The 60,948-nt window shown below is 44.0% G+C and overlaps 1 protein-coding gene across 1 annotated transcript; it reads left to right on the plus strand.

The window, feature by feature from the left end:
- The first annotated feature begins 39,950 nt into the window (after positions 1 to 39,950).
- Positions 39,951 to 42,056, plus strand: LOC133889073 (transcription factor BHLH156-like). The gene is made up of 3 exons (XM_062329528.1): positions 39,951 to 40,543; positions 40,676 to 41,065; positions 41,224 to 42,056. The coding sequence occupies exons 1-3, from the start codon at positions 40,046 to 40,048 to the stop codon at positions 41,347 to 41,349; spliced, it is 1,014 nt and encodes a 337-aa protein (XP_062185512.1). The 5' UTR covers positions 39,951 to 40,045; the 3' UTR covers positions 41,350 to 42,056.
- Positions 42,057 to 60,948: the final 18,892 nt, after the last annotated feature.

The following is a 60,948-nucleotide window of genomic DNA, read 5'->3' on the forward strand; positions in this document are numbered from 1 at the left end:
GACTGTCCATCGGTCGAAGTGTATGGCTAAGACTAAATGTGGTTACCTATTACCCTAAGATCATCTATCCATTAAAAGGGGGATAAACTCTGTAAAATAGAAATAGAATGCCTCAACTATCGCGAAACTGCATATTTTTATTAAATGACTTTATCAGAGAGCTACATATTTAACTATAATTTTTTTTGGCAAAACTAAATATTTAGAGGTCCTATGCTCCCAGCTATATTTTGACAACCAGTCTGATTTATGATGGAAGATAAATATGTATTATGATAACTTATGATATAAGTACAGGTGTTGTCGCATATTTATAGGTAATGTTTGGAGCGTATCTGACTAGGAGTATATCTGTAATTTTGAGGTAAATATCTAAAAACCTCCCTCTTGACTCAAAATTCCTATAAATATATTCCTAAAGTAATTGTCTCTGAAACTTCGATGAGCTAAACAATGACTATGATCATTTGAGTCTTCAAACACTTCATATGAAATTAAATTGAGCAAATAACCAGTATGATCCAACACACAACTATCAACAAAGTAGACGAACAATCTGAATCTCCACTATTCATAACCCCAACAAAAGTCTAAGCCTGTGTAACTGACCTTGTTATCTAAACTGGAACAATGCTCAATCATCAAAAAAACATAAGCCAAAATATCACTTGTGGTGCTGAATAAAACCTCCAGTGAAGAACTCATCTCATGAAATCATATATGATCCACCTGGAACACAAAACTTAGCAAACAACGCTCTTGTAAGAGCAAATTGCATGTGTGACTATCACATACACCAAACTGACGGCCATAAAAATAATATGAATCCCATAACATGGTCATTAACTGCTTCTTTGAAATAATAATCTAGATGAAGGCATAATGTGCAATTAACGGAGTATAAAGTCTCTGCAATAGACCTCTGCAATCACAAGCGGATGTATTCATCTCTAAAACAACAAGAACGTACGTAATGTAGTACCAATGTTATAGTATCTATGCAGAACACTGTAGGATCAAGAATACCGACTAGAGGGGTGGTTGAATAGGTGGTTTCAAAACTAATTGCTAAATGATCAAATAAAACTTGCAAAAATTAAACTAGAGACCACTAGAGCAAAATGAAGCAACTATGACTATATCAAGGTTTGTAATCTTAGGGTGATATGCAACAATTTATATTCTAGAAAGAAAAATTGGATGAAAGTAAAGAGCACAACACTACTACAGAAAAGGTTATCACTGCCGGTTCAAAATTGACATCACTGCACATTTTCGAACAAACAGTGAATTAGTGGCAGTGATAATCCATGATTATTACTGTCGGCTTATGAACTAGTAGTGATAGTAAGTATCACTGCCGATTTAAACCTTGAACCGGTAGTGATAACCTACTATCACTTGCTGGTCCAAGGCACGAACCAACAGTGACCATCTTTTTAGATGTGCAAAAAATACTCTACCGTAAACTCTTCAGCATGGGGATCTGTCATGTCAAACTTAAGATAGACACCCATGTCAAAATTTCGAGGTAGAGTATTTTATACCTAAATTTAAAAATAGAAACAGATGTTGCGAAGCTGCTCTACCAAGAGCTCTTTAGAGGTTTCCACGTCAAAGAGCTCATGATACAGCAGCTCTGCCCTATTCATTATACATCTTGCGCGCTCTTCAGACATTTCGATTGAATTTACTATCTGAGAGTGATAATAGTAAGTCTAAACGAACAGCAAAAGCACAATCTCTAACACTCAAACCTAGCTTGAAGCGAATGCGCCTTTTGCCATTCCTTTAGATTTATCTATTGCCACAACCATCTTCACACAACATTTGCGCAGTGGAGACAGGGAAAGAAGAGATGAGGAGACGGAGAAGGCACGCGGCCGTGTGTTGGCTCGGGAGACGGCGGGCTCGGCGAACGTACATGAGGTGGCTACTTGCTCAGAGGACTGTGAGAGGAGATCGCAGGGAGAAGAATGAGGAGATGGGGAAGGCGCACATTGGCTCAGGAGTCAGCGGGCACGATGGATGTTGACCTTGGCGAATGGTGGCTATGGTGAGGAACTCATGTGAGTGGTGTTAAGCTGGGCATGAGGGGTATAGGCGGCCACAGTGGAGACGGCCGGTGACCACCGCTCCACTTTGACTGCCACTACCCCTTAAGAGCGGCTTCTGGGAGACTAAGAAATGAGAGATGGGCACGGCTAAGGGAGACATGTTCAATTTATAGAAAAATTATCACTGTCGGGTGGGAATACGAACCAGCAGTGATAATAATTATTTCCACTGGTTCGTCATCCTCAATTATTGCTCAATTGATATAGCTTATGAACCAGTAGTGATAAACATTATCACTACTGGCTATTAAAGGCACGTCTTTTTATGCACATATTTTTAAGAACCAACAATGATAAATATTATTACTGCCGGCTTGCAATATGAATTGGTTGAGATAAATATTATACCGATTATTAAAGGCACGCCTTTTTAAGAACCAATAGTGACTGCCAGTTCTTACTGGCATAGTTTTTTTTTGCTCGCCTGGAGCTTAAGAACCGACAATTATATATTATCAATGCTGGTTATTTTTGAACCGGTAGTGAAGAGGACGGGGTGCATATGACCCTTTCTGTAGTAGTGCAAGAACAATCACACAAATTTTATCCCATGGTATCGGTGATCTGCCTATCGCCCCTAATCCACGTTGAGGTGAGTTCAAGCTTCTAACCGCTTTTCTATCATGCATGCAATTTTCACCCGAGCAACTTGATCTTGAGTTAGATTAGATCAATGAACTACTCAATTCCACCAGAGTATCACATTACCGCTCCGGTGATGTGTGCTCAAAACCTCTCATAATTATCACCGGGACTCCTTCACAAACTCTTTGAATGGCTCAATGGTGCAACCACCTCCAAGCCATCTAGGAGGTGGGAACCTCCAAGAGTAACAAGTCGATGATGCTTGTTTGAAGGATCACTAGTGCTACAAAGCTCAAACGCTACAAAACAATGCACTAGATGCTCTCACACTCTCAAATATGCAATCACTAAGACAAGAGGGGGAGAGGAGGAAGCCAAGAGCTTAAGAGATCATAAATGAAGTTCTAGAGAGTCTCCTTGAACCAGCAAGGGGACTACAACTTTACGCTAGCTACGTAGGTCAGAAAGAAAAATATGCAATAGGGTAGTCAGTCTGATCAAAATGTAATCGACTTACCTTTAATTTACCCCATCTATGAATGAAACTATCAGAGTTGATCGATGTTGCACGTTTTTGAGTTTTTCACCGTTCGGAGTAGATAGTCGCACTGATCTAGGTCGAGTGACTTCAACTACTATGTAGGGTCCATCCTACTTAGGTGATAACTTATGACATCTAGCATGTCTCTGCACCTTTCGTAGAACAAGGTCCCCAGCAGTGAATATCCTGGGCTGGACTTTCTGACTGTGATATTTACGTAATGCTTGTTGATACTTCGCCGCTCGTATGGACACTCGATCACGATACTCCTCTAGTAGATTGATGTCATCCGCTCGTAATTACTTTTGCACCTTTTCCGAGAAACTTTCCACTCGCGGTGATTCAAACTGCAATTCAGTCAAAAGCACTACTTCAGCTCTATAGACTAAAAAGAAAGGAGTTTCATCACTAGTGGCCCTGTTAGTCGAGGTACGAACGACCCATAGTACCGAGGGAAGTTCCTTCACCCAACATTTTGAGTAAGCCTTTAGCCTGTCAAAAACCCGAGTTTTGATATCCTATAATACTATGCCATTGGTGCGCTCAACCTAACTGTTACTTTAAGCTACTGAAGCGAAACAAGTTTTGATGCCAAATTCTTCACATAATGCAGTAAAGGTCCCGCTTTTGAACTGGCTATCGTTGTTTGTAATTATCCGATGCGGAGTACTGTATCGAGTAATTATGCTTCTCATGAACTTCTTAGTTGCTTCTGCGGTTATCTTTCCCACGGGTTTGGTCTTGATCCACTTAGTGAACATGTCGATAGTCACAAATAGGAATTTGAAACCACCTTAGGGTGCCCTTGGGAATGGTCCTAGGATATCCAAGCCCAAGATGGAGAAAGGCTAAGAAAGAAGAATTCTTCACAGAGCTTGGGCTGATCAAGTGCCTTCCAAAAAATTGGTAGCTTTCGCACTTTTTGACCAGCTCGAAAGCATCTTGGAGGGCAGTCGACCAATAGAATCCTTGGTGAAAAACCTTTCCAACCAAGGTGTGGTAAGACACATGATTGCCACACATGCCTCTATTGATATAGAGCAATATCTTATTGCCCTCTTCCTAAGTGATGCACTTTATCAAGATTCTGTTACTCTCCTTTCAGAAGAGCTTGCCGCCTACCAAAGTGTATAGTTTGGACTTATGAGCAATTTTCTTTGCAGATGCATCATTGTTAGGGATCTCTTGACCTTAGAGATAGGCTTGGAATGGGGTCATCCAAGTCGGTTATTTTGATCTGTTGCATTCATGCTGGCTCTGTAGTTGCAGTAGGCTCCTTTTCACCTTCTCTGAATTTTTTGGGTGAAAAATGTTTCAAAAACTTGTTTGAATTCAATTTAGATTCAAATTAGAAATAAACTTTGAAAGAAATAAAAAGAGAAACAAAAGAATCATCAACCTGGGCCAAAACCCCTTCAAAATCTCAGCCCAAACACCCTTTCCCCTCTCCCTCTCTCTCCTTGGGCCGAAGCCCATTCACCCCTCCCTTCTTCTCAATTCGGGCTGAGCCCACCTCCCGAGCTGACCTCCTCCCGTGCCCGAGCCGGACTGCCGCTCCCGAGCCACCCCCGCCCTCGCCGGCCAGCGGGCCCAGCTCAAGCCGCATCGAGCCGAGCCGCCCGCCCGGCTCCTTTCTTCTTCCTTTGCACCGCGCCCGAGCTTCCTTCGGCTGCTGGTCATTTCTTCTTCCCCGCGCTCTCTCCTCTCACCGGAATGGTTGGATCTGAGCACTTATACCCCATCGTTTCTTCTTCCCCGCGCTCTCTCTTCTCACCGAAATGGTTGGATCTTAGCACTTATGCCCCATCATGACGCCTCCCTCGGTTTCCCCCTCATTTAACCCCCTTTCATTGCTCTAATTTGTGCAGAAACCGTCGGCCATCAAAGCCATGGCCGTCGCCCCTTCCCCTTCGATTTCCAGCCACTCTGCTCATCCTCTACTCCATTTAAGCCGCTCTTCTTCTTCTCAGCGAAGTTCCACACATTTTGCACCCACTAACGCTTTCTTCCCAGTTCAAATCGCTGTCGCCGCTGCATCTTATTCAGTTCCAGTGGGGAGCTCCGTCGCTGCCACCATTTCATGCCACCGTGTCATCTCCGGCCTCCTTGACCGCCCCTTCGTCTCTGCAGGTGTCCCCGGAGTTAATTATGTGGCTCGTTGTCACTGTTTGGTCACTGGAGCACCCCTCCCACCGCCGCTGTCCTCGCCATCGTCAGCCACCCCGACGCCTCTCTAGCCTGCTTGTTGCTTGGGGTGAGTTCTCCGCCCCCTCCCTCCCACTCCCGCGGCTTGTCGGAGTGTCCCGGCTGTCGGAGCCCCTTTCTAGCCAACTCTGGCCACCTTCCGACCATCCGCCGCCAGCCCAAGCCCTCCAAAGCCGTCAGTCCATGGTGGACACATGGACCGCGGCCTTCTCTCGGTTCACCGTCCGGTGGACCCGGTCCATCAATTTTCTAGTAGCAAAAAAATAAATTTGTTTTATGTCATCATCATTTCGCAATAATCTAGTTTTTCAATATAAAAATAATCGATTTAATCTCTGTTAATAAGTAAAATTTACAGAAACACCCCTATAACTTCAAATGCTTATAACCTTTTGCTCGTAGCTCCGATTTAGGTGATCTTTGCGCTCAAATTCTTGTAGAGACGTGTAGAATATTTTTATAGGGTTTTTAATCTAGTTTTAGTTCTGCCTGGTGTACTGTTTTTATGTTTGATTGTGTGCTTGTGTAGACGATTCAATCCAAGTGTCGTTTGGGAATTTCCAGGAAGAAGACTTTAAAGGAACTATGCATCACCTTAACGAAGGCAAGTGTCTTGACCATGTTGAGAGCTCAGCTTTAATGTAAAGTCAGATTTTACAAAACATGCATGCTATTTGTATGGTGAAATGGGTAGTATAGCAAACACTAGCTTTATAAATAGGTTTTACACTTGTAGATGTTTAATCCTCAAGTAATGTCATGTTTTTGCTTAGCCATGCTTTTAGGTGAACATGTAATATGTAGGTGATGAATGATGAGCTATGAAACTACAAGTTAAGATAGAAAGTTTTTTATGATAATTGATGTTGTTAAGGGAATTAGCAACAAGGAATCTAGGTTTCGGGCAAGAAAGGTATGTTGGTGTATACCTGTTGATGTGTTCCAGGCATGTATATCTTGGATGGATATGTTTGGTGATTAACCTTGTGGGATAGTTGGCGGTCTTGCCCAGACCATGCTAAGGACCGGTTCATGGAGCGACCGCCCATGACAATAGTACAACCATGAGACCTATATGGTATGGCTTGGCTAAGTAACTAGATGTTCTCCCAATGGTGTGTGAGCTAGTTGGATATGTAGAGAAGGAAGGGGTACTTCTCGATTCTACCTGGCACAAGAGGGGGCTTCTGGGGTGGTGTGTTACTCCACTTATGTACAATGGTGAAACCTCAGTGGACGAGTACATACTGGGAGACTCTTTGGAAGAGCCTTGTAGTGATCTCTTTGCGCACACCCCGGAAGTGTGTAAGGTACCGACGGGTACCGGCAACAGAGATGATCACGACTCATGGGTAAAGTGTACAAACTCTGCAGAGTGTCAAACTAAATATTAAGCCGTGCTCACGGTTATGAGCGGCATGGACCCTCACATGATTAGTCGGATGGAAAATTTTCCTTGGTTAAGAATTAGTCTGATGGAGGTTAAAGGATATCTATTGCACATCTTTCCTTTTGAAAACTGCTTTTCCGTCTTTCCTTTTGAAAACTGCTTTTCCGTAGCTTTAGGCTAAAAATTGGCTTTTATGCAAATAAACCCTAGAGAATAGGAAATCTTGGTTCAAGCCTCCATGTCATACTTCCCCGACTTGCTGAGTATTGGAACTACTCATGCTTGCTTTTCAGAAGGTGAAGCTTATGAAGAATTTCCTAAAGAGGGTGCATAGTTCTAGGCTTTTGAAGCTTCCGATCGACTGCCAGTGGCGTGGAGCTGTGCTGTGTTTCTTTTCTGTTGTTCTGTATTTTTTCTTTAGACCCGTGTGGTCATTTTGTAATAAATAACGTTGTAATAATGAGCACTGTGTCTTTTATCTACTAATGACATCGCTATATGTATGTGTAAACTGATCCTAGCATACATACAATTTACATTTGGTTTTGGTCTTAAAACCTGGTGTGACATTGAGGATAATAGGCTAGACCACAACCGGATATCGCCTCGGGTGTGTAACCGCTACTGGGTGGTTAGCTTGATCGAAGGTGATTGGGACTTCCTACCACTTGAGGTACTGGGGATGCTCGGTAGAGCCAGGTTGACCCTCCAAAGATGTGTGCTAGGATCTGGTCGACCGCAAAGAATTCGGGTTCGTCGTCCTTGGTATATGGCTTGACTTGCTTGCTATCGTAATCAGCAATAGCAACCTTAAGCTTATCGTCGATCTTCTTTTTGATAACATGACATTCGTCAAAGTCATGATGGTTGGTCCGATGGACGGGACACTACTTTCTGCCATCACGGCTCAAAGCCCTTATTATTTCCGGTGTTGTGCGACTTGCTCCTATCAACCGTATCTATGGTCATGTCCGGACCTTTGCGCTTGTCACCGGGTCTCTTCTTCCTTTCATTCTTTGAGGACTTGAATGAAGGACCTTGCCAAATTGAGGGTTTTTATCATGTGCCTAGGCTTCAGCATGCTTTGCACACTTGTCCGCCAACTCGAATAGTTCTTTTATCGTATTGATCTTTTGGGTAGCTAGCTTCCTAACCAGATCTTTGTCCTTGATGCCTTGCTTGAAGGCGATGATGACTGAGCTGTTGGAGATGTCCAGGATCGTATTGCGCTTGTCGCTGAACCTACGAATGAAGTCTCGAAAAGATTCGTCCTTACCTTGGTTCAGCTGGTGAAGATCGTGTTCCATCCCTAGGCGCTCGAACATTCCCTAGAAGTTGGCGATGAACCGAGCCTTCAGCTCGGCCCACAATCGGATCGATTTGTGCAGTAGGTTCAGTAACTAGGACCTGACAGGTTCGCCGAGGGTGGTCAGTAGGTAATTGGACATTACCATTGTGATGACCAAAGCAAGTGCAAGATACATGAAGGTTGACAAAAGGGAAGAAGCTCTTGCATAGGCCGATCAAGGGAGATAATGGTGTTGGAGAAAGGGGGACCACAACAAAGGGGGATTAAGTAGTAAGAACATGCATCCAAACAATGTGGTACAACTTTGTGCTCTTTACAATTGATATAATTTATTTCTTGCCACTTGATTTGGTTGTGTTATCATCAATCACCAAAAAGGGGGAGATTGAAGGGAACATGCCCGTAGAGAGATTGTAGCATTTATTTTAGGGCATGTATGTGATTTTGGTGATTAATGATAACATAGTCAATGGAACTAACATGTTTTTTAAGTATATGGTTTAGTAGGTCTTATGGATGCAATACATGAAGAAGCCACCGCAGCCGGGACAGGAATTTTGTTAACACTGGAAGGTCCGGCGCAAAAGAGTTATGAACGTCGAAGTATTTCTATCTGGCTACTTTGAATATGCCGGATGATCCCACGATATGAAGATGTGCACACCTAAGCATTCCAGAGTTGAAGTTGAAGGAAGACACACGTTGGATGGTCTGGTACTTGATGCTATGCACGCCGGAGGCTTCGCTGAACTATTTGTTGCAGAGAAGATGTCAAAGTCCAGTTTGGCGTGGTTGAACACACTGGATGGTCCAGCGATGAAGCAAGCCAACACCGGAGTATTTAGCACAGAGAGAAGTGGCATGGTTTGGCTTAAGTGTACACACCATATGGTCCGACGATGAAGCTGGTGAACACACCGAAACATCCGGTGTTCAAATTCGGTTTGAGTGAGGTTCCAACGGCTAGTTTTTGGAAGGCGTACACACCAGATGTTCTGGTTAGTACAATCTGTTTACACTTGATCATCCGGCGTATACAGAAAAGGTGAGCCATTGGGGCAACGGCTAGTACGTAGGGTTGATGCTGTAAATACCTCTCCACTCGATCATTTATGTGTGCTGGAGTCCAGAGGAAGATCATACACACTTGAGAAGACATCCAAGTCACCAAAGTACTTAAAGTGATCATCCATGATGATTAAGCACAAGATTAGTGAGTGATTTGTGCTTATAGGCCTAAAGAGAAGAATTGCTAGGTGTTCCTGCCTAGAGAGTGGATCAAGGAGTGATCTTACCTTGTACCTAGTGGTATGCCAACACCTTGGAGCTTTAGTGACTCGCTAGCTCCTTGAGCAGGAGTTGCTCAAGCTTGTTAACCCTCTGACTTGGTGTGGAGCGATGACAAGATGCTTGTATGGGGATGCGGAGACCCTTGCCTTGGTGGCTGAAGCTCCAAAGTGAAGATGGCTACAAGTGATCGGGAGAGAGGCTAATGGTGAGACATTGCCTTTGTGGCTTGGTGGCTCATCCGGGTTAAGGTATTTTCTTTGTGACTTGGTGGCTCATCAGTGTTGAGACCATGTCTTTGTGACTTTGTTATTACCTTTATACCCCTACTCTCCGGAGAAGTTTCTGACCCATGTACTTCACTAGTATTAGAAAAGGCAGTAGAAGAGTTTTGAGTTTGTGTCACATTTGCAAAAAAAAGAAAAAGAAAAGAAAAGTAAAGAAAGCAAGAAGCAAAGAGTGGCAAAAAAAAAAAGAAAAAGAAAAGTAAAGAAAGCAAGAAGCAAAGAGTGCCAAAAAGAAGAAGAAGCAAAGAGTGCAAAAAAAGAGCGAGAATTAAAAAGAAAAAAAATATCAGGTTTGCATTGCACATTTTGTTCTATTTTTGCTTGTGTCTGTTATAGTTTTTGGCTTGCTTGAGCTCTTGTTCGGGCCAGCAACTGTGACGAGTACTGTGGACTTTTATTTAGCTTTGCTAATCTGATTTCAATTATTGCTATTATTTGCTACTAAATATTACCTGTCCAAGCTACATCTTCTCTCGATCAGAACAATTTCTCCCTTTGTAACTACCTCACTCGGACCTGATAAGGTATCACGAATCAGCCACCGGTTGTGCCAACTACTGTATTTGGTAAGAGCACTTGCAAGAGTGTGGTAAGACGCTTGAGAGTGTGTGGCTGCACTTCACTTTCCACCACCTAGTAGTTGATAGGGATAATATCTTTTGTTATCTTCTGCTTGCTACTAACCATGGTAGGTGAAACATCGGATGCGAAAGAGTGTGTTTTGAGGGAAGAACTCACAATGTTGTTGGATGATCAACGACAAGCTATTAATGACGACCTCGGTAAGAAGCTTGTGGAGACAAAAATTAAATTGCAACGATTTAATGATAGTATTGCCATGCTCAATACACGCTTTGATCGAGTGGTTAATCAGCCACCAAACAATGGGTATGTGAATCCTCATGGCGCAGCCCATGAGCAAGAGGAGTTCATCGTAGATGATGAAATTTTGAGGCAAGAACAAGACGCCTTTGATGCACGACAACATAATCTATTGAACTTCAACCGTCAAGGTATGAGAGGTAATAATTTTTAGCAACATAACCCACATGTTAATGATGATCCATTTGCTAAGGTTAAGTTTACTATACCTTCTTTTGTGGGTACTTATGATGCTGAAAAGTATTTAGATTGGGAGATGACGGTCGAACAGAAATTTAATGCTCATTTGGTTCCTGAAGTGCATAGAGTTAGGCAAGCCACTAGTGAATTTAAAGATTTTGCAATCATCTGGTGGCATCGAGTTTGCATCGATGGGTTAGTGCCTACTACATAGAATTCTTTAAAGGTTTCTATGAATAATAGATGTGTTCCACCCTCTTCTAAACGTGATTTACGTAAGAAATTGTAGTGCTTAAACCAAGGTGATAAATCCGTAGAAGAATATTATCATGAGCTATAAATTAGTATGTTGCGTTGTGATATTTTTGAGAATGAAGAGGCTGCAATGGCACGCTTTTATGGAGGGCTAAGGCGTGAAATTTAGGACATAGTTGATTACAAAGAATATGATAGTATTTTTAGATTGTTCCAACTTGCGTGTTTGGCAGAAAAAGAATTGCAGGGACGGTAACAGAGGCCAAGGAGCAATTCTTGAAGCATGGCTACTTCAAAATCAACACCAGGACAAGTCAAAATAGCCCGATGTTCAGCTACACAGTCTACTACCCCCTTCACAAGTAGGGCGTGTTCAGCAGTACCTTTGACACTGTCACACGCTTTCGAGGTAAGCAAATCCATAAGTGTGTAGGGTCCAGCCAAGAGCTCTTCTTCGGTTGTTTCTACAGGCTGATTGACCAGGATTGTATGCCACTGATGCAAGGGAATGGACCACGTCATGAAGGATTATCCAAGTCAACGAGCGTACATTGTAACAGAAGGCGGTGGATATATAAGTGCTAGTGATGTTGAGGATGAATATGCTCTTTCCGTTAACCATGCAGGTGATGAGGTGGACGTGAGACATATATCGACCATGAGGAAGTGTTCGATGCCATTGCCACGGAGGATTATCGGACCCTCATTGTGCAGCGAGTGTTAAGCACTGAAATGGAGCAAGCGGAACAGCTACAACGCCACATTTTGTTTCAGATGTTCCTCATAGTCAAGGATTATAGTGTTTGGGTCATTATTGATGGAGGAAGCTATAACAACTTGGTAAGTTCAGATATGATCAAGAAGCTTACTTTGCCGACAAGAAACTATCCTCACCCTTATCATATTCAATGGTTCAACAACAATGGTAAGGTGAAGGTAATGCAAACAGCTAGGTGCATTTTTCTATTGATTCACACCATGATTGTGCTGATTTCGATGTAGTTCCCATGCAAGCATGCTCTCTTTTGCTAGGACAACCATGAGAGTTTGATATTGATGCAACACATTATGGTAGAAGTAATAAGTACACTCTTATGCATAAAGGAAGGAAAATAACTTTTCTACCTTTAACCCCTGCTGAAATTGTGAAATGCGAACAAGAGATAGCTGAAAATAAGAGAAAAGAGTTTGAGAATGAATATGAAAATCAGCAAGTAGCGGAAAAAGTTTTTCCACCCAAATAGGAGAAAGCAACAACTTCTAAGTTCGATGGAATTAAATTGAAAGGGTGTGTTACGCTTGCCACTAAATCTGACCTTACTGAAATTTGCGAAAATGAGCTACCATGCTATGCTTTGATATGCAAAGAGGCCTTAGTTTCACTCAAGAATATATCTAGCTCTTTGCCTCCTGCTATTGCTAATCTTTTGTAGGAGTTTGTGGATGTATTTACAGCTGAGGTACCCCCGGGATTACCACCTATTCGAGAGATTGAACATCAAATTGATTTGATTCTGGGGGCAACTTTGCCAAACCGTGCTGCATATAGGACCAACCCCAGAAGAGACTAAGGAAATTTAGCGAAAAGTCCAAGATCTATTGGATCACGGATATGTACGAGAAAGCCTTAGTCCTTGTGTTGTTCCTGTTCTTTTGGTTCCTAAGAAAGACGGTAGTTGGCATACGTGTGTTGATTGTAGAACCATCAATAATATTACTATAAGATATCATCACCCTATCCCTAGGTTAGATGATATGCTTGATGAGTCGAGTGGTTCTATAATTTTGACTAAAGTTGACTTGTGAAGTGGATACCACCAAATTAGGATGAAACTTGGAGATGAATGAAAAACTGCTTTTAAAACTAAGTTTGGCTTGTATGAGTGGTTAGTAATGCCTTTTGGGTTAACTAATGTACCTAGTACTTTCATGCGATTGATGACCAAAGTTTTACGTGCTTTCATTAGAAGAATTATGGTGGTATACTTTGATGATATCTTGATTTATTATAATTCATATGAGTCACACTTTGATCATCTATGTGCTGTATTTAATGCTTTGAGAGATGCACGTTTGTTCGGTAACCTCAAAAAGTGCATCTTTTGCACAGATCGAGTCTCTTTTTTTGGCTATGTTGTTACTCCACAGTGAATAGAGACAGATGAGACAAAAATCGAAGCCATAAAGAGCTGGCCACTCCTGAGACTGTTACACAAGTGAGAATCTTTCATGGTCTTGCGTGTTTCTATCGGCGATTTGTGAGGGATTTCAGCACCATTGCTGCTCCATTAAATGAGTTGACAAAAAAGGAGTAGTTTTCAAATGGAGACCTGCACAAGAACAAGCATTCAAGTTATTGAAAGAGAAGCTCACCCATGCTCCATTGCTCCAACTCCTTAATTTTGGTAAGACCTTTGAACTAGAATGTGATGCTAGTGTGATTGGAATTGGAGGTGTGCTAATTCAAGAAGCTAGCTCTGTTCATCTTTTGGAGGATCGATGGCACATTTTGGAGCAAAGAAGACTGAAGATGTGCTGAATGCTCATTTCTTTTGGCCAAAGATGAGAAGTGACGTCGAGCGCTACGTGTCATGTTGCACCACTTGCAATAAAGCTAAGTCTCACTTAAATCCACATGGTCTTTACATGCCGCTTCCTGTTCCTAGTGCACATTGGGAGGATATTTCGATGGATTTTATTTTAGGATTGCCTAGGACAAAGAGGGGGAGGGATAGCATATTTGTAGTTATAGATCGATTCTCTAAAATGGCACATTTTATACCTTGTCACAGGAGCGATGATGCTACAAACATAGCTGATTTGTTTTTCAGGGAAATCGTTCGACTACATGGAGTGCCCAATACTATTGTCTTGGATTATGACACAAAATTTTTGAGTCACTTTTGGAGATCACTTTGGAATAAATTGGGGACAAAGCTATTATTTTCTACTACGTGTCATCCCCAGACCGACAGTCAAACAGAGGTTGTCAACCGTACCCTATCGGCCATGTTATGGGCTGTTCTAAATTTTTTTTTGAGAATGTGGTAAGAGTGTTTACCGCATATTGAGTTTGCTTATAACAGGTCGGTACACCATACCACCAAGGTTGATGGGTGAATGACTAGATAAACTCTTGCTTTTATAGCCTGGCTAGCCACTGATTCACGTCTGGGGTGAAAGGTGGAAGTACTATCGGAAATATCCCCGATCCTATCATTTACTACCCCGGGGGCTCATGACTACTTCCCGGTCAAAACCGTGCATGCGTGGCTGCATCTGGACACAAACACCTTAGTTTTTTTAATACATATCTCATCTTAACACCTCACTCTTGGATGTACTGAGGAACCTCAACTAGCACGACATCCGAACCATTCGAAATCCAAGGGGGCGCGCATGGGGAACCGAAAGTCCCTTGAAGCCTGACAACAAGCAATGTTTCTCTCTCTCTCTTTCTTTTCAGGATGCTTAACCTCCCCACATGACATGAAGTTCAGAGTCAAACTCTGAAAGCTAACAACGTTGACGACCACTCTCTAGGTGGACTATGTTCCCATGGGGCCCAAGTGGTGTGATTAGACTCGACCATGGCCACAGGGAAGCTTAGGGGCTACTTCAGAGTATTTAGTAAGGGGGCATCTTGGCTAACTGGCCCCACGAGGGATGTTGCGACTGGCGGGGGATATTTCCTGAACTCTGGCCCATCACGCGACCAGCCCTTAGCTTGCACGACCAGTGTGAGGCTTGGACGACCAGCCTCCTTGCGGTATAATATGGTCCCACGACCAGCCTTTACTGGTCGTGGGATGCCCATACCTAACCTATCTAATCGCATTTAATGATGTCCACTCAATTGTTTTCCTTCTCAAAGTACGTCCTCCAGCAAACAAAGTCATGACCGGTGCAGATAGGTAGTGCCCTGTCTTGTACCATTAATTGCTACTGAATGAGGTGTGGCGGACTGACTTGGACCATGCGACGGATGGGACAGGACCTGCAGAACGACGAGGCAAGTGGATGATTTTGCAGGTAGACTCACAGAGCGCTGGGATGAGACAACTTGGTAGACGAACTTGCAGCGTACGGAGATGGGATAGGCCAGGCGACCGGGGGAGGCAAGTGCGGTGATGTTCCACGGATGGGATGGACATGTAGAGCTCTCAGGACAAGTTGGGTTCACCTGGTTCTCCATGATGATAATCCAAGAGTAGAATATCTAGCTAGACATGGGTCTTATAAATAGGGGCCACTTGTAAGTTTTCCTTCTCTCTAGTATATAAAGAGAGGAGGTCCCTGTTTATAAAGGGACAAAAAATTAGGAGTTGAGAAAACTTTTATGTAACCAGTTCACAAACTCTGATAAAAAAAATACACAGGACATAGAGCTGTTATCCTTCAAGAGGCCTGAACCTAGATAACCCCCGTGTTCTTTAGTTCATTACAATCACACGCAAACCGTAAGCGTTGTTCACGCACCCACCGACCGGTACACCCTAGAATCATTGTTAGGGATTGACCCTTGATAGTTCAGTGCAGAAGAGTTGTGAATGCTGGAGTATTTTGGTCTGGTTGTCTGTAATACACCGGATCATACAACAATATGAAGATGTGCACGCCTGAGCATTCCAGAGTTGAAGTTCAAGGAAGAGACAAGCCAGATGGTCTGGTGCTTTATGCTATGCACACCAGAGACTTTGCCGGAGTATTTGTTGCAAAGAAATTGTCAAAGTCCAGTTTGGCATGGTTGAACATTCCGGATGGTCCGACGATGAAGCGAGGCAATGCCAGAGTATTTTGCGCAGAGAGAAGTGGCACGGTTTGGCTCAAGTGTACAAGTCGAATTGTCCGGCGATGAAGCTGGTGAACACGCCAGAACATCCAATGTTCCAAGATGGTTTGAGTCGGGTTCCAATGGCTAGTTTTTGGAAGGTGTACACGTCGGATGTTCCGATGAGTACAGTATGTTTACATCAGATCATTCGACGTATATAAAAAAGGTGAGCCTGGGGCAACGGCTAGTCCATAGGGTTGAGGCTATAAATACCTCTTCACTCGGTCATTTGTGTGTGCTGGAGTCCAGAGAAAGCTCATACACACATGAGAAGTCATCCAAGCCACCAAAGTGCTTAATGTGATCATCCAAGGCGATTAAGCACAAGATTAGTGAGTGATTAGTGCTTAGAGGCCTAGAGAGAATAGTTGCTAGGTGTTCCTGCCTAGAGAGTGGATCAATGAGTGATCCTACCTTGTACCTAGTGGTACGCTGGCACCTTGAGCAGGAGTTTCTCAAGCTTGTTGACCCTTCGACTTTGGTGTAGAGCGGTGGCAAGACACTTGTATGGGGATGTGGAGACCTTTGCCTTGGTGGCTCAAGCTCTGAAGTGAAGATGGCGACACATGACCAGGAGAGAGGCTAGTATTGAGACATTGCCTTTGTGGCTTGGGTGCTCATCCGGGTTGAGGCCTTATCTTTTTGACTTGGTGGCTCAAGAGCCATGACCAGAAGAGTCTTGGTGTCTGAGAGCATATCCGTGGTGTAACTTCAACGTGGACTAGAGGTGGCTTTCATGCCATCGATACCACTGGATAAAAATTCTTGTGCTGAGTTTGCTCTCTCTACCTTATTTATGTTTCCGCATTTATGTACTTGCAATTTACCTTACTAGATAGTTTGCGAGCTCTTTTGATCGGTAGAGTAGAGACACTAGATAAACCTAGAGCACATTTAGATAGAAATTGATATAAGTTTATCTTGTGAAGTTTTTGGAGCCCATTTAGTTTTTAAGTGTCCTAATTCACCCCCTCTTAGTACGTCACAGATCCCTACAACAATGTTGTTACTACTAGCTACTCGAATAACAGTGGTGTAGATTTGTAACCACTCGTTGGGGTTGAGCTTCCTGTCGTACTTATGGATCGAGCCCACCATGAACTTCTCGGGCCATTGTATTGACCAGAGCTCAGGTGCGAAGGCTTCATAGCCTCCATTGAATTCTTTAGGAGGAGATGGGGGATGACTGTCACGCCTATTCCTTCAAACAGGGGAGTCATGTCGACCGTCTCATCTTGGAGATCTGGGGTTGTTATAATGATGATCGTCATCATGGTGTTCCTCATGGTGGTTGTCTATCACTCTTCATAGACTGTGCTTGTCGTGAGAGATGTGGTTCCTCAGGTCTTCCTGGTTCTAGCGCCTATGGATTGGGCAATTGCAGTTTGTCCCACAAGACTACGCTCGAGCTCGACCACCCGAGCTTCCTGTTTGGGATCCCTTGACTTGGGGATGTCTGTGTCCGTAATTCCTTAAATCAGCACCTTGTTGGCTAGGGTGCCTAGATCTGCTGGGGTTATTCATTCAAGCCGCCTGTATAATAGGCGCTTCAAACAGAGTCTTAAGGTTATTTTCCATCGGGGTTAGAGGATTTGTCAGATCCAACTCGGGGAAGGACCTCAGAATCATATGAGCACCCTGGACATTAGCTTCTAGAGTACTAAAAACATCGCTGCCCTCACTTGGCTATGATTGAGTCGATGTTGCTCCGTGATCGCTATGTTGAGGGAGTTCATCCCTCGGTCTTGGAACCATTGCGGGTTCAGGCATTACCTGAACCGAAAGCATTCCCAGACCAAGTCGACGTTGAATATCGAGGTTCCCCTGATTTTTGCCTCCCGTCGATGATGGGTGGTATCGAGAGCCTGCATAGCCCCAGCTGTGGATGTCTTTGGTGGAAATTCTCCAACGACACCGTTGCCTCTGGCGGCAGCTGCCACTGCTAGATCCTCAGGGATTCCTTCACCATCATTCGTCATGGTGTATGATCTCCCATGTCCTTTTCAACTGGTGTGCCGTTACCTGTGCATCCAATGGGCTAGACTCGATGATACTAGTGCGGATCAGTTCACCTTGATCATCCCAGTGGTATGTCATTGTTCTGAAGATGATTTCAGAGCCAACAGGAGGCGATGCGAAGATGAATGTCGCCAACTCAAAGTAGTTGTAGAAGCCAGTGTCGGAGAATCTGACATGGACGTGCACTTAAGACATGATCGATCATGATAAACAGATGAAGGTCCCCTACCTGGCGCACCAACTACCAAAGATTAGTTTCTGACAATATTTTCATAATTGAACCAGGGTACCTTTGAGATCAGGGATTGAGTAGGAAATAAGACATCTGATATATACAGGTTTGGGCCCCCGAAACAGAGTAATACCCTACGTCTTGTGTGGATGATGTTGTATATGGATTGTCTTAAGTATAAGGAAGGTGGCTAAACCTATTACAATGGAGTGGATTAGATCTAAACTAATCTAGGGTTGAAGTCACTGAGTATCTCCAAAGCTAGCATCTGGGTGCTTGCATCGAGTTGTGTAGGTGTTGATTTGTGAGTTGTTCTTTGTCCTCTGTTGGGGATGTAGGTCCTCGCCTTTTGGAGGGATCCTAGCGCTACCCTGGATCCGTTGTGGTCGATAAGGAGTCCTTTGTCTTGTCGGTCATGGCAAGACATTCAAATCTAACTTGGATACTGGTTGTACTCGAGTCGGTTAACCCGATTGAGACCTTTCTAGTACAGGTTTTTGTGATCTCCAATTATATCAGGTCCCACAGACTTGGATATGCAATATCTAAAGTTGTCCATCAGGTGTACGATGTACCCCATACGATAAGGTCGAGGTGTCCTGATCTTTCGGTGTGAGGATAACTATCGATCTGGTGGAGATGACTCTTGCGATCCGACTACAAACAAATAGTTCGTGAGCGCCTTAGCAATTGCAAAACCAACTCCAAATGGTTATTGACCTTGCTGGATAGCATGATTAACTTGAACACATGGTTCAATTCATGCGAGCAATCGAAGAACTAGCAGGAATAAGAAATGACAATCTGAAATTGCAAATAGAATTAAAGATCTCAAAGTTGTCGAAAGAAGAGGTGGGGTTCTCAAATGACTGTCTTGACAGGTGGTCTTCTGACACGACTGAAGAACAAAAGTTCGCACGGTGGCTAAAACTAACAAAAGAAAACTCTCCACGTGAAGGAGTTCAGCCATGGGCATAAATTGGCAGATGGGGAAGGGATTTTGGCCAGCACAAGTGGTAGGGCAAAATCTCCTCTCAACCTTTCCTTATTTAATGAAACTACCTAAATGCAGACTTTATTTTATGGGCCTAGCCCAAATATAGGTGGTGTAGCACCCTTTGATGTTGCTCTCATTTGCTGCTATCCTCTGGTCCTTCATTCCTTAAAAGAATAACATAATTGAGTTCACGTGCACGAGCTCGAGTGATTGGTCCTAGTGTTGTGGTAGCAATAGGTGATGTGGGTTGAACTGAAGAAGTGATGTCCTCATCACTATCTGTGTATGGTGTACTGCTCCTTATGCACATATACCCTATAGTTAGATATTCGACATATACCCTGAGAATGACGGAAGACCCTAGGGTGTCTAGATATGGTAGCTCTATACTATTCACCATGAAGCCCCCACCAGTACATGAAATGAGGTTGTGACGGTACAAGAAACTTCGCCCAGTCGAGGAAGACATTTTGACAGGTTACCACTCCGAATGGTAAATTGGTCTTCTGGGTAGGTTGTACATCTATCCGGGTTTCTAGTTGTCATCGAACCATCTAGTCGGGACATTAGCCTTTTCCAGGTAGCTCCATGAGCCTCTGAGTAGGGACCTTGTCTGAGTAGGAAATCTAGGTCAACCGATGAGCTTCGTCCCAACTTCTCGAGATTTCGAGAAGGATGGGGAAAATATGGCTCTCCATCTAGTGGATTTTTTTAAAGTTGAATCGTCGCGGCGGAGATTCATGTGGTGGCAAAAGAATCTTTCCCTATTTTCCCCAAAAAAAATTCAAGATGACGTTTGGAAACTAAGCGCCTTTATCAGTGTAGTGTGCCAACTCTCCTGGTATTTCATACCAATTGCTTCGCATGCATCGGAGGAGATCCTAAACAAAAAATGTGATGGGACCCTGGAAAGAAGATCATAGCTCTAAGTCGCACTTGGAACCGCTGCGGTGGCTAGTCAGAGAATCCTCGAGTCCACTTAGGCTTTCTTATGTATCATATTAAGATACCTCAATATGCGCTTCATTGCTTGGCAGTGAGATGCCCTTGGTGACACTTGAAAGCAGGCACACAAGCAGACGACGAAGTGGATGTCGGGTCTTGTCACCGTCAGGTACAGAAGGGAGTTGATCATGCTCCTGTACTCACGCTGGTCTACCTCCTCTCCATCTTTATCTGGATCAAGCACAGTTGAGGTAGCCATTGGTGTCACCGGGGACTTCGCGTCACTCATGTCAAACTTCTTCAGCAAATCCTTGGTGTACTTCATTTGGTGGACGAATGTACGTTACCTGCATTGCTTGATTTGTAGTCTGAGGAAGAAGTTGAGCTCACCCATCATCGACATATAAAATTATATGCTCATAGTTTCTACAAACTTGGCCACAAGAGCATTAGAATAATCACCAAATATGATAAAATCCACGTATATCTGAACAAGTAAGAAATCATTGCCATGCTTGGGAGTGAATGATGTTTTATCGACCAACCCCATCACATACCCATGCTCTAACAAGGAGGACTTAAGTCTATCATACCAAGCCCTAGATGCCTGCTTAAGCCCATACAAAACTTTCTGAAGCTTGTATACTTTATGTGGGTATTTGGGGTGCTCAAAATGGGGGGGTTGCTTGACGTAGACCTCTTCCTCTATGAACCCATTTAGGAATGCACTTTTGATATCCATTTGGTACAGCTTGAAACCTTGGCATGTCGAAAATGCAAGAAGGGTCCTAATGGCTTCTAGTCTAGCTACTGGTGCAAAGGTCTCTCCAAAGTCTATCCCATTTATTTGAGTGAAACCTTGAACCACAAGTCTAGCCTTGTTTCTCACTACACACCCATACTCTCCCTATTTGTTTTTTAAAAGCCATTTGGTGTCTATAGTGTGAATATTTGGGGGTGGCTCTACAAGGACCCAAACTTATTTTCTATCAAAGTTTTCTAGTTCTTCATGCATTGCATTGACCCAATTTAAATAAAAAAGAGTATGTCCAACATCATGTGCCTCAAAAGAAGCAAAAAATGCAGAATTAGTAAAATAAGCATGATGAGCAGATTTTGGATCTTATTTCCCTCTCACCAAGCTCATCGATCATCTGTTGAGGAGGATGTATCTGCTGAATGTGTTGATGAGGCTCGCGTTTTGAGACCACCTCCCTCTCAAATGTAGCTAGTGCAGGCTCGAAAGCACCTGAAGTGGAAGTTGCGGCTGCAAGACCCTCTGCCATTGTAGAAGAAGCAGGAGCTAGCTTGGGAGCAGGTGTGATGGAAGGAAGTAGTGGATCATCCTCATCATCACCGAGAGCTCGAAGATCACCATCTACAAAGATGCTTTCACCAATCTCTTTGTCACCTGCACACTCGAAAGCAGAACTAGCACACGAGGTTGATTCATTAAAAGTCACATCATAAGATTCTATGATGGTGTTAGTGTCAAGATTATAAACCCTGTAAGAATGACCATGAATAGAATACCCCAAGAAAATTCTATCAGAAGAGCATGACTCGAACTTGTCAAGATTGCCATGCTTTAGGATGAAGCACCAGCAGCAAAAAACTCTCAAGTGAGAAACCTTCGGCTTCCTCCCAAAGCGCAACTCATAAGAAGTAAAATTCAAGATCGAGCGCAAGAAAATTTGATTAGAGATATAGCAAGCGGTGCTAATAGCCTCAACAAAAAACTTTCTATGAGTCATATGCTCATCGAGTATCATCCTAGCCATCTCCACCAAAATGCGATTCTTCCTCTCAACCACGCCATTCTGCAGAGGAACGTGTGGGGTAGAAAATTGATGCTCAATACCATGTTCAAGGCAGAAAGAATCAACAAGATACTTCTTGAACTCGGTGCCATTATCACTACAAATAGCTTTAAATGTATTAGGGAGTTACTTGAACAATCTGAAAGCTAAGTTCCGAATGTGTGAAAACACTTCATCTTTGCTCACAAGAAAGAAGATCCAACAGTAGTGAGAGAAGTCATCAACAATGACAAGTACATACCACTTCTCTAGCGCCGAACGAATCCAAAAAGGACCAACAATGTCCATATGGAGAAGTTCTCCCGGTCGTTCAATCATCACCAGATTGATTGGTGGATGAGAAGTAGCAACCATCTTGCCATGCCGACAAGGAGCACAAACTAGGTTCTTCTCAAACTTAAGCTTAGGCACTCCTCAGATCAAGCCTAGGGCATTCAAATGAGAAAGCAAATCAAAACGCATGTGCCCTAGTCTCCTATGCCACATCCAAAGCTCAGATGAGGGTTGAGCAATTAAGCATTGAGAAGAATCAAAAGGCTCTAAAAAATCAGCTCCAAAGACTCTCCCTACTTTGAAAATCTGACAAATCAAAGCGCCAAAAGAATCAAGAACTTGAGAAGTATCACGTTTGAAACATACTTCCAAGTCCTCATCCAATAATTAAGATATAAAAAGCAAAATGTATCCCAGATGCTCCACTAAAGTCACATCTTTGAGAGTGAAACTCTCATTCACCTTTACCATACCTTTGGCTTTCACCCTTCCTTTTTGATCATCTCCGAAAGTGATATAGTCATGTCGCTTTCTTCGGGGTGAGGCTGGAGAACCATGATTCATCTCTGGTCATATGGCGCGAACAACAGGAGTCGATCAGCCACTTATTGTCCAAGCCTCTGTGCTAACTACATATGAGAAGAATAATAGGTGGATGGTTCAGTACTGGGGTTAGACAAAAATCTCTTGGGAATCCAGTACTGGGTCATATGCCTTGAAGCAGTAGAAGCAGATGCATGCAAATTAACATTAGTGAGGTGTGGGTGAGTGCCACGATAGGGAAAACATGATCCACCAAAGCGCTGCAACTCAAAACCTCTTACACGTGAACCAAAACCATATGAATCATGCTAAGATTCATGTCGGGCACTACCTCTGGGAGAATACTGAGAAGCACCAAAACCTCATGAGTAAGAGTGAGAAAAAGGCTCATGTACACCAAAAGGAGGGCAGTACATGTCCCGAGTATTTCATTCCCACTCACACTGCTCATCCCTTCTACGGCGAAAGCAAAACCTAACTAGGTGACCCTCTCTCTGGCAGTAGGTGCAGTGGTAGCGTCTCTCAGAAGCTAGATTGCCGGTCACTTTAGGCTCTCTCACAGGGACTTTCATCTTTGGCTATGGAGCTCTCTTGGGTTGTGGTGTGGGTTTCTTCTTTGTGAATTGTGGTGTGGATCTCTTCTTTGTGGGTTGTGGTGGCATATTGATATTGGATTTCTTGGCCTCAAGGTGTCGCACCCGATTTTATAAAGGGGCAAAACCAGATGTAAATCACATGTATGTCAGGATCAAGTTTCATACATGCAGTGACTTAATCAGAGTATCACACATAGTGCCGTTATTACAGCATTTAACTTAAACAAGATAGAAATACCTTAAAGTCTTTAAGTAAAACACTCTAACAAAACACATCGAAGCTCCCATCTTCTATAGGAAATTGACCGGGGGTCCACCAGGCTAGCAATCTTCATCTTCATCGATGTAGTAGTCTGGTTCTCCTTCATTGTTTGAGCAATGTTTGATGCACATTTGGATGGAAATAGCAAGTGTGAGTATATGTCGTACTCCGCAAGTGTGGGAAATAAATAACATGCAGGATTAAATAACACTACTATGAACACATGAGTATGAAAATAACCTAAATCGGAGCTAAAACGAGAAAGTTATGCTAAAAAAAGTTTAAGGTTAAATCTGAAAAAGAAAATGACTTGTTTTTAATAAAATAGAAGGGATGAAGGCCTTTTTGCAAAAAAATAGGGACCTATATGTAAATACAAAAAGTTTAGGGACTAAATTGTAAATAGATAGAGGCTTTTTAGTTAAAACAGAAAAGTTCAGGGGCAAAGTGCAAAATTATGACTTTTCCCAAATTAAATTATTCAGAAAGCTGACTGGATAAAGGGCTGGTTATGCAGCAAGACACGAGGGCGGATTTGCTAAGGTGGCCGGCTGACATGGCGAGATGACATGGCACTGGGCAGCTGACTAGATTAAGGATGTCATGTGTCAACTCGTGACTGGCCAATGAGGGGATACAAAATTGATCTAATCTCAGCCGTGAGATAGGGAAGGGGATTAGGTGGTCGGCGATAGGGCAAGACACGGTGGCGGGAGCTTGGGTGCGGCGACGGACTCGCCGGCGAGGGCAAAAACCTTGTCGCCGGGGTCGACGGACCACGACGAGCGGTGGAGGAGAGAGAGGGGCAGACGGTGAACCCATTTGATGTCTTACCTCAAGCGGCGGGGCACGGGATGAAGGTCGATGGTGGGATAGATGACGATGACGTATGGGTCTTCGATGACGGTGGTGTTCCGGTGGCAGTGAGGCGACAAGAAGTGGCGGGATCGAATCCCCATGAGCTTGTAGTGCTGGAGGATCGCTCGAGTGCGGCAATGCGTGGCTAGAATGGCCAGTGGTGAAGCTTGGCTGAGAAGCAATGGGGTGGGCGACGGTGGCTCGGTGTGGGGCGAAATATATCAAAAAGGAGGGGGCACAAGCTTAAATAGACGGGGGATCAAATAGACACGAAGAGCAGCTTAGATTTGGCGGGTTCGTTGAGATTCGAGTGGGATACGGCGACGACGGTCATGTTAAACTCGGACTTGGGGCAGCACAGCGTGAGGAAGAAGGCGACGGCTCACGGGCGTTACACGAGGGTGATGGCGGATTCGGCCAGTGTCAGAGGATTAACTCCTGTCGCAGGGATTCCGAGAGACCCCTTTTTAGAGATTCGGCTTGGGGGATGATCCTGAATAAGTTCGTCGGAGAAATAAATGGAAGTGGAAGTAAATGCAACGGCCGGTGGTGGGGGATGATCGACCTAGTGCAAAGAGAAGTAAATGCACCGGAGTTTAGACAGGTTCGGGCCGCACGGGAGCGTAATACCCTACTCTTGTATGGATGCAATAACTTATCCTGAGGGGGGACCCCTCAAGGATGTCTCTAGTTACAAGAATATAGTGTCTAACTAGGAGCTTGAGGCTCCTTGTTCCTTGGTAGGGGCTCTACTCAGGCTTGCTTGCAATGTCTTTGTCTGTTGTCTTGGTTCGTTGTGTGGTTCGTCTTCTTCGTCTGGGTGTCTCGGTTGACGGCTCGGGCTTTTGTTTTACTCAATTTCCCTATATCTCCTCTTCTCTCTGCATGCCGATCCTTTTATGCACTCGCCGGCCGTGACATACCCCGAACGGGAAGGAAGGGGCACAAGTTCCAAGACGCCACGACTGAGAAAGGCGTCATCATTTTCTCTGGGCGAAGTGACTGGGGCAGTGGAAAAACGCGGCGCGCGTCTGGTCACTCGTCACTGTAGGCGCCCTGGCGACGGGCGTCGTTGAGAGGGCCCACCAGGCAGCCACAGAGGCACCTGGCGTGCCCGCCCTGTCTTGTTCCTCTGCCGCGGCAGGGCGGCAGGCGGAACGCCTTGATCCTGGTGATGTTATCCCGAGACATACGGGATGATACGAGACGGGACCCGTGCAATTAATGGCCCCACGCCTCTCTGCCAAAGCATGGCAGGGACTGACACTGCGGCGGGAGCAGTTAGGGATGTCAGGCTGCGCACGCCCATTAAATGCGGCCTCGGACCTCTGACTGGCTGACACCTCATCGGCGGGCCCCTCGGGGGCCCTTCTGTGTCGTCGGGGCACCGAGTGCTCGGGGGTACTGTTCACCTCCCCGAGCACCCTCTCCCGAGAATGCCTACCCTTGCCCTCGTGGTACCGGGCGCTCGGGGGCACTGTTTACCTCCCTGAGCACTCTCTCCCGAGCACTCTCGCACGAACCTTCGGGGAACCGAGTGCACAGGGGCCGCCACGTGCAACCCCGAGCACTCTCTCCCGAGCACTTTTGCACTAATCCTCAGGGAACTGGGCGCTCGGGGGCACTGTTTACCTCCCCGAGCACTCTCGCACGAACCTTCGGGGAACCGAGTGCTCGGGGGCTGCCACATGCAACCCCGAGCACTCTCTCCCGGGACTTAGCTCTTCTGATCGTCGGGGGACTAGGGTGCTCGGGGGTGACCGGGCACCTCCCCGAGCACTTTCTTCCCGGTACTTGGATTCTGCGGGTCATCGGGGAACTGGGGTGCTCGGGGACCAGAGGCTGTGGCCCCGAGCACCTTCTCCCGGAACTTAGATTTTCCTCATCCCGCGGGAAGGGACCTCGCGGGATGGTGACACGTGGCGGATGGCTGCCCTGGCCTCGAGACTCAGGGACCCCCGGTTCCTGATACACTGACAGCCAGGGTGCCAACAGGGGAGGCGGGCGGTGCGGGATGGCTGGGCCTGGCCTTCGGTTGACCCAGGTAGGGAGCAGGCATGGAGACGGGCCGGGAAGCGACCCAAACAGAAAGAAATGTGGAGGGCAGAAGGGGATGAAGAACGGGCTGGCCTGGGAGGGAAGAAAAGAATTGGGCCGAAAGAAAAAAAGAATAAAAAGAGAAAAGGAAAGTGATAGGGCCCAATGAGAGAAACTATATTTTCTTTTAAGAAAGCATTTTTCAAACTTTCCAAACTTCAAACGACGTGCCTCGATATTTTAAAAAAAGATTTTCACACAATGAAAACTCTAATGCATCTATACCAGCATGAATGCAACACATTTTAATATAACCTAAATTAATTATTTAATTTAGAAAATAAAATGTTCATCTAGGGTTTTGAGACAAAAAAGAGCACCTTAATTGTAAAGAAAGGAAATAAATTATTAATGTTTCATCTTTTTAAAAAAAATTAGGGTGTTACAAACCTACACCCTTAGAAGGAATCTCGCCCTCGAGATTTGGACGGATCGGAGAAGAGATGAGGGAACACAAGTTTCAGATCTAATTGTCATTCCCATGTCGCTTTTTCTTCGGAATGGTGTCTCCACCGCACCTTGCACATACGAATCATTCTGTTTTTGGTGATTCGCTTTGTTGTCTCTAGAGTCTTGATAGAATACTCCACGTAGGTGAGATCCCCTCCAACTTCTATTTCCTCTAGGGGCATTTGCTCTTCAGAAACTGGTGAGCATTTCTTCAACTATGATACGTGGAAAACATCGTGAACATCTACTAAGTGAGGCGGTAGCTCCAATTGATACGCTACTTCTCCTTGCCTTTCCAACACCTTCAAAGGCCCTATAAACCTAGGTGCAAGTTTTCCTTTGACTTTGAACCTCTGAAAACCTCTGACCGATGAAACTTGTAGATATATGAAGTCATCTGCTTGAAAAATCAACACACGACATCGATGATCAGCATAACTCTTTTGTCAAGATTGAGCTGTCCTCAAATTTTCCCTGCTCTGATGTACTTGCCTTTCTGCTTCTCTCAAAATTCTAGGCGACCAGGTGTACTTGTCAAGTGTTTGGCCTAGAGCAACGATGTTCTACATCTTCTTCTATACAATGCTTCAAACGGTGACATCTTCAAAATAGCCTGATTGCTACTGTCGTATGAGAACTCTGCATAGGGAAGATTTTTTTTTATCCCAACTAATCTTGTTTTTTTTACGACACAAGCTCTCAGCATATCTTCCAAAATTTAATTCACTATCTCGGTCTGACCATCGATCTACGAATGATATGCTGAACTAAAAAAGTTTAATCGGGTATCCAATGACTCATGTAGCTTTTGCCATAACCTGGAGGTGAACTGGCTTCCTCTATCAGACTCTATCCTCTTTGGTACTTCATGAAAGCATACCATTCGGGCTGTTTACAGCCCAGCAAGTCTAGGTCCTGTGTATGTGGTCTTGACTGGAATGAAATGAGCAACCTTTGTCAAACGATCCGCTATAACCCAAATAGAATCATATCTAGATTGAGTTCGGGGCAATCCAATGATAAAAATCCATACATATTTCTTCCCATTTCCATTCTGGTACTTTCAAGGTTGAAGCAGTCCAGCGGGTTTCAGAACATTAGAGACCACATATTCTGCTTCGCTTTATTGCGGGTCTACTGGTTTGTACCTTGGGTAGGTGGCTAACTTTGACGTCTCTGACATATATCACATATTATACAATCTCTCTCTTCATATCGTACCACCAATATCGATTCTTAAGATCTTGGTACATCTTGATGCTTCAAGGAAGTATAGAATGCGTAGACTCATGTGCTTCTAGAAGTATTGTTTCCTTGATAGATTTGATATCTGGGATGCAGATACGCTTCTCAAACCATACCGTTCCATTCTCATCCTTGGTGAATCCTGGAGTATTACTCTCCTTAATACACTGTTTGACTTCCATAATCTTTTCATCCTCAAGTTGTCCTTTACGAATATCTTGTTCGAGAGGTTAATCAACTTCGAGTACCACAGCTTTTGTGTTGTTTACCAATCTGAGATTAAGTCTCTCAGGTCGTCTATTTTGCACGGTCATCACTCTAAGATGAGCCTTTCTGCTGAAGGAATCGACAACTACATTCGCCTTTCCAGGATGATAATTGATTCCCAAGTCATACTCCTTGATAAGCTCTAACTATCTATGCTACCTGAGGTTGAGATTTGGTTGAGTAAAGATATACTTCAAACTCTTATGATCCAAATAGATCTCACACCTTTTTCCAATCAACTAGTGTCTCTATATCTTGAGTGCATGTACCACGATGGCTAACTCTAAACCATGTGTCAGTTAGTGTTCCTCATGCTTCCTTAATTGCCTAGATGCATAGGCTACATGACATTCTTGCATGAGAACACATCCTAATCCTCGACGAGAGGTGTCAAAATAGATGGAGAACAACTTCTGTGTATCTGGCATGGCTAATACTGGTGCAAATGTTAATCTTTTCTTCAACTCTTTAAAACTTGACTCACAAGTAGGGGTCCATTTCAACGTTTGACCTTTCTCAAGTAACTTTGTGATAGGCTTTGCAATATTGGTGAAATCTTCTATAAAACGATGGTAGTAACTTGCTAAACCAAGGAAACTACAGATATCAAAGACATTCTGAGGAGGCTTCCAATTCAAAACATCTTTCACCTTACTTAGATCCACTGCTATTCCTCCAACGGAGATGATATGGTCAAGAAAAGAAACTTGATCTAGCCAAAACTCACATTTTCTCAACTTAGCATACAATTGATTATCCCTAAGCTTATGTAGACCAATCTCAGATGTTCTACATCTTTCTCTTCATTCTTGGAGAAAACTAAAATGTCATCGATAAAGACTACTACAAACTTATCCAGGTACTCCATGAATACCTTGTTCATTAGATACATGAAGTAGGCATGGACGTTGGTCAATTCGAAAGACATGACTCTTTACTCATATAGTCTATAACGAGTGATGAAAGCTGCTTTAGGGATATCTGATGCTCAATTCTTCAACTGATGATATCCTGAGTGAAAATCGATCTTGGAGAACACACATGCACCTTTAAGCTGATCAAATAAGTCATTGATGCTGAGAAGAGGATACTTATTCTTGGTAGTTACTTCTGGAATTGGAGTGTAGCTTCTGAGTACTATCATTTCGTCAGCACACCTTATTACTCTATTACTCTTACTGACTAGCCTCTTCCAAGAACAACTTATGGGTCTTTAAATTCCAGAACCAATAGATTGGCTAGAAAGTCTACTCCCCTTAAAAAGAGCGGACTTCTTTGACATGCATTTCCAGTTCATGAGAGGTAGACAGACTAGAAATAGAGCAAATAAACATTAACATTTCTCGGATAGAACGAGGGAAAATGAACTTCTATGCAAGTCTTAAATAGATTGTACTTAAGCCACATGGTTTGATGACATGAAGATATAATATCAGATTCTCATTATTACAAGGTTGCACTTGACATGTGGTATATCACTCTCAACTTCTTGGTGCCTACCAAGCTTCTTTAGGCTTGATAACATCCTGTTGAGCTTGACTATCTTCAGTTGCTGCTTGAACGTCGTGACGGCCTGAATGTTGAACTGGGATCTTCATCTAGGGATGAGGGTTGATCCGGTTCCAGGTTTAAAGCTTCTTAGGGCATTTGTAGGCGTAATGTCCTTCTCCTCGACAGCAGAAACACACTACTTTCTTGTTGGGCGGAGCATGGTACCTCTTGGAGCTCTCGTTGACGAAGTGTACTTCATCTCCACAATGTAAACACACTTTCTTAGCGTCATGAACAAGAATCCTCAAGGGACATCGGTTGGCATATGTATTTCTTCCCCACAACAAAAACATGCCTTCCTTGTAGGTGCACCTGGGGTTTGTTTCTGTCCAGATTTATAGAATGGGGAATCTGAATGTTGGGGCATGGGAGAGGAGCTTTTCTGCCGTATCATCCATTTCTTGACTGATAGGACATTTTCCTTGTTGCACTGATCCAACTTGATTTTTGCATTTCTTAACACGTGGCCTCGTTCGGTTGAAATTCGCTATAGGTGATCATCCAATCACTGATGTTGAGATCCTGAGGACAGCTTTGCATCCTGGTGTCCTGCTGTCCATAATTGTTCTGAGTGGCATCATATTTCCATTACGTGCTTGGGGTTCAGGCTGGGTTGGCTTCACAGTGTTGGTATTGACCTGATTTGGAAACTTCTTAGGACACCTATTCACATAGTGTCCTTTATCTCCACAATGGAAACATCTTTTGCTTGAGGCAGGAGTGGCTGGGATATTCTTGGCTTGAGGAGTTACAAGTGGAGTAGAACATGGTGTTTGATAATCAGAGCACTGAACAAGTGCTTGAGGTTGAGGCCTATACGGATTGTTTGGACGAAACATAGGCCCTTGCTAAGGAGCTTGAATTGACACATGGGGATGTGCGTTTCTTCCCTGTCCTTGGAATGATATCTTTCTCTTTTTCCTGTTGTCCTACTAACTGTGTTCCTCTTCTGCACTCAGACTTTTAGTGATCTGTAGCAATCTTTCCATATTCTGAGCTATGCTTTGGAGGATCTAAGTCGGTGTTGCTAAAAGTTGCACCTTGTTGAACTGTGGTGACATATGCTGGTTGTTGTCGTTGTTGTTGGGGTTGGTGTCCTCACCATATTGGTCTTTCTTTGTGTTCACCATCTAGTTAGGATTGAAGAGGAAGGTTGGGGCAAGAAGAGAAAGGACTAGAAGAAGAAAACCCAACTATACTATTAACTATAGAGATATATAAGGAATGTCGTTGTTACCAGATGCTAAAGCATCCCACTACACACTCTAGCACTCAAACAGAAAATCCAAATCACTCAAGGCACACCACACAAAAGCACACTACTAATATCGTTCTAACTTTTCTGAAGAATAGGGAAAGTCCTCCTATGACTCAGAAGACTAAAACTGGAAGTAGCACAAAGGTAGATCTTCATGTCTTCAGTGTTATGGTAGATGATTCTTACTTGTAGCGAAGAGTCTTCACTTTATCATCAGAATCTTCATACGAGGTAGATGCATCAAGTGAGATCTTCAAAAGCATACTTCTCAATCGGAGGAATCGGGATTGGTTCAACAACTCAAAGTTTTGAAAGGGGAAGTGTAGGAAACTCATTTTTCTCAATAGATTGAGGTAGGTAAGTAGAGAGAGAAACTGAGAGGTCAGAAAAGTATGAGAATGAGTTTTCAAAATAGGCTTTTAAAATTTGAACTTATGGCACGACTATTCTATTTAGACTTGCGTCCTGCGGCCGACACGGCTCTGTACCACATCTGTCACACCCGGTTTTATAAAGGGGCAAAACCATATGTAAACTACATATATGCCATGATCAAGTTTTATACATGCAACGACTTTATTAGTGTATCACACAGTGCTATTATTACAACATTTAACTTAAACAAGATAGAAAGATCTCAAAATCTTTAACCAAAACACTCTGGCGAAACACAGCGAAGCTCCCATCTTTCATAGGCAATTGATCGAGGGTCCACCAGCCTAGCAATCTTCATCTTCATCTTCATCGATGTTATAGTCTGGTTCTCGTTCATAGTCTGAGCAACGTTTGATGCACATTTAGATGAAAATAGCAAGTGTGAGTTCATGTCGTACTCTGCAAGTGTGGAAAATAAATGACATACAGGCTCAAATAAAGGAACAAAGCATAACAAGTTAGATTTGTATAAAAGCCAACTATGCTATCACAGAGTTATAAAAGCATCCTATTTAACCATGTGATTCACCATTAGACTTCCAACTCCTAGAAACATCTCCATATGTTTCTCAACTTCCTAAAAACCACTTCAGGTTCTCAAACCACCCAACTTGATACGCATCACAAATAACCAAAAACCATCCAACCAAACCAACTAATAATGTGAGGATCCAAGTCTCTCATGACCGTGAGCACGACTGATATATTAGATTTTATACTCTGTAGAGGTTATCCAGCTTTCCACATGAGTCACGACTTCCTTGTTGCCGTGTTTGCAAGACACTTAATACACGCCTATGGTGTGTCGCCTGAAGATCACTACAAGGCTGTTACAAACTTTCATCTAGTATGTGCATGCCCACTAGGTTTCACCACCGTCAAACTAACTTTTACACCACCCAGAAGCCCCTTTTTGCGCCTTATAGCTTCAGAAAGATTTACTCTTCCCTTCCACTACACATCCCATACCACTAGCCAAATGGTTCTGGTCTTAGCCATTCCCACACATCCACTCTTATGGTTTGGCACGCACAAAATTAGAATACACTAGTTAATAGGCCAGACCTATCCCATACCAAGCCTCGTGGTTGGTACGAAACTTCTTGGGTTGTCGTTCCACAAACCGGTCCTTACTTAGGTGACTTGAGCATATGCCAAACCAACAACATAACTCTAAGCACCTTCACCTTCACCTCTTTGCTCAAGGCCTAAGGTTCCATGTTGCTATACCATTACCAGAATTTTCCAACTCATAGTTGCATAGTTCATTAGTCATGTTTAACTGACTACCCATCCATACCCTTGTGCAAAGCTAAGTATAAGCTACCTAACATAATTACTACTGACAACTAGGTGATAAGGAATATATGGAACATGGTACTATACGTAAATAGGATTCAGAATTAACAGCATGCATATTTGAAATAAAGAACGCATTTGAAAACTAGGATCAGAATGTTCAAGGACACTTGCCTCTTCCAACTTGCTGCTCAGACTCTTCAAAAACTTGATCCTAGAGATTCTCGAACTCCTCCTCGTCTGCTCTAAAACACACAAAAAAAACACACAACAAAACTAACTAAGACCAATACACCAAACAATAGCTAACATCTATGAAAAAGCTACTGAAAGGTAGTACACGCTACTACGAACACATGAGCATGAAAATCGCCTAAATCAGAGCTAAAACGAGAAAGTTATGCTAAAAACAAGTTTAAGGTTAAATTTGAAAAAGAAAATAACTTGTTTTTGAATAAAATAGAAAAGACAAAAGCCTTTTTGCAAAAATATAGGGACCTATATGTAAATACAAAAAAGTTTAGGGACTAAATTGTAAATAGATAGGGGCTTTTTGGTTAAAATAGAAAATTTCAGGGGCAAAAGTGCCACTTTTTAAATTAAATAATCCAGAATGCTGACTGGATAAAGGGTTGGTGAAGCTGCACGACACAAGGGTGAATTTGCTGAGGTGGCCAGATGACGTGGCACTAGGCGGCTGACTAGATTAAGGATGCCATGTGTTAACTTGTGATTGGCCAACAACTCTAATCTTGACCGTTCTATTTGGATCCGATGGCTGAGAGACGGGGGAGGGGATTAGGTGGCTGACGTCATGGCAAGACAAGGCGGCGGGAGCTCGGGTGCGGCGGCGGACTCATCGGTGAGGGCAAAAACCTTGTCGCCAGGCTTGGGGATGATGGCGAGCCACGAAGGAGATAGAGGGGCAGATAGTGAGCCTTTTTGACTGCATACCTAAAGCGGTTGGGCACAAGACGCAGGCTGGCGGTGGGGTAGATGACAGCGATGTATGGGTCTTTGACGATGACAGTGTTCTGGCGGTAGAGAGGTGACAAGAAGCGGCAGAATCAACTCCCCATGAGCTTGCAGTGCCGAAGGTGTGCTTGGGTGTGGCAATGCACGGCTAGAATGACCAGCGGGGAAGCTTGACCAAGCAGCAATGGGGATGGGCGGCGACGACTCAGTGTGGGGTGAAATAGATCAAAAAAAAGGGGCACGAGCTTAAATAGATGGAGGATCAGATAGCTGCGGAGAGCTGCTCGGATTCGGTGGGTTCTTTGAGATTCGGGTGGGATACGGTGGCGGCGGGCATGTTCAACTCGGACTCGGGGCGGTGCAGGATGACGAAGAAGGCGATGGCTCCCAAGTTTTATGCGAGGGCGATGGCGAGTTCGACCGGGATGTCAAGAGGGGAGGCGGGCGGAGTGGGACGACTAGGCCTAGCCTTCGGCCGACCCAGGCAGGGAGCGGGAGCGGAGGAAGAACGTGCTGGTCCGAGAGGGAAGAAAAGAATTTGGCCGAAAGAAAAAGGAATAGAAAGAGAGAAGGAACGGGATATGGCCCAATGAGAGAAAATATATTTTCTTTTAAGAAAGCATTTTTCAAACTTTTCCAAGCTTCAAACGGCACACCTCGAGTTTTGAAAATAATCATTTTTCACACAATAAAAACTCTAATGCATCTATACCAACATGAATGCAACACATTTTAATATAATCTAAATTATTTAGAAAATAAATTTTTCATCTAGAGTTTTGAGACAAAGAAGAACACCCTAATCCTAAAGAAAGGAAATAAATTATTACTATTTCCAAAAAGTTGAAAATTAGAGTGTTACACAAGGGTAGTAGGTGTGGTGAAAACAGTCTTACCATCCCCATGGTAAGCTACCCTCTCAAAACCCAACCCCAAAGCTAAACCAGCCTGATCCGCGCACATTTTGGTCTTGGCCAAAATCAAGTTCATTTTGCCCTTGCCATCTGAGCATTTCTCCACAAGAGAAAGGAGATATTCATTCTCGACCATGAGCTTCTCAACTTTTTCTCTAACCCAGCTGAGCTTGTCCTTAAAGACAATGCTGGTGAAACAGTTTGATTACATATCCTTAGAACTTTCAACACTCCAATCTAGATTATAGATCCTTTATGCACTTGACTTTCACATCAATATCCTTTGAGAGCAAAGGGTAATTCTTGCAAGTGCCTAAGAGAGTAGGTCTAGACTCCTCCTCAACAAGCTTCTTCTCGGCAGTCTCAAGCCGACTGGCAACTTGAGCATGCAAAGTCTGAAGATCGACAAGCTCACTCATGATCGTAAGGCAACTCAAACTCAGAAGATAAACATTCTATCCTAGACTTGAGTTCCTTTACTTCTCGAACTGCTCTCGTAAGCAATCTATCCTGACTAACAAAAGCGTTATTCAAGGTATCAACCTGAATAGAAAGCTGGTCATATGTAGGTGATACCTCAGAGGGGTCAAGCTTACGACCGCTGTTGTTGTCGTCCACCATGAAACAGAGGCTGGTGAAATCCTTGATGTTCCTCTTGCTCTTCTTAGGCTACTCCTCCTCCTCTGAGCTTTAGGAAGTGTCAACGTCACTAAGTGCTACCACGAAAGCTTGAGAAGTCGCCTTGGCCACCTTTTTGGTTAGCTTGTCACGGTTCTTGAAGAAGGGCTTCTTGCTTTTCTTATGCTTTTCATGGTAATACCCGCGATCTTCCTTCTTCTTGAGCTTTGAGCAATCAGCTTTGAAATGAGTGGTATCACCACACTCATAACAAGCCCGAGAGCCACCTCTCCCCCAGTCTCTTCTTTTGTTGTAGAAGCGGGTGAACTTTTTTATGATCAAAGCAAAATCCTCATCATCAAGTGTGTCCACCTGCTCCTATGTGATAGAAACCAACGAAGACAAAGCAAAGCCACTGGATGAAGGGTTAGCAGAAGAAAGGCCAACTCCAGCAGGACTACCACCACTAGGTACTGAAACCAACATTATGTTCTGAGACAGGGACTTTCATAGGCCTATTCTAGACACCTTGGCTATCTCGATGAATTACAGTTTGTTGAAGAGTTCATCATAAGTTAATGTATCATAACTAGATGACTCTTCAATACTTGAGATCTTCACTTCCCATATACCACGATAAAGAGTATAGAGAAGCTTGATCGCCCTCTCATGATCAGAGTAGGGCAAAACACCTATGGATCTAAGGTTGCTAATAATTTCATCAAAGAAAGCAAATATGGCATCCAAAGACTCTCCAGGACCTTGCACGAACATCTGATATTCTTAGTTGTACATGCTTTGGCACCGAACTTTGATTTGGTTAGTGCCCTCATGAAAGACACTAAGAGTGGACCAAATCTCATGAGCAGTACGGAGGTGCTGGACTCTATCAAACTCATTACGACTTAGGCTGGTGAACAATATATTTCTTACCTTGTTATTGGCTTCATATTTTTCAATTTGAACCCGAGTAGTGCAAGCAACAGAAATCTCATAGTTGGAGTCTGCAACCTCCCATATTGCACTTCCTTGTCTTAGAAGATAAGCTTCCATACACACATTCCAAGAAGAAAAAGTCACAAACTTCAAAGAGCGGAATCTTCTAATGTCTCTCCATTAATGCCTACGGATCACAAAGATGGTTAAGGTCAACAAGTGATCAAACTAGCTCTGATACTAATTGGAGGATAGAGAATGACGACTAGATGGGGTGAATATGTGCCTCACAAATTTCTATTACAATTGATGGTCTTCTCCTATTTAGATCATCCAATGTACCTCAAAACTTAAGCGAAAGCAAAACGAAGAGAAACTTAGTTGCTATGGAAGTTTCCAAGAAAGAACATAGTGCTCATGGGTGTAGATGAACACAAGGTTCAATTTGCACTCATCCCATACTTCATCACCAAAAAATATAGCAACTTTTACGGAAGAAAAACATAGAACAAAATAAGAGAGCACAGGAAGAAGAAACTCTTCGAGTTGATGATTTAGAGGCAAGGGAATTCAAAACCCATTTATATACATTCGTATGTGAATTTTATGCTTCTAGCAATAAGAAGAATATCTTCTCAAGGTGGGAAAATTTCAGCCTTCAATCAAAAACGAAAATCACAACCAAAAAGGAAAAACTCACAACAAAGCAAGGGAGCCAATAGAAAGAGACTAGAAGGAGATGAACACAAGCATCGAAAGAAACAATCTCTTCATTTCTTGTAGATGACAACCCTCATTTAGGCAGATTACAAGATATTTTTCTCACAAAAAGCTCTCACTTATTACAAAGGCTAAGCTCTCATTTTCTCTCCTCTAAAACCTATCTCTCAAGGCTCAAGTCCCACCCCTCTATTTATAGGCCTAGGGAGGTAGCTTAACGAGCAGCCCGGCGTGCCCGCCCGGTCAGAGCAAGCCTGACACAGCAGGGCGGTAGGCGGGGCACTTTGGGCTTCACGATGTTATGCCGAGGCGCGCCGGATGTCGCGTGATGGGACCTGTGCATTAAATGTCCCCACGCCTCCTTGCCAGGCCATGACAGGGACTGGCAGCAAGCGTGGGGGGAGCAGTTGGAAGTGACAGGCCACACGCCCTCTTAAATGCAGCATCGGGCCTCTCACCAGCTGACACCTCACCGCTGGGCCTCTGTGGGGGCCACCAGCAAAGGACTTCTCAGGCCCTCAGGGAACCGAGTGCTCGGGGGCCACTGTTCACAGCCCCGAGCACTCTTTCCCGGATATGCCCTTTCTTGGTCCTCGGGGAACCGAGTGCTCGGGGGCCACTATTCTTGGCCTCGAGCACTCTCTCCTGGAGCTGGCTATTCGGGTCCTCGGGGAACCGAATGCTCGGAGGCCACTGTTCACGGCCCCGAGCACTCTCTCCCGGAACTGACTTCCCTTGGGTCCTCGGGGAACTCGGGTGCTCGGGGGCCACTGTTCGTAGCCCCGAGCACCCTCTTCCCTGTACTTGGCTTTTCTTGTCGTTGCGGGACTCGAGTGCTCGGGGGCCATTGTTCGCAGCCCCGAGCACTCTCTTCCCGGCACTTGGTCTTCTCGGGTCATCGGGGAACTCGGATACTCGGGGACCACTGTTCATGGCCCCGAGCACCCTCTCCCGAAACTTGATCTTCTCGTCCCTCGGGGAGATAACCCCCGCGGGAGGGCGCCACGTGGAACTCTACTGATCTGGCATTGGGACTCGGGGACCCCGAGTTCCTGTGTCACCGACAGCGACGGTGCTACCATCCGAAGCTGCTTGTGGTGGATAAAAGACCGCAAAGCTCTAGCGGCCATTCGATCTTATCATGTGGCTCAAATCACATTTCCCTTTACTCATGTGTGTAATTCGTCCACCGTGGACCATGGATCGGCCCTCAGGCCGTGGTCCATGGGTCCATGGACCTTTTCCTTGAGTTTTCAATACAAAAATAATTCCTTTATCGATTTATGATGTCATCTTTCACAATAATCGAGATTTTTAGTAAAAAAATTAATCGGTTTATTCTCTGAAATTAAGTAAAATTTGCAGAAAAGCCCCTAGAACTTCGAAAGCTTATAATTTTTTGCTCATAGCTTCGATTTGGACGATTTTCACTCTCAAATGTTTGTCGCGACGTGTAGAATATTTTTTTTATACGGTTTTTACCTAATTTTAGTACTGTTTGGTATACTGTTCTTAGTAGTTTTCTTGTATGTTTTTCTAATGTGTCATTAGGGGGTGATCAGTTTGGGAATCTGCAAGATCAAGTTTTGGAAGACTTCGAACAACCCTCTGCTGAAGGCAAGTATCCTTGAACATCTTGCTTCTATTTTAGGATATTTATGTAGTTGTTTATCCTTCATTTCATGCTTGTCTAAATTGGAATCCCATGTTAAAGTTTACTAGATTATGTATGATTATCCTTAGCGCCGTTGATGAATTATGGATAATGATGAGTAGTTATGCTATTGCTGTCATAGTTGGGTAAATATTAATCTTGACTAATGTCTATGCAACAAGAATCGGATATGGTAATTTTGTAGCAATATTGTATAGGGATCATAACAGGATGTTTGTGTGATGATGGTACCGGAATGCACGTGTGTGGGTAATGCATAATTGGTTTGTGGTTGTTCTTGTGTGAGATCCTAAGGACCGGTTCTTGAAGCATGTACCCCGGCAAAACCATACAACCATGAGGCTTATATGGGTACGGTCTGACCAATTAGTTAGCCACCCCTTCGATTTTGTGGGCACCAATGAACGGTTGTATGGCACAAGAGGAGACTTCTGCAGTGATGGAATCACTATTAACGGTGAAACCTCAGTAGGTGCCTGCAAGTTGGCGGGAACTTGATAAAGGTCTTGTAGTGAGACCTCGACTTCACACACTAGAAGTGTGAAGCAACACAGGAATCATGACTCATGGTAAAAGTTGTGCAAACTATGTAGAGTGTCAAACTGAACGATCAGTTGCGTTCACAGTCAAGAGCGGTTTGGACTTCTTCTGGATTAGCTGAGACCAGGGTTCTAGTATGGTTAATTGGGTAGCCAGGTAGAGAGATTATCTGATGAATCTTGGTAGTTAGATGGAATTCGATGAACTGTTTTTTCTTGATATAGTTTCACACTTAGTAAATAGAATGACTAGAGTAATCCACCAATTGAACACCGAGGAGCTACGTGGCCATGTTTTGAGGGAGGATGAGTGTCTGTTTTAGCTATGTAACTTGGGTACCCAAATTTTTCTGGTAAAGAAACATTCCGCAACAAGGTGTAGGCAATTCTCAGTCAATTGCTTGCAGGGGGGGCATGACGAGGTGTATGTATAGCATTTTCCAATTGAAAATAAACATCCATAGGCCATAGTTTAGTTAACGTAATCTAATCTTATCTTTCACAGTGGTGACAGATGTTAATTCCACAAAAGAGCCCGATTCGATTCGATTCGATTCACACTTCCGATCGAGCGAGCTATAAAAAGAGCACACCATTTGTGCTCTTGGCTCGCCTCCAAAGATCATATCACCAGACCACAACATCGACCATGGACATGGAGCACCAACTACACCAGTTGCTGCACTTCTCGCCTCAGGAGCACCTCATGGTCAGCTCGGGCTTCTTCGACGTCGGCCGCGGCGGCCCCGCGCATCTCGAGACCAGCGTGTTCGTCGAGCCGGTCGGTGCTGTGGCGGGCACCCATGACAGTGCGTGGGTGGAGGACCTCATGCAGCAGCTCGGCGACGAGCTGTTCGGCGGTGATGTCGATGCCGCCGGGACGGGCGACCACCAGCCGTGGCAGTGCGACGGAGGCTCTCCCGATGATCCACTAAGCCTGAGCATGGACGGTAACGGGAGCCCTCCACCGGGGGAGCAAGGCGCCGGGGAGCTCGCCTCCGAGCCGCAACGCGACGACGGCGACGTGTCGGCGGCCACGCGGAAGAGGAGGGACCGGTCCAAGACGATCGTGTCGGAGCGCAAACGCAGGGTCCGGATGAAGGAGACGCTCTACGAGCTGAGGTCGCTCGTCCCAAACATTACAAAGGTGCGTTCTGGTCTTCTGGAACACGGGAATTTTTTCTCGGTTCCTGCAAGAACAGAACTGAATTTTTTTCCAGCGCAATTTCTGCAAGGATTGACTTGCAACGGCATTTCATCATGTGCACGCGCCACGCAGATGGACAAGGCCTCCATCATCGCCGACGCGATGGTGTACGTCCAGAACCTGCAGTCGTACGCCAGGAAGCTCAAGGAGGAGGTCGCGACGCTCGAGGCGCGGCCGGGATCGCCTAACAGCCAGCAGCAGCAGGGCCGCCGCCAGGACCGCGGCGCGCCTCCCGCGGACGGCGGCAACGCGGGTAGCGCGGGCCACGGCGCGCGGGTGACCCACGTGGGCGCGACGCAGGTCGGCGAGGGTAGGTTCTTCGTGACAGTGGAGTGCGAGCGGCGGGACGGCGTGGCTGTGCCGCTCTGCGCCGCCGCCGAGTCGCTGGCGTGCTTCCGGGTGGAGAGCTCCAGCCTCGGGCGATCGGGCCCCGACCGCGTTGCGTCAACGCTCACTCTCAAGGTAACTATTATACATACGCATGCGTTAAGTTGGCGCCACGTAGTTTCTTTTTCTTTTTTTAGATGCTGGGGCCATTTAGTAATTACTAATGCGCATCATTTCATCGTCTGTTTGTGCATTGATTGTACTGATTGGTGCACGTGGATTGCAACGTGCAGGTTAGTGATCAAGTTGGGGATGCGAGTGCGACGACGATTGGCGAGGGCACGGTGAAGCTTTGGGTGATGGCGGCTCTTCTCAAGGAGGGCTTCCGACCCGAAGTGACAGTCGAGAACTCCTCCTGATCCATCCATCGATCGACCGGCTAATGTTCAGCCTCCGTTTCGAATGCCGAAATTTGGGGGGACTCTTGCCGGGAATCATTGCGATTGCAATCCCTGTGTGACCCGGGGGGGGGGGGGGTGTTGGCTCCCCCAATATTTGTGTAATTACTCAGTAAAAATAGTACTATTTAGGTAATTTTGTCAATTAAGCTTTAAAAATGGCCACCTCTACTTACATAATTCATCCATCATTTAGTGTTGGCCCTTCTAATTTTATGTCCCAGCTTCGTCACTGTATACGACTAATTTTGTATCCCAAACTAGGCCTCATCCGCTCTGATTAGTTAGTTCTTTCTTGTGTACCTTGGCGGTACGCGCGACATATCATCGTCGCTTCCGATTGCAGTTTTTTTTTCTTTGTGTGTATAGTGTACAATCTGTAATAGGCAATGAAGTGAAAATCAGAAGGACAAGAGAGGGGGACAGTGGGAATAATCAATCCATCATGTCTTGGCGGAAGTCGGAACCAACGGACGAGTACCATGGTGCGTTGCACTTTTCTCACTTTCTTGGTTGACACATGGATGCCATGAGTTTTGTCACATCAGTGTCGATCCGCCGGTCGCTCAAAGAACGGTGGCAGCAGTTACGTTCGTTAATTTCAAAGATTATTATCTTTGTAGTGACAGTTCATCCTTTTAACACGCCGGCGCATTACTACATAATGAGTCATAAAAACGGTTCATGAAACCTCATTTGTCACTATTTTGCAACCGTTTTTCACTGTAGCATTTATGATAACGGAACTGTTTTGGATAGGGATATTATTAGACAGAGTTCTGGGATGGAGCTGTTTCGGACAGAGACATTATCGGACACGGTTCCAATATAAAGTCGTTTCTGATAAGGATATTATCGAATACGGTTCCGAGATGAAGCCGTTTCTGATAAGGATATTATTGAATATGGTTCCGAAATGAAGCCTTTTTTTAGTTCATTATCAAAAACAGTTGTACCTAAGAACCGTGTCCAATAATCCTACGCCCCTCCCCAAGTGACCAATTTCTGGGATTGCATATCCCTTGCACACATTCAAAACAACATCAATATATCACATATTTTTCACAACATGACATTAATATACCACAGAGTTTGATAGAACAAGTCCAGAAGCATAAATCCAACAAGTTCGACATCATAAGTTCACAAGCACAAATCCACAAGTACAAGTCCATATGCACATGACATAAACTGCAGACTAAATCAAGTTTCAATTGTGGGCTTCCGGGAAATAATAGTTCCTTCTTTGTTGAGGACCTCTCGGTTGATGAAGCTACAAAGTTGTCCTCAAATACATTGCAAGTTCTTTTCCTGCAAGGCAGTAGTGGGAATACACCACTGCACTTTGTCCCTCTCGGCCTGCAAAAAGAAGATATGAAATTTCATACAATATGTGTGTATATATATGGAAAACAGAAATGAGAAAATGAAGATTAACCAAATCGGAATATTCGAAGGTATGGTGAAAACTAATGCTTGCATGTACCAGCAAGTACAGAAGACACATTGGTTGTTTTCTTGGTGCTGCTTGTTGCACTATAAGAAAATAATTGATAGTCATAAATAACCTAAATGGTTGTGAATAATATGTTACTACTGTAATAAAAGTTGAATAGGTTCATAAGGTAAATTAAGAATGACTTGATGGCATCCATAAAACTGTTCCTATCCAATTTAGCTTGCATCAACTCTACATTGGTATAGTATATCAGAAAACTGAATGGTGTGAGCAATGATTATTTAGTAATTAGCTATTACATACCGAAAAACCGAACATTGGTAAAGCTTTGCCTTGGCATTCCAGCGTTTGCATGTTCCATCTTCCAGTTGGACAAACATTTCCCAAGCCCTATCAATTGCAGTTGTAATAGGCTTCATGGATTCTCGAGGGTAGTTCTTGGAGTCCATGTAAACCACTGAGCTTGTGGTTAGATAAATAATAGCCATTAGCTAGTGCCATTTACTCTCAGAGTTGTAGGCACCTACAATGTAATATTTTTCTCGGCTGGAGATTAGAACCTTAAAGATGTAATCCACTACTACTTGCATGTTATTATTTGCCACGTTCTCATTGATGAGGCCAGGGTCCAAGAATCCCACCTTCTATGTGTCAAGTCGGGCTTCTTCAATCATGTACAATATCCACCATCTCATTAACCCAATGTCAAGCCCTTGTATTAGTAGAGTAGGTGAAGGTCATCGAATGTTATAATGAAGTAGCTGTCCTCGCCAAGATGCACCTCATGCGAGATGAAGCCAATGATACCTTGCGACAAGTCCTTGTTTTCGTTACTCCTCTTCATGTACCACCCATACAGTTTCTGGCAGGCAAAAGTCATTGAGTTTAGATAGGTGTCGTTGCCAAAAGGTAACCCCAACTTGTACAGATATACCTGAGGTTGGTCCTTCTCCTTCTCCTTCTCCTTCCTCTTCGCCTTTTTGTGGGCTTCACAGGACTCAAAATGCTTGGTTCAGAGAAAGATTGATGGTGCTTCTTCACTAAAGGTGGTTGCATGGCCACCACATGAGAAGAGATCTCAAGTAATCCTGGTAACACTGGAGAGGGCGGAGCTTGTGATGGCAGTGGGTCAAGGGCGATGTCACTCTTGGGCCATTGGATGAAATACCGAATAGCCTACCCAAGTATTATAGTTTCATCATCTGGTGGATACTTAAGCTTCACAATTCCAAAAAATGGCTCCAATCCATCGAGACCTTTGCATTTTCTGGATATATCGGCACCATGTGGATCACATCTCCTTCGGTACGTGCGTAGGCCATCCCTTTTGCTGCGTCTATGGGTTGTTCGTTAACAATGACCTGCAGTGTGCAGGCGTAGGCACCTACAGAAAAAATGCATGCAGGTTACATACTATCATGGGCCAAAACCATCCATCGTGTAGTAAAACATATCTTCACTGCAAACCTGGATGTCATCGATAGGATAAGTGTCGACAAGTTGAGTGAATGCACAACTGCTCCGAAACTCATGCATGGGTGGGTGTGCTCCGAAAGAGGCGGGCACAACCTGGTGCGACTGGGTCAGGTGGTCTATCTTTTCCTCCATGATTGATATGTGCTCTCGGAACTCGGCATGAACTTCCTCGATCAGTTTATTCTCATGATCTTCTATTTTCATCTTGCTGCTCCTATAGGAATCGTCATCGAAAACCCTTTCTTCCAGGTGGCGTACACGCTAACACTGCATGTGCGGCCTGGGTGCTACAGGCGACCAAGTGCTTTGGTTAGCACATCATCTTCCATGTCCAATCGAATGGAGCCTTGCAAAGATTCGGCAGTCAATCGACGCTGCAAGGGTGAAGTACATGGTTAAGTAATATGTGGAGAAGACGTGGTCACAAAACTACAACATCTATGTAACACGGATTTATTACCATTTCTTGGGACACCTCTTGGTCCTTGGGGTTCTTGCGGATGAGCTCACCCGTAGGAGTTTTGGAGGTCCTTTCTCGCACCTAGTTTCGAGCACGCTCGGTTGCTATGTCAGAGAATGGCGGTTCTTGTCCTTTGCGGATTGCCTCCTCGTCCTCCCTTTACCATTCCTCAGCCTTACTGTTGTACCTAGCGGTACCAAGTCTGTGAGGCTTTCTGTTATGTGAATGGATTTCCTTGTAAACTTGGCTGATCTTTTAAAATTCATCTGTCAACCTTGATTGCACAAAGATGTCCTAGTCCTATTGTTGGATGAAGTTGTACTTCTCACAAGGCTACTGTCCAACTAGAGCATAAAACTTGATAAGCTTATGCTTAAATGCCTTAAAGGACTAGTTAATCGACTACATCACCTTAGATTGTACTAAGTCCTTATAGTGTTTGAGGATCTCAAACTTCTGCAAAAGGTCTTGCAAAAACACCTCCTTCTCATAATCTGCAATTGTTTTCCATGTTAGAATGTTGATGTTGATCCTCTCCTTAGCAATTACCCCACATGATGTACAAAATGCTTGGCCGATGAGGCAGGTTGGATTGGGTTCCCGGTCCGTGACACTTCAGTGATATGAAACCGGCCCTCGGGCATCTTGTTATGGCCACGACCATGCCTTTGTCGTACCAATACCACAGATGGCGAAGGAACGTCCAACTGCATTGACACATGCTGTGCCGCATCTTCACTTTCATCAGATGAGTTCTCTTCACTGGCTGGGTCAAAGTCCTTGTCCTCAAGGTCCGTTCTCTAGCTTGGCACTATCTTGTACTGATTGCCTTGTGTCTTCTTGTTTTTCTTGGGCGACTCATCCAAATACTTGGACAACCAAGCTACAACATTCGGGATGCCTAGTTGTCACATCCTCTCAATATTGCTCGTGATATTCCTATGCTGACCCTCTTCGAAAATGTCTGACAAGATCAAAAAAAAATTATGGATTACACATGAATATATGGATCAAGAACACACTTGCCTCAAGAACTCATACATATATGGATCAAGAACACACTTGCATCAATAACTCATGCATATATGAATCAGATTTTTGTAGGTAAAAATCATGCTAAACCTGAGATGATAACCTATACATATTAGTTCTTGATATCTTTGGTTAAGCTAGATAGACATGTACTCAAGTATATATTGACACTATTATGAAATGCCCTGTAAATTTCTGCCCAATGTATTGCATAATAAAATTCATTTGATTAGATATAGTAATCAAAATTGTACCAGCAACGGTTGGTGGCATGGATTTTGAGCCCTTCCTAGGCCTCGTCATTGGTTGAGAAGGAGGACGGAGAGGGGATGATGACAAGGATGATGTGTGCGGAGTGGAGGAGGCAGCGTAGAGTGGATGGCGTGGAGGGGTGGAGGAGGGGGCGTGGAGCGGCAGTGCGTAGGGGGGAGGAGGCGGCATGGAGCAGCAGTGCGGAGGGGAGAATGCGGCGGCGACACAGAGGGGAGTGGAGTGGAGTGGAGGTGGCGACGACAATGTAGAGTGGAGGAGACCAAAAATGTAGGGTTCCCGTGCCCTCATGCAAGATGGGTTGCAGCATCGAAAACAGTTCTTGTTCAAGGTCATTTCAGATATTATATTATCGAAAATGGTTATTATTTATAATTGTTTATTGTCTTACCTACACACATAACAGAATTTCTATAGACCAATGACAGTTTTACCTACATAAAACCATACAGGAGGCTTTAAAAAGAACAATAAAAGGAAACAGAGGGAATGTCTACATAGTACATTGCATCCACCAGCTGATGTAGTAACTGAACAAAATATATGATGTAGCATTCAAACTTTGAGGTACACTTTGATGTAGCATTCAAACTTTCAAGTACAACAGTAGGAAACCAAATCGACTACATTGTTTCCACTAAACAATAAACCCTTCTTGATGATCATTATGAACATAGGTAGCTTCATCATCCGACACTTCAGCCAATATTCCGAGGTCATTTCCCATAGGAGGCAACTCGTCAAATTGGTTGTAGTCTTCCTCATCCACTACGTTCTCCACTCCTACAATCGATCTTCTACTTGGGAGAACAATGGGGAACTTCCTGTTAGCTGGGTCGGTGACATAGAAGACTTAAATGTTTAGCAAGTATGAACGGGTCATCTTTATATCCCACATGTGACAGTTCCACAAGGGTTACACCATACTTGTCTATTTGCATGCCTTATGCTACTACCCAACATCACTTAAATAAGGGAACCACGAATGCCTTATAGTCTAGTTCCCAGATCTCCTCAATTAACCAGTAGTAGGGGCTCTTATATCCATTGTTGTCGTATGCATCTACATGGACCCCACTGTTTTGATACGTGCTCTTTTGGTCCTGGGATTTTGTGTAAAATGTGTAGCCATTGATGTCGTACCTTGCCACTTCACAGTAGAAGAGTTCGACCCTCTTGCCAACCTATTCAACGTTGCACTTGACCTTTCTGTCAACTCGGTGTTGTTTTCGAACCACATCCTTATCCATCGGTTGAACTGCCGCTTGTGCTTTTTTTCAATCCAAGCCTCCGACCGATTTCGATTATCTTGGCCTAGCACATCCTTATGCTCATTGATAAATGGTTCCACTTCAGTCATGTGTTCCAACACTCCAAAGTGTGCCAAACTAAATTCTTCTTCATCGGGATCTAGTATTACTTTCTTTCCAATGGTCCCGATACCCTAGAGTCTTCCTTCATGGCGAGACAGAGGCACACCTATTGGTGAAGTATCTTCAAGGTAATCAATGCATCACTCAAGAACATCCTCGGGTGTAGAAACTTCCACCTTGCTTCCCTTCAGTCTGTACCGGTACCATACATATCCCTTGAGAACACCCATGAACCGCTCAAAAGGGTACATTTGATGTAGATACATAGGGCCCAACATCTGTATCTCATATACTATGTGAATAATAAGATGGACCATGATGTCAAAAAATATTGGAGGGAAGTGCATCTCAAGCAGACAAAGAGTCTCAACTACTTCAACCTGCAATTTATCTAGTTGCTCAGGATCCATGACCTTTTGCGCAATCTTGTTGAAGAAGGAGCAAAGCCTAATGACTGTGTCTTGGACCATGTTAGACAAAATACACCTGATTCCAACACGAAGCAACTCTGTCATCATGAAATGATAATCATGAGACTTCATGCTAGATACCTTCAAATCTGGCATTAAAACAAGTTTCATTATATTGGATGAATATCCATATCGAACTTTCACCCCATTCAAGTGTTGGGGAACGGGTAGGCTACGCTAGCCTAAACCAAAAAATTTCTACCGCATTCACCTATAAAATCATACAAGTAGGAGATCAAAGATCATTACCACTCGACGTGCAATGCAGTAGGAGAAGAGTTGGAGTAGACCGATCCAATGTTGTGCGTGTCACCGACCATGTTTAAGCGGATGCATTGCTATCCTCGACCAGCTCTGAGCACCAGTCGCGCTCCTCGACCAGCTTTGGGTAGTAGTCACGCTCCTCGACCAGTTTCGAGCAGCAATCGTGCTCCTCGACTAGTTTCTCGACCAGCCACCGAGTAGGTTTGTCACATCCTCGACCAGCTTTGATTAGTTGTGTCATCCTCCACGACCAGTCGAGCAAGTATGTCAACCAGTCGAGTAGGTTTTTGACCAGCCAGGCAGTAACGTCATGATCTTCACACCGAAGAGATCAGCACCATAATAGAGGCAGTGCCTCTACGGTATCCACACGTACTGGGTAGGATCACTGTGTGCCAGTATGCTAGCACCACACGCACAGTTAGGGTTTTGGGAGATCGTGTGGAGGGCTGCGACTAGTGTTTCAGAGTGGCTCAACCTCTCGTGCCCCTCCCCATGCCTCTCCATAAATATAGAGCTTGCTAATGGGCTCCCACGTTGGAAGCCCTTTAGGACTCTAACTCCTCATGGATCACAATCCAATTAAACCCATATATGAATCCAATCCATATGTTTTGTTCCAACCCATAAAGTGTGTGACACATTAGGTTCATGTACAAATGGCTACAACTCGGAAACCCTTTCTAAACAGAAATCAATAGTGGTCTCTAGTAGGACATGTTGACTTCCGTGTATACACAAAGATCATATCGACTGAACCTTGATATACACATGCACTGATCCCTTTGCCTCATGACACCAGTTGAGCTTAAGGCGAGATACGTGCCACCCTTTGTGTTAGCTCGACCATTCACTCAATCGAGTTGTGGATTAACAAAATTTTGATTAACTCTTTAATCATATTGGCATGACCATGCACTTTATTATCCAACGACATTAAGAGGTCCAGAGATATCTCTCCCGTTATCAAGGAGAGGTAAATTCCATCTTGATTGCTCACAGCCCATGATATGTTTCATGACAAACCTGAAAACTACCTTTATGACTACCTAGTTATGGAGTAGCATTACATATTATGGGAATCAATGACAATCTTAGGTCTAAGGATCTTACTAGTACACCATTTGAGATGACAACTGATGGCACATTATAAATAATAATCCCAGCAATATCTCAAGGTGGGTCTATCCAACATCATGTTCTCTAACATAAATGTTCACATTATTGATTCTGTATCTCTAGACCTATGATCAACAAAACGTGATCATCAACATGTGTTGGTTTTATGAACCATCACAATGATATGTAACCAAGGATCAAATTAGAACAACATCATGATACAAAAAAAGAGTTTCATGAACAAGTCACATAGTTACTAATTAATGTAAATGATGGTCAGTCTTAGAATAACACATTATTCAGAAGTGCATCAGCATACGTGATACAATCATCTCTATGATTACCTCTAGGTCATATCACCTTCAATCTCCAACTTGCACTAGAGTCTATCATAATATAAGTATCTAATACCCATAGCTTTTATGTGCGCCTCATGCTTGGGCCATGGGAGTGGCTTTGTCAACGGATCAAAAATATTCAAATCCGTGTGCACCTTTGCATATCTTCATGTCACCCCGATCTAAAATCTCTCGAATGAGATGATAACGTTGCACTATGTGCTTGGACTTCTTGTGTGACCTAGGTTCCTTGGCTTGTGTAATGGCTCCACTATTATCACAATATAGATCTATTGGACTAGAAGCATTAGGCACCACACCTAACTCAGAAACAAACTTTCTGATCCAAATAGCCTCCTTTGCAGCTTCAGAAGTTGCAATATACTCAGCCTCCATCGTGGAATCAGTCACCATTTCTTGCTTAGAACTCTTCCAACTCACTGCTCCTCTATTGAAACAAAACACAAAACTAGATTGTGATCTCATCGTTGTTGGTTTGGAAGCTAGCATCGGTGTATCCATTTACAGTGAGCTCTTTCTCACCTCCATAGACTAGAAACATATCCATTTACTTCTCAAGTACTTGAGTATATTCTTTACTGTTATCCAGTGACCTTCACCCGGGTTTGATTGATATCTACTTGCAACACTTAGAGCATATGAAATTTCTGGACGTGTACAAAGCATGGCATACATGATGAACCCAATAGTAGAAGCATACGAGATTGCATTCGCCCTCTCGAGCTCATCAGGTGTCAAAGGATACTGACTCTTGCTGAGAGTGATGCCGTGTGACATTGGCAAGAAACCTTTCTTGGAATCCTGCATATTGAACATTTTCAATACCTTGTCGATGTACGTACTCTGGCTCATTCCGATCAGCCTTTTTGACCTATCTCTATAGATCCTTATGGCCAATATGTATGTTATATCACCTAGATCTTTCATTGAGAAACTCTTTCATAACGAAGATTTAATAGCATCAAGCATTGGAACGTCATTTCCGATCACCAATATGTCATCTACATATATCCAGAAACACAAGTGTGCTTCCACTGGCCCTTTTGTAAACACAAGGCTCTTCTTCATTCTTGATAAAACCAAACCCTTTGACCACTTCATCAAAACGAAGATTCCAACTTCGAGAAGCTTTCTTTAGTCCATAGATGGACTTTTGCAACTTGCATATCTTTCTAGCATTTTTCGGATCGACAAAAACTTCAAGCTGTGTCATGTACACATCCTCACTTAGGTTTCCATTAAGAAAAGCCGTTTTGACATCCATTTGCCATATCTCATAGTCATAATATGTGGCAATTCCTAGGATGATCCGGATAGACTTTTGCATTGCGATGGGCGAGAACTTTTCATCATAATAAACACCTTGAATCTGCCTGAAACCTTTTGCCACCAATCATGCCTTATAGATGTGAACATTTCTATCAACGTCTATCTTTTTCTTAAAAATCCATTTACACTCAACTATTTTAACACCATCGGGTGGATCAACCAAGTTCCAAACTTGATTATCATGTATGGATTTTATCTCGGATCTCATGGCTCTAAGCCATCTCTCAGAGTCCAGTCCCACCATTGCTTCTGAGTAAGTCTTAGGTTCATCATTGTCAAACAATAATATGTCGTGTTGTTCCATGGTTAGGAACATAAACCTCTCAGGTGCACGACTGACCCTTTTCGACCGATGTAGGGCTAGCGCCTTCACAATATGTTCTACAACATCTAGTTGTGATTCAGTAGAAGCTGAAATGCTTTCTGATGGTTCCCGAATCTCTTTGAGTTGCATAGTACTCCCACTAATGTTCCTTGAGAGAAACTCTTTCTCCAGAAAGACACCATTCTTGGTGACAAACACTTTGTCTTTTTCTCGGTTATGGAAATAATATCCTTTGGTTTCCCTAGGGTACCGCACAAAGAAGCACTTATCTAATTTGGGAGTGAGCTTATCAAACGTCAAACATTTTACATAGGCCTCTGTTGGTGATATGCCCTAGAGGCAATCGAGTTTGCGGATTGGATCCGCTAATGGGCTTTAATGTTGATTAAAGGTTCATTAGGGTTTAGAGTCATAATAGGCTTTAATGTTGATTAAAGGCCCATTAGCATGCTCTATATAAGAATAGGCAGGGGCCAAGGCGCATTGAATTTTTCCGAAAAACAGATCTTGCCACCAAAAACCCTGGCCGCCTCCTATTCCCGAACTCCCTTCGAAACCCTAGCCGGGCGCGCGGTGCTAGCACACCGGCGCACGGCGATTCCATCCTTGTACGTGTGGATACCGTAGAGGCGCTGCTACTATTGCGGTGTTGATCTGCTCGGGGGTACTCGGGACGTGCTCGGGGTACTCGGGACGTGCTCGGGGGTACTCGGGACGTGCTCGGGGTACTCGGGACGTGCTCGGGGGTGCTCGGGTTGTGCTCGGGAGTACTCAGGACGTACTCACGAGTACTCGGAAGGTGCTCGAGACGTGCTCAGGACGAGGTTGACAATCGACTACTTGACGCGCACGATGTTGGATTGATCTGCTCCAACTCTTCTTCCGCTGCACTGCTCGTCAAGTGGTAACGATTCGTGATCCCCTACTCGCATGGCTTCCTGGTTGAATGCGGTAGAGAAAATTTATTTTGTGCTAGCGTAGCCTACCCATATCCCAACAGTGGTATCAGAGCCATCCTACGTAGTATTCAATCTGGATCAGTCACATATAGAAGATATGTGATAGAAATAGATTAGATCTATTTTTTTTTTGATCAATTCATATGATGGATTGATCAATGCACGGTTGGTCTGGTGAATTAGAGATCGGATGAGATGCCAGTAGATGGAACCACATAGCCAAAAAGATTAGCTCGATCTCCCACCTGGTTTTGCGTGCGACTTGCCCCTACCGGCTGGAATCACCATCGGGGCTAACTGCGTGCATCGCGACATGGTCGGGAGAATAGCAGATCGAGGTTGTGTGTGCTGTCATCGTTTCTGGAAAAACCTCACGCGATGATCAATGGGATTGATCTAATGGAAATTGAGGCATTATGAATGACTCGGAATTGGCTCGATACGATCGATCTGATGAGATTTTCATAGCGATTTCATAGATGCGATCTATGTATTTCTGAGAGGCGAATTGACTCGGACCGCCGTCGCGTACACGCATAGATTGTTGTAATAACATGATCCCATCACGACATTAGAATTCGATTCTACGCTTAACTTGTTTTTACAGAGAATGTTATGACTGGTATGGCCTTGTGATATGTGATGCATGTGTGTAATTTTCATGGTCTGCGTGTCATGGTTAATTGCAGCCCAAGGCTGTCAGGTTATTGTATAACGGCCTGCGTGTTGACTTGTGATGCTTCTTTTCATGTAATTTATCTAGTGCTATTAGGTGTAATAGATTAGAACAAGATCATGGAGATTTGAAGCATGATGACCCGGAGGATAGGAACCGTGGCGATGGAGATCACCATGTGAAAGGGGCCATACTATGTCACAGTTAATATGATTGCCTGTGATGTTTTTTATGTTTCTGTCATACTATTCTTTCATGTTTTATATGTGGTGGATATGATTTTCATGATAGAGTAGTTTCCCTCAGAAAAATCAAGAGTAATTGATGCCCTTTCAATAGTTGCACCTACAAAGGTTTTGATCATCGTGTGGTAGGTCTGCCAAAGCAGGGTGCCATCATTTATCTTAACCAGTTAGAGTGGATATCGGACATCCACACGCATAGTATTGGTTTACTTGATAAAGCTATCAAAACGGTTTTGGGCTTTGGGGCATGGTGTTGGGCGCCGGGGCATTAGATGCACCACCCAACAAACAAGAGTCACATAGGGATGTGATTAGCAAGGCGTTGCTTACCTATGTCACTAAGTTTCTAGCAGTGATGCCAAAGCTCACTAGAACTTAGTTGAATATGGATCTTGATCCTCTATATGTTGTTAGAGGGAAAACACATATAATGGAGTATCTTTTGTTAAATTGTTTAATAGAAGATTCACATAGGCATAGTGCTGAACCTGCATTTTCTGTTGTAGATTATGTCACCGGCCGCTAGTAACACTTCCAGTTTTAATTTGCGATCGATTCTTGAAAAAGAGAAGCTTTCTGGAACAAACTTTATTGATTGGTATAGAAATCTGAGAATTGTTCTCAAATAAGAGAAAAAGGAATATGTTCTAGAGGTCCCCTATCCTGATGAACCAGCTGATAATGCACCTGCCACGGATCGGAGGTTTTATGAGAAGCACACCAACGATTCACTGGATGTTAGCTGCCTCATGCTTGCCTGTATGTCCTCTGAGCTTCAGAAGCAATATGAGAACAAGGATGCCCATGATATGATTGTGGGACTCCGAGGCATGTTTGAGAACCAAGCTCGTGCCGAGAGGTATAACACCTCAAAGTCCTTGTTTGCGTGCAGGTTAACAGAAGGCAGTCCAGTCAGTCCTCATGTGATCAAAATGATTGGTTACATTGAGAGCCTGGAAAAACTTGGTTTTCCCCTTAGCCCTGAGTTGGCTATGGATGTAATTCTCCAGTCGCTCCCTGCGAGCTTCGAGCCGTTCATTTTGAACTTTCATATGAACAGCATGGAGAAAAGCATGGCTGAATTGCATGGGATGCTTAAAACTGCTGAGGAAAGCATTAAGAAGAGCTCTAGTCATGTGATGATGGTTCAAAAGGATAGCAAGAAGAGAAAGCGCAAGGGCAAGGCTAAAACTTCGGATGAGATCTCGAGTTCTAAGCCTAAACCTGTTGGAAAGCCTAAGGCTAGCCCTGCTGCCTCTGACACTTGCCACCACTGCCATAAGACTGGTCATTGGCGGAGGAACTGCAAATTGTACTTGGAAGAACTCAAAAGGAAGAAGGGAAGTAAGACTTCCTCTTCAGGTATAAATGTTATTGAAATTAATCTTGCTACTCGTCCTGATGATTCATGGGTATTTGATACCGGATCAATGATTCATACTTGCAAATCGTTGCAGGGACTGAAAAGGACTAGGAAGTGTGCAAGAGGCGAATTGGATGCTCGCGTCGGCAATGGTGCAAAAGTTGCTGTATTGGCCGTTGGCGTTTACTCCTTATCGCTACCCTCAGGATTAGTTTTGGAATTAAATAATTGTTATTATATTCCTGCCTTGGGCAAAAACATTATCTCTTCTTCATGTTTGGAAGAAGATGGTTATGAATTCATAATAAAGAACAAGTGTTGTTCGATATTTTTGAATGGTATGCTCTATGGTAATTGTCCATTAGTAAATGGATTATATATATTGGATCTTGAGGATATAACTATTTATAATATTGATACAAAGAAGCCTCGGCTTGATGATTTGAATCCCACTTTTGTTTGGCATTGTCGATTAGGTCATATAAATGAGAAGCATATGCAGAAGCTCCATAAAGATGGTCTTCTACATTCATTTGATTTCGAATCATTTGATATATGCGAGTCTTGTTTACTTGGCAAGATGACTAAGACGCCTTTCACTGGTCGAAGTGAGAGGACAAATGAATTATTGGCCCTAGTGCATACAGATGTATGTGGACCGATGAGTTCTACTGCTAGAGGTGGTTTTCAGTATTTCATTACTTTCACCGATGACTTTAGTAGATATGGTTACATCTACCTAATGAGGCACAAGTCTGAATCCTTTGAAAAGTTCAAGGAGTTCCAGAATGAAGTACAAAATCATATAGGCAAGACAATTAAATTTCTGCGATCAGATCGTGGAGGTGAATATTTGAGCCATGAATTTGGTGATCATCTGAGGCAATGTGGAATCGTTCCACAATTGACTCCACCGGGTACGCCACAATGGAATGGGGTGTCCGAGCGGAGGAACCGAACTTTGTTAGACATGGTCCGGTCGATGATGAGTCAATCTGATCTTCCGTTGTCCTTCTGGGGATACGCTCTAGAAACTGCTGCTTTCACGTTAAACAGGGTTCCATCTAAGGCTGTAGAGAGGACACCATATGAGATATGGACCGGGAAGCGTCCCGGATTGTCTTTCCTTAAGATATGGGGTTGTGAGGCTTATGTAAAACGTTTGTCGTCCGATAAGCTCACTCCCAAATCTGATAAATGCTTTCTTGTGGGGTATCCTAGGGAAACCAAAGGATATTATTTCTATAACCGGGAAGAAGGCAAAGTGTTTGTCGCCCAGAATGGTGTCTTTCTTGAGAAAGAATTTCTCGCGAAGAGAGTTAGTGGGAGCACGGTGCAACTCGAAGAAATTCGGGAACCACTTGAAAGTGTTTCAGCTCCTATTGAACCATAACTCAGTATGCAAGATGTTGCAGAACCTGTTGTCGAGACACCAGCCCCACGTCGGTCGGAAAGGTTCAGTCGTGCACCCGAGCGGTTTATGTTCCTAACCACGGAGCAGCGCGACATATTATTGTTGGACAATGATGAACCTAAGACTTACTCGGAAGCAATGGTGGGACCAGACTCTGAAAAATGGCTTGGAGCCATGAGATCCGAGTTAGAATCCATGCGAGAAAACCAAGTTTGGAACTTGCTCGATCCACCTGATGGTGTGAAAACTATCGAGTGTAAATGGGTTTTTAAGAAAAAGATAGACGTTGATGGAAATGTTCACATCTATAAGGCACGATTGGTGGCGAAAGGTTTCAGGCAAATTCAATGTGTTGATTATGATGAAACGTTTTCGCCCGTCGCAATGCTAAAGTCTATTCGGATTCTCCTAGCAATTGCTGCATATTTCGACTATGAGATATGGAAAATGGATGTCAAAACGGCTTTCCTTAATGGAAACCTAAGTGAGGATGTGTACATGACACAGCCTGAAGGTTTTGTCAATCCGAAAAATGCTGGGAAGATTTGCAAGCTGCAAAAGTCCATCTATGGACTAAAGCAAGCTTCTTGGAGTTGGAATCTTTGTTTTGATGAAGTGATCAAAGGGTTTGGTTTCATCAAGAATGAAGAAGAGCCTTGTGTTTACAAAAGGACTAGTGGGAGCGCACTTGTGTTTTTGGTCTTATATGTGGATGACATATTATTGATCGGAAATAATATTCCAATGCTCGATGCTGTCAAATCTTCATTGCAAAAGAGTTTTTCAATGAAAGATTTAGGAGAGGTAGCATACATATTAGGCATAAAGATCTATAGAGATAGGTCGAGAAGGCTAATCGGATTAAGCCAGAGCACGTACATTGACAAGGTATTGAATCGGTTCAATATGCAGGATTCCAAGAAAGGTTTCTTGCCAATGTCACATGGCATCACTCTCAGCAAGAATCAATGTCCTTTGACATCTGATGAGCTCGAGAGGATGAGTGCGATCTCGTATGCTTCTGCTATCGGATCCATCATGTATGCTATGTTTTGTGCACGCCCAAATGTCTCCTATGCTCTAAGTGTTACGAGCAGATATCAATCGAACCCAGGTGAATGTCACTGGGCTATAGTAAAGAGTATCCTCAAGTACATGAGAAGAACTAAGGATATGTTCCTAGTCTATGGAGGTGAGGAGGAGCTCGTTGTAAATGGTTACACCGATGCTAGCTTCCAAACCGACAAGGACGATTCGAGATCGCAGTCTGGTTTTGTGTTTTTCCTTAATGGAGGTGCGGTGAGTTGGAAGAGTTCCAAGCAAGAAACGGTTGCTGATTCCACGACGGAGGCCGAGTATATCGCAGCTTCGGAAGCTGCAAAAGAGGCTGTTTGGATCAGAAAATTTGTTTCTGAGTTGGGTGTGGTCCCTAGTGCGTCCAGTCCAATGGACCTCTATTGTGACAATAGTGGTGCCATTGCACAAGCCAAGGAGCCTAGGTCGCACCAGAAGTTCAAGCACATACTTCGGCGCTATCACCTCATTCGAGAGATTATTGATAGAGGTGATGTAAAGATATGCAAGGTGCACACGGATTCGAATATTGCTGATCCGTTGACGAAGCCTCTCCCACAGCCCAAGCATGAGGCACACTTGAGCTCTATGGGTATTAGATACTTGCGGGATAGACTCTAGTGCATGTGAGAGAATGTGTTCTATCTATGCTAACGTACTTTTGGATAATTGTTATCTGGTTCCATGAATAATTATCATTTACATTGATCAGCAAGTATGTGACTTGTTTGTGAAACTCTTTGTTTTATGATGTTGTTCTAAATAGTCCCTAATCTCATATCATTATGTGGGACAATAATGATTTATAGATTAGCACATTTGACTGAATGATGATCATGTTTCACGGATCATAGATATGGAGATATCAAATCAGTAATGTGGACACATGTTAGAGAACATGATGTTGGATAGACCCACCCTGAGATACTACTGGGATTGTTATTTTTTAATGTGCCATCAGTTGTTATCTCAAATGGTGTACCTACAGAATCCTTTGACCTGAGATCATCATTGATCCCAGAATGTGTAGTAACACACTTAGGGGCTTCCAAACGCTATTCTGTAACTGGGTAGTTATAAAGGTTGCTTTCGGGTATGTTATGAAACATGTCGTGGGATGTGAGTGATCAAGATGGAATTTACCCCTCCTAAATAACGGGAGAGATATCTCTGGGCCCCTCGAGGTAGTTGGATTGGAAAGTGTATGGCCATGCCAATGTGATTAAAGAGTTAATCATGGTGAATCCACTACTTGATCGAGTGAATGGTCGAGCTATCACAAGGGTGGCACGAATCTCGCCTTGAGCTTGACTGGTATCGTGTGGTAAAGGGATTGGTGCATGAGTATATCAAGGTTCAGCCGATATGATCTTTGTGTGCATTCGGGAGTCAATATGTCCTGCTAGGTACCGCTATTGACTTGCAATTCGGAAAAGGGTTTCCGGATAGCGGCCGTTTACACATGAACCTAACGGGTCACACACTTAAGGAGATGGAATATAAAACTTGTACTGACTCTAGTGCAAGTGGGAGATTGTTGGTGATATGCCCTAGAGGCGATCGAGTTTGCGGATTGGATCCGCTAATGGGCTTTAATGTTGATTAAAGGTCCATTAGGGTTTAGAGTCATAATAGGCTTTAATGTTGATTAAAGGCCCATTAGCGTGCTCTATATAAGAATAGGCAGGGGCCAAGGTGCATTGAGTTTTTCTGAAAAACAGATCTTGCCACCAAAAACCCTGGCCGCCTCCTATTCCCGAACTCCCTTCGAAACCCTAGCCGGGCGCGCGGTGCTAGCACACCGGCGCACGGCGATTCCATCCTTGTACGTGTGGATACCGTAGAGGCACTGCTACTATTGCGGTGCTGACCTGCTCGGGGGTACTCGGGACGTGCTCGGGGTACTCGGGACGTGCTCGGGGGTACTCGGGACGTGCTCGGGGTACTCGGGACGTACTCGCGAGTACTCGGAAGGTGCTCGGGACGTGCTCGGGACGAGGTTGACGATTGACTACTTGATGCGCACGATGTTGGATTGGTCTGCTCCAACTCTTCTTCCGCTGCACTGCTCGTCAAGTGGTAACGATTCATGATCCCCTACTCGCATGGCTTCCTGGTTGAATGCGGTAGAGAAAATTTATTTTGTGCTAGCGTAGCCTACCCATATCCCAACAGCCTCACAACCCCAGATCTTAAGAAAACACAACTTGGGATGCTTCCCAGTCTATATCTCATATGGTGTCTTCTCTACAACTTTAGATGGAACCTTGTTTAAGGTAAATACAACAGTTCCTAGAGCGTATCCCTAAAAGGATCATGGAATATCAAATTGGCTCATCATAGACCGAACCATATCTAGCAAAGTTTGGTTCCCCCATTTGGACACCCCATTCCATTAAGGCGTACCGGGCGAAGTTAACTGTGGAACAATTCCATATTGCTTTAGATGATTACTAAACTCATGGCTCAAATATTCACCTCCACGATCAGATCATAGAAATTTGATTATCTTGCCAATTTGATTTTGTAATTTATTTTGAAACTCCTTGAACTTTTCAAATGATTCAGACTTGTGCCTCATTAGGTAGATGTAACCATATCAGTCACCGGTAAAAGTAATGAAGTATTAAAAACCACCTCTGGTGATAGAGCTCATTGGTCCACATACATCCATATGTACAAGGGCCAATAGGTCACTCGCCCTCTCACCTTGATGGGTGAAGGCCGTCTTAGTCATCTTTCCAAGTAAACAAGATTCGCTTGTATCAAATGATTCAAAATCAAATGAATCTAGAAGACCATCTCTATGGAGCCTTTGCATGTGCTTCTTATTTATATGACCGAAGCGACAATGCCAAATAAAAGTGGAATTCAAATCATTAAGTCGAGGCTTCTTTACATTAATGTTATAAACAGGGACATCCTCAAGATTTAGGATATATAATCCATTCACCAATTGACAAATACCATAGAGCATATCATTCAAATAAATCAAACAACACTTGTTCGTTATTATGAATTCCTAACCATCTTCTTCCAAACATGAGGAAGAGATAATATTTTTGCCCAAAGCAGGAATATAACAACAATTAATTAACTCTAAAACTAATCTTGCTATCCTTCTGAACCATCACAACATGACTAGAGCTTTTCTTAATACTTTCCTTAGCCGTCTTAAGCATCCCATGCAATTTAGCCCAGTCAGTCCTTATGTGATCAAGATGATTGGTTACATTGAGAGCCTGAAAAAACTTAGATTTCCCCTTAGCCCTGAGTTGGCTACGGATGTGATTCTCCAGTCACTCCCTGCGAACTTCGAGGAGTTTGTTGGGGGGGGGGGAATAAACCAGCCTGAGGATAATGGTTGAAGATCACCATCCAGGTCCCTCCGGAGCCTTGATCTCCGAACCCTCTGTTAAAAGCTCGATCTCCGATATCATCAGATCCTTTCACGGTACCCCTTCGCACCTACGAAGCCTTCCCCTGGCTCTACCAGCTTGACCTCCCAAAGCCTTCCAAAACACGACCTCCCGAAGCCTCGGTCCTCCGAAGCTTCGGCCTCCTAAAGCCCTGGCCCTCTGGGGTCCCGCTTCCCAAAGCCTTCATCTCCCTGTTCTATGCCTACCGAGGCCCCCGCCTTGGGTTGATCAGGCTGCCTTCCCGAAGGCAGCGGGGTGAGTTAGCAGGCCTTGGGAAAGATCTACTGAAAGGGGAGCACTGGTCGTGCTTTGCCTGCAAGGAAGTGACTGGCATTAAAGGCCTAAGCTAATGAATGCCACTCTAACGCCCCGGCTTGATGAGGGCTATCCTGACACCCCTGACAGTGCGACGCCGGGCCACAATTGGAGACCGACTTACCCCCTTCAGGGGGTAGGCACCACGATAATGACCAT

This window comes from Phragmites australis, chromosome 13 (assembly GCF_958298935.1).
Source record: "Phragmites australis chromosome 13, lpPhrAust1.1, whole genome shotgun sequence".
Lineage (NCBI taxonomy): Eukaryota > Viridiplantae > Streptophyta > Magnoliopsida > Poales > Poaceae > Phragmites > Phragmites australis.

Coding starts and splice junctions, on each gene's coding strand:
- LOC133889073 (XM_062329528.1), top strand. CDS start 40,046: ATGGACATGGAGCACCAACTACACCAGTTGCTGCACTTCTCGCCTCAG. Junction 40,544..40,675: donor TCGTCCCAAACATTACAAAG/GTGCGTTCTGGT, acceptor CGCGCCACGCAG/ATGGACAAGGCCTCCATCAT. Junction 41,066..41,223: donor CGTCAACGCTCACTCTCAAG/GTAACTATTATA, acceptor TGCAACGTGCAG/GTTAGTGATCAAGTTGGGGA.